Here is a 58784-nt window from a genome sequence, read left to right as displayed (position 1 = left end):
GGAATATTATTTAGACTTAAAATAGAAATGAAATTCTGACACATGGTACAACATGGATGAACCTCAAGGATGTTATGCTAAGTGAAATTAACTACTCACGAAATGACAAATACTATATGAGTGTTAGATGAGGTATTTAGAGTAGTCAAAGTTATAGAACTAGAAAGCAGAATTGGGCGGCCGGGCGCGTTGGCTCACGCCTGTAATCCCAGCACTTTGGGAGGCCAAGGTGGGTGGATCATGAGGTCAGGAGATCAAGACTGTCCTGGCTAACACGGTGAAACCCCCGTGTCTACTAAAGATACAAAAAAATTAGCCGGGTGTGGTAGCGGACGCCTGTAGTCCCAGCTACTCAGGAGGCTGAGGCAGGAGAATGGTGTGAATCCAGGAGGCGGAGCTTGCAGTGAGCCGAGATCGGGCCACTGAACTCCAGCCTGGGCGACAGAGCGAGACTCTGCCTCAAAAAAATAAAAAAGAAAGTAAAGAAAGTAGAATTGGGAGTCCCAGGAGATGAGGGGAGACGAAATGGAAAGTTATTTAATGGGTAGAGCTTCAGTTTTGCAAGATGAAAAAGTTCTAGAAATAGGCTGCATAACAATGTGAATATAATTACTACTACTGACCTGTATACTTAAAATAGTTAAGATGATTAATTTTTTTTTTTTTTTTTTTAAGACAGAGCCTTGCTCTGTCACCCAGGCTGGAGTGTAGTGGCACTACCTTGGCTCACTGCAACCTCTGCCTCCTGGGTTCAAGCAATTCTTGTGCCTCAGCCTCCTGAGTAGCTAGGATTACAGGTGTGCGTCACCATGTCCAGCTAATTTTTTTTATTTTTAGTAGCGGTTTCGTCATATCGGCCAGGCCAGTCTCAAACTGCTGGCCTCAAGTGACTTGCCCACCTTGGCCTCCTAAAGTGCTGGGATTGCAGGCGTGAGCACCTCGCCCTCCTAAAATGATAAATTTTAAGTTATGTCTGTCTTGCCACACTTAAAAATAAAAATTAAAGAATGAAATTCTGACATATGCTACAACATGGATGAACCCTGAAGACATTATGCTAACTGAAGTAAGCTAGTCACAAAAGAACAAACATTATATGACTCCACAATATAAGGTACTTAGAATAGTCATGTTTATAGAGACAAAAAGTAGAACAGTGAATTCCAGGGGATGAGGGCAGGGAGGCATGGGAAGTTATTGTTTAATAGGTACAGAGGTTCAGTGTGTGATGATGAAAAAGCTTTAGAGATGGAAGGTAGTGACAGTTGCACAATATGAATGTGCTTAATGGCACTGAACTATATACTTAAAAATAGTTAAAATAAGCCCTGCACAGTGGCTCATGTCTGTAATCCCAGCACTTTGGGAGGCCGAGGCAGGTGGATCACCTGAGGTCAGGAGTTCAAGATCAGCCAGGCCAACATGGTGAAACCCGTCTCCACTAAAAACACAAAAATTAGCCAGACACGCATGCCTGTAATCCCAGCTACTCAGGAGGCTGAGGCTGGAGAATCACTTGAACCCGGGAGGCAGAGGTTGCAGTGAGCCAAGATCACACCACTGCACTCTGGGCAGCAGAGCAAGGTGTCTCAATAAATAAATAAATAAATAAATAAATAAATAAATAAAAGGCCAGGTGGGGTGGCTCATGCCTGTAATCCCAGCACTTTGGGAGGAAGACAGACAGATCACTTGAGGTCAGGAATTCAAGACCAGCCCAGCCAACATGGTGAAACCCCATCTCTACTAAAAATACAAAAATTAGGCCAGGCATGGTGGCTCACGCCTGTAATCCCAGCACTTTGGGAGGCCAAAGTGAGTGGATCACCTGAGGTCGGGAGTTCAAGACTAGCTTGGCCAATATGGTGGAACTCCATCTCTACTAAAAATACAGAAAATTAGCTGAGCATGGTGGTACACGCCTGTAGTCCCAGCTACTGGAGAGGCTGAGGCAGGGGAATTGCTTGAACCTGGGAGGTGGAGATTACTGTGAGCCAAGATAATATCACTGTGCTCCAGGCTGGTGACAGAGTGAGACTCCATCTCAAAAATAAATAAATAAACAAACAAACAAACAAATAATTAGGCCAGTGTGGTGGCTCACACCTGTAATCCCAGCACTTTGGGAGGCCGAGGCAGGTGGATCACCTGAGGTCAGGAGTTTGAGACTAGCTTGGCCAACATGGTGAAACCCTGTCTCTACTAAAACAATACAAGAATTAGCTGGGATGGTGGTGGGCACCTGTAATCCCAGCTACTCCAGAGGCTGAGGCAGGAGAATCACTTGAACCTGGGAGGTTGCAGTGAGCCAAGATTGCACCACTGCACTCCAGCAACCCGGGCAACACAACAAGACTGTCTCGGGGCCAGGCGCAGTGGCTCACGCCGGTAATCCCAGCACTTTGGGAGGCCGAGGCGGGTGGATCATGAGGTCAGGAGATCGAGACCATCCTGGCTAACACGGTGAAACTCCATTTCTACTAAAAAATATAAAAAATTAGCCAGGTGTGGTGGCGGGCACCTGTAGTCCCAGCTACTTGGGAGGCTGAGGCAGGAGAATGGCATGAACCCGGGAGGCGGAGCTTGCAGTGAGCCAAGATCGTGCCACTGCACTCCAGCCTGGGTAACAGAGCGATACTGCATCTCAAAAACAAAAAAAAAATGAGACTCTGTCTCAAAAAATTATAAACAAACAAATAAATAAAATAAGAGTTATAAATTAGCCAGGCATAGTAGTGTATGCCTGTAGTCCTAGCTACCCAGGGGTCTGAGGTGGGAGAATTACTTGAGCCCAGAAATTTGAGGCTGTCGAGAGGTATGATGATGCCACTGCCTTCCAGCCTGAGTGACAGAGTGAGACCCTGTTTTTTTGTTTTTTGCTTTTTTTTTTTTTTTTTTGAGACGGAGTCTCGCTCTGTTGCCCAAGCTGGAGCACAGTGGTGCGATCTCAGCTCAAGCTCCACCTCCCGGGTTCATGCCATTCTCCTGCCTCAGCCTCCCGAGTAGCTGAGACTACAGGCGCCCACCGCCAGGCCTGGCTAATTTTTTGCATTTTTTAGTAGAGATGGGCTTTCACGGTGTTAGCCAGGACAGTCTCCATCTCCTGACCTCGGTGATCCGCCCATCTCGGCCTCCCAAAGTGCTGGGATTACAGGCGTGAGCCACCGCGCCCAGCCGAGACCCTGTTTTTAATAATAACACTAACAATAATAGACTTCAATACCTTCCTTCAATGAGTGGTAGAACAACTAGGCAACAAGGAAATAAAAAACACAAATAACACTAAACCAACTAAACATAATAGACATCTACATCTATAGAACAATACTCCACCGAACAACAGCAGAATACATGTTCTTCTCAAGCGCATATGGGACGTTTTCCAGGATAGGCCATATGCTAGTCATAAAACCAACCTCTATACATTTTAAAGAACTGAAGTCATGCAAAGTAAGTACTCCAAAACATTGCTTACACTGGAAAGCAATAACAGAGAAAACTTTGGGGAATTCACTAATATGTGGAATTTTAATTACATACTCCTAAATAATAATGGGTCAAAGAAGCAGCCACAAGAGAAATAAGAAAATAATTGGAAAAAAAAAGTAAATGAAAAAACATCATCCCCATATTTATGCAACATAGCCAAAGCAGCACTTAGGAGGAAACTTATAGCTGTAAATGCCTATATTAAATGAGGATCTCAAATTAATAACTTTTCACTTGAAAATCTAGAAACAACCAAATCCAAAGCAAGCAAAAGGAAAGAATAACAAAGATTAGAGCAGAAATACAGGCAACAGAGACTAGAAAAATCAAGGAAACCAGAAGTTGTTTCTTTGAAAAGACCAACACAAATTGATAAACCTTTAGTTAGACTTACTAGGAAACAAAGAAGAGAGGACTCAAATTACTAAAATCAGGAATGAAAGAGGAACATCCTTACCCACCCTAGAGAAACAAAAAAATATATATGTGAAAATATTATGAGCAATTGTATGCCAAAAATTATATAACTCAGATGAAATGAACAAATTACTAGAAAGATACAAACTACCAAAACCCATGACTCATATTCATATTTTCTTTTTCTATTTCAAGGAGAAATAGAAAAAGAAAATATGAATATGCATATAACCACTAAAGAAGATTGAATGAGTAATTTAAAAAACTTTCCCAAAATAAATGTCTAAGACCAGATGGCTTAACTGCTGAATTGTACCAAATATTTTAGAAGAAATAGTAGCAATCCTTCGCAACTCTCCCAAAAAATCGAACAGAAGGGAACACGTCTCAACACATCCTGTGAGGCCAATTTACTCTGACACCAAACCAGAGAAAGATATCATAAGAAAAGGAAATCACATAGTAAGATCTCATTTCTAAAAAATGATTTTTTGGCCAAACTTCATGGCTCATGCCTGTAATCCCAGCACTTTGGGAGGCGGAGACAGGCAGATCACCTGAGCTCAGGAGTTCAAGAGCAGTCTGAGCAATATGGTGAAACCCTGTCTGTACTAAAAAAATACAAACATTAGCTGGGTATGGTGACGGACATCCGTAGTCCCCGCTACTCCGGGGACTGAGGCAGGAGAATCGCTTGAACCTGGGAGACGGAGGTTGCAGTGAGCTGAGATTGTGCCACTGCACTCCAGCCTGGGTGACAGAGGAGACTCTGTCTTTAAAAAAAAAAAAAAAGTCCGGGTGTGGTTGTTCATGCCTTTAATCCCAGCACTTTGGGAGGCCGAGGCAGACAGATCACAAGGTCAGGAGATCGAGACCATCCTGGCTAACACAGTGAAACCCCGTGTCTACTAAAAATACAAAAACAAAATTAGCCGGGCGTGGTAGTGGGCGCCTGTAGTCTCAGCTACTCAGGAGGCTGAGGCAGGAGAATGGCATGAACCTGCACTCCAGCCTGGGCGACAGCGAGACTCCGTCTAAAAAAAAAAAAAAAAATTAATTAGCCAAGTGTGGTGGTGCACACCTGTAGTCCCAGCTACTTGGGAGGCTGAGGTGGGAGACTCACTTGAACCTAGCAATTAGAGGCTGCAGCCAGCTATGATTGCCCCACTGCACTCCAGCCTGGGTGACAGAGCAAGACTCCAGCCTAGGTGACAGAGCAAGACCCTGTCTCAAAAACAAACAAACAAACAAAAAGGTGCAAGCAACCCATTCTTGATAGATGAATGGATAAACACAAAGTGCTATGTACATACAATGGCCTGGAAAAGGAAGGAAACTCTGGCACATGCCACAACATGGGTGGACCTTGAAGATGTTTTGCTAAGTGAAAGAAGCCAGTTACAAAAGGCCACGTATTAAAAGATTCTGTTTATATGAAATGTACAGAATACAGGCAAATCTACAGAGGCAGAAAGTAGATTAGTAGTTGCCAGGTGTTGTGGGAAGGGTGAAATTGAAACTAACTGCTAAGAGCCTGGACAACATGGTGAAACCCCGTCTCTACAGAAATACAAAAATTAGCCAGGTGTGGTGGTGCACACCTGTGGTCCCAGCTACTTGAGAGGCTGAGGTGGTCAAGGCTGCCATGAGCCATGATTGTACTACTGCACTCCAGCCTGGGCAACAGAGTGAGACCCCACCTCAAAGAAAAAAAGAGAAGGGGAACGGGCGCGGTGGCTCACACCTGTAATCCCAGCACTTTGGGAGGCCGAGGCGGGTGGATCACGAGTTCAGGAGATTGAGACCATCCTGGCTAACACAGTGAAACCCCGTCTCTACTAAAAATACAAACAAAAAATTAACCAGGTGTGGCAGCGGGCGGCTGTAGTCCCAGCTACTCGGGAGGCTGAGGCAGGAGAATGGCATGAACCTGGGAGGCGGAGCTTGCAGTGAGCCGAGATCGCGCCACTGCACTCCACCCTGGGCGACTGAGCTAGACTGTCTCAACAGAAAAAAAAAAAAAAAAAAAAAGGAAAAAGAGAAGGGGAGGGAAGGGGAGGGGAGAGGACAGCTAATAGGTATACTGTTTCTTTGGCAGGTGATATAAATGCTCTGGAATTAAATGGTGATGGTTGCACAACACAGCTTTAACATGGGTGAATTGTGTTATGTGAATTATATATTTAAATTTAAATAGTACTGTATTATATGGACGTATATAGTATATTCACACTTTAGCACGGTGAATTTTGTTATGTGAATAATATATTTAAAATGACTATAAAAGTGGAATAAAGGGAAACATCCTTTTATAATATATAAAACTGCAAAGGGAAATAGGCAAATTCACAATTACTGTCAAATATTTTAATATTCCGGCCGGGAGCGGTGGCTCACACCTGTTATTCCGGCAGGCATTTGGGAGGCCGAGGCGGGCAGGTCACTTGAGGTCAGGAGTTTGAGATCAATCTGGCCAACACGGCAAACCCCATCTCTACTAAAAATACAAAAACTAGCTGGGCATGGTGGTGCATACCTATAATCCCAGCTACTCAGGAGGCTGAGGCAGGAGAATCACTTGAGCCTGGGAAGCAGAGGTGGCTGTGAACCGAGATCATGCCACTGCACTGCAGCCTGGGAAACAGGGCAAGACTCTGTTTAAAAAAAAAAAAAATTAATATTCCTATCTTAATAACAGAACAAGTAGACAGAAAACAAGTAAGGATATAGAAGCCTCAAAGAACACTGTCAACCCACTTGACCTAATTGACACTTCTATAACATTCATACAACAGCAGAATAGACATTCTTTTCCCGCGCATATAAAACATTTAAAAAGATAGGCCATAATCTGGGCTGTAAAAAAATCCTCAACACATTTTAAAGGATTAGAAGTACACAAAGTATGTTCTTTGATCACAGTGGAATTAAATTAGGGATCAATAACAGAAAGGTCTCTGAAAAATTCCCAAATATTTGTAAACTAAAACGCACTTCTAAATAACCCACAGATCAAAGAAGAAATTAAAGGAAACATTAGAAGGTGATTTGACTTGAATTAAAATAGAAATACGGAAAAAAAAAATACGGCAGGGTGTGGTGGCTCATGCCTGTAACCCAGCACTTTGGGAGGCCAAGGCGGGTGGATCACTTGAGGTCAGGAATTTGAGACCAACTTGCACAACATGGTGAGACCCCGTCTCTACCAAAAATACAAAAATTAGCTGGGCATGGTGGCACACTCCTGTAATCCCAGCAACTCAGGAGGCTGAGGCATGAGAATCGCTTGAGCCCAGGAGGCAGTGTTTGCAGTGAGCCGAGATGGCGCCACTGCACTCCAGCCTGGGCGACAGAAGTGAGATTCTATTTCAATAAATTAATAAATTAAATATAAATATAATACATCAACATTTGTGGGGTATCATTAAAGTAGTGCAGACATTTCACCAAAGAAGATGTACCCATGGCCAGTACACACATGAAAAGATGCTCAATATCGTTAGTCCAATGAAATGCAAATTAAAACCACAGTGTGATACCACTTCACACCTACTAGGAGGATTAAAATTAAAGAAACTTCCCATAGAAAATGCTGGCAAAGATGTGGAGGAACTGGAACTCTCACACACGGCTGGTGGGATGAGAAATTAATTGTGCAAACACACTTTAGAACACATGTGGATGGTTTCTTAAAAAGTTGAAACAGGCCAGGTGTGGTGGCTCACGCCTGTAATCCTAGCACTTCCGGAGGCCGAGGTGGGCTGATCACGAGGTCAGGAGATTGAGACCATCTTGGCTAATACGGTGAAACCCCGTCTCTACTAAAAATAAAAAAAATTTAGCTGGGCGTAGTGGCGGGTGCCTGTAGTCCCAGCTACTCAGGAGGATGAGGCAGGAGAATGGCATGAACCCAGGAGGTAGAGCTTGCAGTGAGCCGAGATTGCACCACTGCACTCCAGCCTGGGTGACAGAGCAAGATTCCATCTCACAAAAAAAAAAAATAAAATAAAAATTGAAACATATACCTACTGTATAAGCTGGCTATTCTACTCCTGGATGTGTACCCAAGAGGAAAGAAGATATGTTTATATAGAGACTTGTACACAAATGTCCTTAGAAGCTTCCTTTGTAAAGAGCTAAAAAAGGCCGGGCGCAGTGGCTCAAGCTTGTAATCCTAGCACTTTGGGAGGCCGAGACAGGTGGATCATGAGGTCAGGAGATCGAGACCATCCTGGCTAACATGGTGAAACCCCGTCTCTACTAAAAAATACAAAAAACTAGCCGGGCGAGGTGGCGGGTGCCTGTAGTCCCAGTTACTTGGGAGGCTGAGGCAGGAGAATGGCATGAACCCGGGAGGCAGAGCTTGCAGTGAGCTGAGATCCGGCCACTGCACTCCAGCCTGGGCAACAGAGTGAGACTCCGTCTCAAAAAAAAAAAAAAAAAAAAAAGAGCTAAAAAGTAGAACAACCCAAGTGTCCATCAACATGTGATAGTTAAACAAATTGTGATACATCCATATAACACAATACTATTTAACAATAAAAAAGGAACAGGCAGCCAGGTGTGGTGGCTCGCGCTTGTAATCCTAGCACTTCGGGAGGCCAAGGTGGGTGGATCATTTGAGGTCAGGAGTTTGAGACCAGCCTGGCCAACATAGGGAAACCCCGCCATACTAAAAATACAAAAATCAGCCAGGCGTGGTGGCAGATGCCTGTAATCTCAGCTACTTGGGAGGCTGAGGCAGGAGAATTTGCTTGAACTCGGAAGGCGGAGGTTGCCGTGAACCCAGATTGCACCACTGCACTCCAGCCTGGGTGACAGAGCGAGACTGTCTCAAAAAAAAAAAAGGAGTACCAGGCGCCGTGGCTCATGCCTGTAATCCTAGCACTTTGGGAGGCCAAGGCAGGCAAATCACAAGGTCAGGAGTTCAAGACCAGTCTGGCTAACATGGTGAAACTTCTTCTCTACTAAAAATACAAAAAATTAGCTGGGCATAGTGGCAGGTGTCCCTAATCCCAGCTACTTGGGAGGCTGAGGCGGGAGAATCACTTGAACCCGGGAGGCGGAGGTTGCAGTGAGCCAAGATCGTGCCACTACACTCTAGCCTGGGCGACTCCATCTAAAAAAAAAAGGAACAGGCACAGTGGCTCATACTTGTGATTCCAGCATAGCATTCTGGGTTGAGGCAGGAGGATTGCTTGAGCCCAGGAGTTCAAGGCTGCAGTGAACAGTCTTAACTGTGCTTTCTGCCACTTGCAACTGAGAGTCCTGGGTAGTACAGTCCAGATCTCCGAGGGGTTGAGATGGAGGCTAGAATGGAAGTTGTGTGGGGGTGCAAGGAATCAGAGGCTTTACGTATCTTAAAGGTAGAAGTGACTGGGCATAGTAGCTCACGCCTGTAATCCCAGCAATTTGGGAGGCGGAGGCAGGTGGATCACAAGGTCAGGAGTTCAAGAGCAGCCTAACCAATATGGAGAAACTGCGTCTCTACTAAAAATACAAAAATTAGCTGGGCATAGTGGCTCACCCCTATAATCCCAGCTATTCAGTAGGCCAAGGCAGGAGAATCGCTTGAGCTCAGGAGACAGAGGTTGCAGTCAGCCGAGATCGTGCCACCTGTACTCCAGCCTGGGGGACAGAGCGAGACTCTGTCTCAAAAAAAAAAAAAAAAAAAAAAAAAAAAGGTAGAAGTGGCAGGAAAGGATAGCAGATCCTCCAGACAATAGGGAAAAGGGCACTTGCTCGGCCTCCCAGCTGTGGGCAATGTGCTGCTCATATGGATGCACCAGTGTTGTTGGCCTATGAAGGATGTGGATACCTGCTTGGTTGCCACATGCTATCATGAAAAGAGGTTTGGATGGGGACGCTGGCAATGTAGTCCTACCTCTGCCACTGGTTGCTATGTGACCTTGGGTAAGTTGCAGTCTCTCTGGCCTTGAGGGACTCAATAGTCACAGGAAGGGGTTGACAAATGGCTTCACACACATTGTCGCTGGAATGTATCCATCCTCCCAAGAAGCAGATTCTGCATGTGGCTGTGGATGGAAACATGGACCGGCTAAGCTAGTAGAACAATTATGAATATATCTGGGAATGTGGCTATATTGCAGGAAATGATTACAAGATTGTGGGGTGTGTCCTTGTCTATCTCATCCTCTCATCCCACACAGTCAATGGGCCCTATCACGTCAAAATGTATCACATTTTATCAACAGCTACTATGAAATGTTGCTACTGTCCCATGGACTGAAATTGAATAATTTTCCTATCCTCACATTTCCTATACAGTGACTAAAAGCTCAGGACCTGGAGGCCAGGCAGGGTGGCTCACGCCTATAATCCCAGCACTTTGGGAGGCTGAGGTGGGTGTACCACTTGAGGCCAGGAGTTCAAGATCAGTCTTCTTGTGAGCTGAGATCATGCCACAGCACTTCAGCCTGGGTGACAGAGTGAGACTATGTAAAAAAAAAAAAAAAAAAAAAAAAAAAAAACCAACAACTCAGGGCCTGAGGTCAGACAGACATAGGTTTTTTTTTTTTTTTTTTTTTTTTTTTGAGACGAGTCTCGCTCTGTCTGGAGTGCAGTGGCGCAATCTCGGCTCACTGCAAGCTCCGACTCCCGGGTTCACGCCATTCTCTGGCCTCAGCCTCCCGAGTACCTGGGACTACAGGCGCCCGCCACTGCGCCTGGCTAATTTTTTCTATTTTTAGTAGAGACGGGGTTTCACCATGGTCTCCATCTCCTGACCTTGTGATCCGCCCGCCTCGGCCTCCCAAAGTGCTGGGATTACAGGCGTGAGCCACCGCGCCCGGCCCAGACATAGGTTTTAATCCTAGTGCTGCCAGTACCTGCTATATATCTTTGGCCAAATCCCTTAATCTTAATCTTGCTGAGCATCAGTTTCTGAACGATGGGAGGTAAACATTGTGTCAGACGACAGGCTAGGTTATGTGACAATACCAATGCCAAAATCTCAGTGGCTTAACAATAGTTTATTTCCCACTCATTGTGGTAGGGGGCCTCTAAAATGGCTCCCAGAATCACTTGAACCTGGGAGGCAGAGGTTGCAGTGATCCAAGATTGCGCCACTGCACTCCAACCTGGGTGATAGAGCAAGACTCAGTCTCAAAATAAAGAAATAGCTGAGTGCAGTGGCTCATGCCTGTAATCCTAGCACTTTGGGAGGCCAAGGCAGGCAGATTACCTAAGGTCAGGAGTTCGAGACCACCCTGACCAACACGGAGAAACCCTGTCTCTACTAAATATACAAAACCAGCTGGGCGTGGAGGCACATGCCTCTAATCCCAGCTATTCGGGAGGCTGAGGCAGGAGAATCACTTGAACCCTGGAGGCAAAGGTTGTGGTGAGCCGAGATCGCTCCATTGTACTTCAGCCTGGGCAACAAGAGCAAAAACTCTGTCTCTAAATAAATAAATATGGTGGCTCATGCCTGTAATCCCAGGACTTTGGGAGGCTGAGGTGGGCGGATTATGAGGTCAGGAGATCAAGACCATCCTAGCTAATACGGTGAAACCCCGTCTCTACAAAAAAAAAAAAAAAAAAAAAAAAAAAAAAGATTAGCCAGGCATGGTGGCACCTACCTGTAGTCCCAGCTACTCAGGAAACAGAGCCAGGAGAATCATTTGAACCAGGGAGGTGGAGGTTACAGTGAGCCGAGATCATGCCACTGCACTCCAGCCTGGGCAACAGAGTGAGACTCCATATCCAAAATAAATAAATAAACAAACAAAATAAAAAATAAAATAAAATGACTCCCAATAAGCCCTACCTCCTGTCATGCTTTTGGAACATCCTTGCTCTTGATTATCAGCTACACCTAGCAACTCACTTCTAATGGATACACTATGGCAAAAGGGATGGGACATCAATTCCAAGATTAGGTTACAAAAAACCTATGACTTTAGCATTACTTCTCTTCCCTTTCCCATCCCCTTCTCTATCCTCCTCTCCCTGCCCTCTTCCCCGCTCCTCCCCCTTCTGTTTTCTCTCTCTCTGAGAATCCATCTGCCATGTTCTGAGCTCCCTTATGGAGAAGTCCATGTGGCAAGCAACTGGGCAAGGTCCCTGGCCAATAGCCAGCAAGCAACTGAGGTCCTCAGTAAAACAGCCTATGAGTAGCTGAATCATTCCAGCAACCACATAAATGAACTTGGAAACAGACTATTCCCAGTTGAGCTTTCTGATGAGACCACAGCCCTGGATAATATCCAACTGCTGCCTTGTGTGAGACCTTGGGGCACAGGCACCCAGCTAAGCCATGGAAGAATTCCTGAAACACAGAAATTGTGTCATAATAACTGTTTGTGAAATAAAAAATGTTAAGCCTCTATGTTTGGGGGTAATTTGTTATACACACACACACACACACACACACACATATATTCCAGTGTGGGTTCAGAAGGGTGGCCCATCCTATCCTGGTGCCCTGACACTTAAAGCTCTCACCCAAAAGTGAAACATGCCCCTTCTACTTGTGTTTCAGTGGTCAAATAAAGTCACATAGTGATAACAACATTCTAAGGGGGTAAGAGGAAAATAAATGGAATATTTGTGAACAGCCTGGAGGATTCTACAATAGCACCTGCCTGGAAGGATTATTGTGGAGACAAGGCCTACAAACTGCTGTAGAGCCAGCTGTGGTAACTCACACCTGTAATCCCAGCACTTGGGGAGGCCAAGGCAGTCAGATCACTTGGGGCCAGGAGTTTGAGACCAGCCTGGCCAAAATGGCAAAACCCTGTGTCTACTAAAAATCCAAAAATTGGCTGGGCATGGTGACTCACGCCTATAATCCCAGCACTTTGCGAGGCCGAGGTGGGTAGACTGCCTGAGGTCAGGAGTTTGAGACCAGTCTGGCCAACATGGTGAAACCCCGTCTCTACTAAAAATAAAAATAAAAAAAATTAGCCGGGCATGGTGGTGCATGCCTGCAATCCCAGCTACCTGGGTGGCTGAGGCACGAGATTTTCTTGAACCCAGGAGGTAGAGGTTGTAGTGAGTCAAGATCGTGCTACTGCACTCCAGCTGAGGCAACGAAGTGATACCCTGTCTCAAAAGAAAGAAAGGAGAGAGAGAGAGAGAGAGAGAGAGAAAGAGAGAGAGAGAGGAAGGAAGGATGGAAGGAAGGAAGGGAGGGAGGAAGGGAGGGAGGGAGGGAGGGAGGGAAGGAGGGAGGGAGGGAAGGAAGGGAGAAAGAGAGAGAAATGGAGAATGTAGAAGGTGTTTACGACAGTGCCTGACACTGTTCCTGCCCCTCCCCAAGTGCTATCTACTATTCCTTTTTTACAAGTCATCACTTGAAAAAATTTGCAGACATTACTGAATCCGAAAATGCTTTGCATTTAAAAATCTGGACAAATCTGGGATTGCTATAGACAAGCATTTCTCAAGTGAGACACACCAGGATCCTCCTCATTCACTATTTTCTAGCTGCACTGGCATTTTTTTTCTTTTCCTGAAACACACCAAGCTTGTTTGGATTTTAAGACCTTCGCCCACCATGCATATCCGTCTGTCTCCAACTCTGGCCCCACATCTCTCTTAACTGGCTCTTTCTCATCCTTGAGGGCTCAGAGGAGCATTTCCTGACCTTCCTATACGCCCATCACCATGCTTTATTTTCTTCATAACACATATTACTATCCAAATTATGTATTTGCTTGCTTATTATTTTACTCTCCAAACCAGAACTTCATGTGACCCGGGACTTTCTGTCTTGTTCACAGACACATTCCCAGCATCTGGCAAAGCCTTGACACATACTTGATACAAAGTAAATGTGTGTTCAAAGAATAAAAGAACAAAAGAGTAAATGTATCATCTCCACCCACCGCTGAGCCATCATTCCTTGTGAGGCGTTCTCAAGTAATTGCCAGATTTTACAAAAGTCTGGCTTTAAAAAAACTACAGGTTGGAGGGCTGGGCCTGGTGGCTTAGGCCTGTAATACCAGCACTTTGGGAGGCTGAGGCAGGTGGATCACGAGATCAGGATATCGAGACTATCCTGGCTAACATGGTGAAACCCCGTCTCTACTAAAAATACAAAAAAAAAAAAAAAATTAGCCAGGTGTGGTGGCGGACTTCTGTAGTCCCAGCTACTCGGGAGGCTGAGGCAGGAGAATGGCATCAGCCCAGGAGGCGGAGCTTGCAGTAGGCCAAGACTGTGCCACTGCACTCCAACCTGGGCAACAGAGTGAGACTCCGTCAAAAAATAAATAAATAAATACAAGTTAGAGGCCAGGCACAGTGGCTCATCCCTGTAATCCTAGCACTTTGGGAGGCCGAAGTGGGCGGATCACCTGAGCTCAGGAGTTTGAGACCAGCCTGGCCAACATGGTGAAACCCCATCTCTACTAAAAATACAAAAATTAGCCAGGCGTGGTGACACACGCCTGTAATCCCAGCTTACTTGGGAGGTTGAGGCAGGAGAATCACTTGAACCTGGGAGGTAGAGGTTGAGGTGAGCCAAGATCACACCACTGCACTCCAGCCTGGGTGACAGTGAGACTCTGTATAAAAAACAAAAAAACAAAAAAACAAGTTAGAGGCTGGGCACGGTGGCTCACGCCTGTAATCCCAACACTTTGGAAGGCCGAGGCGGGTAGATCACGAGGTCAGGAGATCGAGACCATCCTGATTAACACGGTGAAACTCCATCTCTACTTAAAAAAAAAAAAAGAAATTAGCCGGGTGTGGTGGCAGTCGCCTTGTAGTTCCAGCTACTCGGGAGGCTGAGGCAGGAGAATGGCATGAACCCTGGAGGCAGAGCGTGCAGTGAGCTGAGATCACACCACTGCACTCCAGCCTGGGTGACAGAGCGAGGCTCCATCTCAAAAAAAAACAAAAACAAACAAACAAAAAAAACCAAGTTAGAATATATTCAGGTTTATCCCTATAATCACATCTCTTTCAGTCATTTGTTTTTGAGAGAAAAGAGAAAGGTGGAATTACTTTTAGCTGTTTTGAAATGAGTGTTGTTTGTATGCTGGCTCATCTGGAGCCCACAGTCCAGATGCTCTCAGAATTTAGCATCATCAGAATTACCTGCAGGCTTGTTAAACTCAGATTGCTGGGAATCAGGGAATCACTTTTTTATTTTTATTTTTTTTTGAGACAGTATCTCACTCTCTTGCCCAGACTGGAGTGCAGTGGCACGAGCTCAGCTCACCGCAACTTCCACCTCCCTGGCTCAAGCGAGTCTCCTGCCTCAGATTCCCAAGTACCTGGGATGACAGGTGTGTGCCACCACCGCCCGGCTAATTTTTGTATCTTTAGTAGAGATGGGGTTTCGCCATGTTGGCTAGGCTGGTCTTGAACCCCTGACCTCAAACAATCCACCCGCCTCAGCCTCCCAAAGTGCTGGGTTTATAGGCATGAGCCTCCGTGCCCAGTTTCAGAGCTCTTGATATAGGAAGTCTACAGTGGGGTCCAAGAACGTGCATTTCCAAGGAAATCCCAAATGACACTGATGCTGCTGACTGGTGGAATCACACTTCGAGAGCAGCTGCCACAACCTAAATAGGCAATAATAAATAAATAAATAAATAATCAAAGTATTATTAGTAGCTGTGACTACTTTGAATCATTGTAGTTCTTTTTTTTTGAGACAGAGTCTCGCTCTGTCACCCAGGCTGGAGTGCAGTGGCCGGATCTCAGTTCACTGCAAGCTCCGCCTCCCGGGTTCACGCCATTCTCCTGCCTCAGCCTCCCGAGTAGCTGGGACTACAGGCGCCCGCCACCTCGCCCAGCTAGTTTTTTGTATTTTTTAGTAGAGACGGGGTTTCACCGTGTTAGCCAGGATGGTCTTGATCTCCTGACCTTGTGATCCGCCCGTCTCGGCCTCCCAAAGTGCTGGGATTACAGGCTTGAGCCACCGCGCCCGGCCGAATCATTGTAGTTCTTTATTTATCTTCAACATTTTTGGCTTTCACCAAAATCCACGTATATCCAATGGAAATTTGTCCCGTAAGTCAAAATGTCTGTCTTGTGTGTTGCAAGTGATCAAAGATTAAGGACCAATTGCTTCCATAGAACATTCAGGAACATTTCCATCTTAGAGTACAAGTGCTATAGTTATTCATCTAAACATGTCTCAAGTTCACCAATTTATCCTGGTGAATTTATCTACACTTTCAAGAGAACTATTATTATTATTATTTATTTTAAAGAAACAGGGTCTTGGCCGGGCGCGGTGGCTCAAGCCTGTAATCCCAGCACTTTGGGAGGCCGAGGCGGGCGGATCACAAGGTCAGGAGATCGAGACCACAGTGAAACCCCGTCTCTACTAAAAATACAAAAAATGAGCCGGGCGCGGTGGCGGGCGCCTGTAGTCCCAGGTACTCAGGAGGCTGAGGCAGGAGAATGGCGGGAACCCGGGAGGGGGAGCTTGCAGTGAGCCGAGATCGCGCCACTGCACTCCAGCCTGGGCAACAGCGTGAGACTCCGTCTCAAAAAAAAAAAAAAAAAAAAAAAAAAAAAAAAGAAACAGGGTCTTACTCTGTCACCCAGGCTGGGGTGCAGTGGCAAGATCATAGCTCAGTGCAGCCTCAAATTCCTGGGCTCAACTGGTCCTCCCACTTCAGCCTCCAGAGTAGCTGAGACAACAGTTATGCACCACCACAACCAGCTAGTTTTTTAAAATTTTTTTTTGTAAAGACAAAGTCACGCTCTGTTGTCTAGGCTGGTCTCAAACTCCTGGCAAGAGTATAATTATTAGCATTCAAGGTATAACTATTTAAGGTATAATTATTACTGTTATATTTCATGTTGACTACTGCAATAGCTTCCTGTCTCCCAGGTTATCCACATGAAGCCAGATGAATCTTTTTAAAATGCAGTTTTTGTTGTTGTGGTGGTTGTTTTGTTTTTTGAAGTTGAGTGTCTTTTTGTTGCCCAGTCTGGAGTGCAATGGCCTGATCTCAGCTCACTGCAACCTCCGCCTCCCAGGTTCAAGTGATTCTCCTGCCTCAGCCTCCCGAATAGCTGGGATTACAGGCACACGCCACCATGCCCGGCTATTTTTTGTATTTTTAGTAGAGACAGGGTTACATCTTACTGGCCAAGTTGCTCTCGAATTCCTGACCTCGTGATCCAACCACCTCAGTCTCTCAAAGTGCTGGGATTACAGGCGTGAGCCACCACATCTGGCCTTAAAATGCAAATTTGATCCTGCTACCTGCTTGCATAAAACTCTCCAGTCCTCCCAATCTTCTCAGGAAAAAGTCCAGTACCTTTAACACAGCTTACATAACCCGGCCCCTGTCCACCTTACAAACCACTCCCCTCCAACCACAAAGACATTCTTTCAGTTCTTCATTCTCAACTAGGATGCTCCTTTCACATGCAGGGTCTTAGCACCATACTGTCCTCTCACTCAGAAATATTTCTTCCCCCTTATCTTATTAACTCTTCCTCTTTTGGCCGGGCGCGGTGGCTCACACCTGTAATCCCAGCACTTTGGGAGGCTGAGGCGGGTGGATCACGAGGTCAGGAAATCAAGACCACGGTGAAAACCCATCTCTAATAAAAATACAAAAAATTAGCCAGGTGTGGTGGCGGGCGCCTGTAGTCCCAGCTACTCAGGAGGCTGAGGCAGGAGAATGGCATGAACCCAGGAGGTGGAGCTTGCAGTGAGCCGAGATCACGCCACTGCACTACAGCCTAGGTGACAGAGAGAGACTCCGTCTCAAACAAACAAACAAACAAACAAAAAAACTCTTCCTCTTTCTTCGGAGCTCAGTTTATGCCATTTCCTCAAGAAAGCCTTCCCTGTTTCTCCCAGGCCAGGTCAATATCCTCTGTGACATGATTTTATAGAACCATGTTCCATTCCTTCGGAGCACTAACTCCTTTTCTCTAGGGTCTTCATGTGTTATCTGCAGGAGAGAAGGACCGAAACTGTTTTGTTTTGTTTGGTTTTGTTTTGTTTGAGACAGATTCTTGCTCTGCCGCCCAGGCTGGAGTGCAGAGGCACCATCTCGGCTCACTGCAACCTCCACTTCCCAGGTTCAAGTGATTCTCCCATCTCAGCCTCCCAAGTAGTTGGGAATACAGGCTACCAAGCCCAGCTATTTTTTGTAGTATTTTTAGTAGAGATGGTGTTTCACCATGTTGGCCAGGCTGGTGTTCAACTCCTGACCTCAAGTTATCCACTTGCTTCAGTCTCCCAAAGTGCTGGATTACAAGCACGAGCCACCGTGCCAGGCCCCAAGACTGTTTTTACTACCAGTGTATTTCTAGTGCCTGGTACAACACTTTGTAAGTGTCAGTAAACAAATGTTGGATAAAATTTTTAAATGCATGTTTGTTTCCTCAGTCCCTACTATGCAGCAAATCTTACACTGGGCCCTGAAGGGGAATCAAGGTTAGTAAGAGAGATCCTTGACCTTAAGGAACTCCATGCCAGTTAGAAGCAATGGATCTGTAAACCAAAAGTACCTGAGACCAGTCTCAATCGAGAAAGTTTATATTGCCAAGGTGAAGGATGCGATGATGACACGGCCTCAGGAGCTCCTCAGGACATGTGCCCAAGGTGGTCAGGTACAGTTTGGTTTTATACATTTTAGGTAGACATGAGTCATCAATCAATACATGTAAGATGTACATTGGTTAGGTCCGGAAAGACGGGCCAACTCGGGGCAGTTGGGGGGCTTCCACCTTACAGGTAGACTTACAGATTTTTTCATTGGTAATTGGTTGAAAGAGTTATTATCTAAGGACCTGGAAGTAAATAGAAAGGAATAGCTGGTTACGATTATAAGGGGTTGTGGAGACCAAGGTTTTATCATGCAGATGAGGCTTCCAGGTAGCAGGATTCAGATAGAATAGATTGTAAATATTTCTTATCGGTCTTGAGTCTACCAGTCTTAAGGTGTCTGTGTTGATGTTTGTGAGGCATGTCTGACTACCACTTCCCATCATGGCCTGAACTAGTTTTTCAGGATAAACTGGAATGTCCTTGGCTTAGGATAGGGTCCACCAGTCAGTTGGGGGCTTAGACTTTTATTTTTGGTTTACAGTTATGACATGGACTATAGAGACACATTTCTACAACACAGTAGAAGTGCAACATGAGAAGAACAAAGTGCTTTAGGGGACAAGTGGAGGAGGGAGACATCAATCCCAGATGGGGAAAATCAATTCACTTTCTTTTTGTGTGTGGTGTTACTTTTTTACTTCAACGTACATCTTGAATGAATAACTATAGTTCTCCCTATGTGCTATGCGCTGTCCTGAGTGTTTTATGTAGTTAAGGACATTGAGATTTTACAGATGGGGAAAACAATGCTCACCACGGTCAAGTGACTTGCTTAAAGTCACACAGCTACTAAGTGGTAGAAAAGGCAGTTAAACCTAAGCTGCTTGGCTCCAGAGTCTAATATCACGCGGAAAATCTCATGGGAGACGTAGCAACTAAGTCGTGCTTCATTGAAGTATCTGTCCAGGTGGAAAGCCGCAGGGCCTCTCTAGCAAAATCCAGAACCAGAAAATACTTGCTTAATTATGAGTTTCGTTCCTTCCTTTGCCCACTATCCCCATTTAACGTGCGGAGGTATTTCACAAGTGCACTGAAAGAAGACGCCGGAGACTATGAACTCTAACTTCCGGCTACAGCGAGTAAGGCTGTTTCCATGGAAACAGTAACGGGTTGGCAGCTAGGTAGATTCTCGCGGTGCTTGAACCAGCGGAAGTGACGTCGCCGCTCGCGAGGCCCTCAGGTGGCTTGCCGCGGCCCCTCCTCCCAGAGCGGCAGCCTTTTCCCGCGCGTGGTGGCTTCGGCTCTCGGGCCGCCCGGGGGAAAACATGGCGTCTGCCCTGGAGCAGTTCGTGAACAGTGTCCGGCAGCTCTCGGCTCAAGGTGAGGCCCTAGGTCGCCGGGCTGGGCATTGGCGGGTACCGGGGACGGGCCTGCATCCCCAGGCGACGGGCCTGCATCCCCAGGCGCCAGCACGGATGGCTGGGACGGCCCTTTTAGTCCTGAGCCTATTCTCTGGGGCCGGGGTATGGGTTGCGGCGTTTAGATAAGGGCAGGATCGAGCGCGGCCAAGTGTAGGCAGCCCTCTCGTGCTCCGTTGTCCTCGCCGGCCGGCCTCCCCTCCCTCGGGCCGCCGGGAGCCCCCTCCCCCCGGCCTGGGCCCCTTCAACCGGGTGCTTTGCTTGACAGTTTGGGGGCGTGACTTCCGCCAGGCGACATCTCGGGCGACTATTGGTCCCTTCTGTCTCTCTTGCCTTCGGTGATTGGCGCACCGCCATGTCAGCTTCGCCGCCGCTCCGCCGCCTGCTGACTAGGCCGCCGGGAGCGGGCGGGACGCGAGTCGGTTCTGGGTGCCTTGGCTCTGCGGCTCGCCTCGGCCAGCTCCGCTGCCAGGCGGCGCACGCTCGGGAACCCGTGCGCCTATTTTGGTCCTACAGAATGCTGCGGAAGCTCTCGCTCGTAGCTCTCCATTTCTTTTTCTTTCTTTCTTTCTTTTTGGAGACAGAGTCTCCCTCTGTCGCCGAGGCTGGAGTGCAGTGACGCGATCTCGGCTCACTGCAACCTCAGCCTCCCGGGTTCAAGCGATTCTCCTGTCTCAGTCTCCCAAGTAGTTGAGATTACAGGCGCCCACCAGCTCACACAGCTTTTTTTTTTTTTTTTTTTTTTTTTTTTTTTTTTTTTTGAGACGGAGTCTTACTCTGTCTCCCAGGCTGGAGTGCAGTGGCACGATCTCGGCTCACCTCAACCTCCGCCTCCCGAGTTCGAGCGATTCTCCTGTCTCAGCCTCCCGAGTAGCTGACATTACAGGCGCCTGCCAGCTCACACGGCTTTTTTTTTTTTTTTTTAAGACGGAGTCTCACTGTCTCCCAGTCTCCCAGGCTGGAGCGCAGTGGTGCGATCTCAGCTCACCTCAATCTCCGCCTCCTGGGTTCAAGCGATTGTCCTGCCTCAGCCTCCCGAGTAGCTGGGATTACAGGCGCCTGCCACCACGCCCGGCTAATTTTTGTATTTTTAGTAGAGACAGGGTTTCACCATGTTGGCCTGGCTGGTCTCCAACTCCTGACCTCAGGTGATCCACTGGCCTCGGCCTTCCAAAGTGCTGGGATTACAGGCGTGAGCCACCGCGGCCAGCCCACGCGGCTTTTTTTTTTTTGTATTTTTTTGTAGAGATGGTTAGCCCCAACTCTCCCGCCCCGAGACGGAGTCTTGCTCTGTAGCCCGGGCTGGAGTGCAGTGGCGTGATCTCGGCTCACTGCAAGGTCTGCCTCCCGGGTTCACGCCATTCTCCTGCCTCAGCCTCCCGAGTAACTGGGACTACAGGTGCCCGACACCACGCCCGGCTAATTTTTTTTTTTTTTTTTTAAGTAGAGACGGGGTTTCACTGTGTTAGCCAGGATGGTCTTGATCTCCTGACCTCGTGATCCGCCCGCCTCGGCCTCCCAAAGTGCTGGGATTACAGGCTTGAGCCGCCGCGCACAGCCGAGATGGGGTTTTTACCACGTTGGCCAGACTGGTTTCAAACTCCTTACCTCAAGCGATTCGCCCACTTCGGCCTCCCAAAGTGCTAGGATTACAGGTGTGAGCCACTGCGCCCAGCCAGGACTCCATTTTTAGGGGTAGAATTGTGATGATTTTGCTCTCACTTTCCACGTTGTTTGGTTCATTCATTGCATATGAATGTACCAAATTCTGAACCCGAAATTAGAATAATTAGATGCTGGCTGTGAAGGCCCCTTTAACTATCCGTGCTTCAGTTTCTTCGTCTGCAAAATAGGTCCCTAGTTTATATAGAGTTGTGAAGATTCAATGAGAGAAGCCATGTAAAAGCACTTGGAACAGTGACTGTCATAAGGGGTGCAATAAAAGCAGCTGCAAATTATTGTTACCGTCATTAATTGTAAAGTTCTAGGAGCTGCATGACCTTGGACAAGTCACGTTTAATCTCTGAGTCTTTTGTATCTCCATTGTAAAAATGGAGGGGTGCTTTTACCTCACTGGGGTAAGACAAATGATCTGATATGGAGCTGCACTTAATAAGAGTTCTTTCTCTTTTTCCTTTTTATTAATAGAAATTAGGTTCACAGGGAAGGCACAGGCTTGCTTTTTCCATGAATAAAGGAACCACTGGTTTAATTTATGCTACAAATACCTAGTGTTCTCCTTCCTGGGGTGTAGTGTAGTTAGAAACTTCAGGTTGAAATCCTGTCTCGGTCACTTCTTGTGTGAGCCACTTAATTTCCCTGGGCCAATTTTCTTAATTATAAAACAGAACTAGGGCTGTTGTGGGCATCAGGTTATAGGATGCTATAGGAACAGTTTGCTAGACAGAGATAAAGATGGTAACTTTCATTGCTGTTGGCTGCTGTGCCTCACACTCACTGCATAGGAAATCTTTGAGTTTCAGGCCAGGCGGGTGTGGTGGCTCACTTATGTAATTCCAGCACTTTGGGAGACCAAGCTCACTCATGTATTTCCAGCACTTTGGGAGACCAAGGCGGGCAGATCACCTGAGGTCAGGAGTTGGAGACCAGCCAGGCCAACGTGGTGAAACCCCATCTCTACTAAAAATAAAAAAAATTAGCCGGGCGTGGTGGCCGGAGCCTGTAGTCCCAGCTATTCGGCAGTCTGAGGCAGGAGAATGGTGTGAACCTGGGAGGCTGAGCTTGCAGTGAGCCAAGATTGTGCCACTACACTCCAGCCTGGGAGACAAGAGCGAGACTCTGTCTCAAAATAAATAAATAAATAAAAGAATTTTATTGCCCACATCTCTGGTTGGACTGATTTCAGATGCACTCTGTGACACTTAAGCTTTTTTTTTGACTCTGCCCTTGGCCCTGCACTAATTAATTATCTAATGATTCTATAGTGACCCAGCTTTTATTTCAGTCTCAACTTGGCACTGATTGTTAACTAGTAGAGAACTAATGGATTGCAATGCTTATTTCTGGGTGCTACAAATTATTGTTAATATATTTAGAGTAATAGGTTAAAAGGCAAATTATTCAACTAGAAGAAGTTACTTCATACCTACCAGTGAGATCTGTAATACAATGAAGATGAGTTGGTATTTCCCAGTTAAATCTGTGTGATCTCAAGAGGTGATACCTAATAAGATCACAGCTGTTTTATTTTTGTTTTGTAATGCATGTGTGTAATATGTTTCCTTTGCTTTCAGTAAAACGTATCAAATTGAAAAGTGTTAAATTATCAAAAGTACCTAGCTATAGTCACTTGTATTTTAAACTTTATACTATGTTGTATTCTTTTAGTAAGGAAAAGATTATGCAGTTGCTCTGCAGAAATAGAGAAGTTGGAAACTTGAGGTTAATGCCCATGGTCTTTTTTTTTTTTTTTTTTTTTTTTGAGACGGAGTCTCATGCTGTTGCCCAGGCTGGAGTGCAGTGGCGCGATCTCGGCTCACTGCAAGCTCCGCCTCCCGGGTTCCCGCCATTCTCCTGCCTCAGCCTCCTGAGTAGCTGGGACTACAGGCGCCCGCCACCGCGCCCGGCTAATTTTTTGTATTTTTAGTAGAGACGGGGTTTCACTGTGGTCTCGATCTCCTGACCTTGTGATCCGCCCGCCTCGGCCTCCCAAAGTGCTGGGATTACAGGCTTGAGCCACCGCGCCCGGCCTAATGCCCATGGTCTTAAATGTATCCCTGCTGTTACCAGAAAGACAGCTAGAGTGTGACCATCCTATCTTCATGAGAGTAATTGTCAAAATTGATGGGTCGGCCGGGCGCGGTGGCTCAAGCCTGTAATCCCAGCACTTTGGGAGGCCGAGACGGGCGGATCACGAGGTCAGGAGATCGAGACCATCCTGGCTAACACAGTGAAACCCCGTCTCTACTAAAAAATACAAAAAACTAGCCGGGCGAGGTGGTGGGCGCCTGTAGTCCCAGCTACTCGGGAGGCTGAGGCAGGAGAATGGCGTAAACCCAGGAGGCGGAGCTTGCAGTGAGCTGAGATCCGGCCACTGCACTCCATCCAGCCTGGGCGACAGAGCGAGACTCCGTCTCAAAAAAAAAAAAAAAATTGATGGGTCTACTTCGAGGTACCAATTTAGGCCTAATTTTTTTCCCCCCGAGACAGAGTCTTGCTTTGTTGCCCAGGCTGGAGTGCAGTGGTGCAATCTCAGCTTACTTCAGCCTCCGTCTCCCGGGTTCAAGGATTCTCCCACCTCAGTCTCCCTAGTAGCTGGGATTACAGGTGTGTGCCACCACACCCAGCTAATTTTTGTATTTTTAGTAGAGACGATTTCTCCATGTTGGTCAGCCTGGTCTTGAACTCCTGACCTCGAGATTTGTCCACCTTATCCTCCCAAAGTGCTAGGATTATAGGTGTGAGCCACAGCACCCAGCTGAGGCCTAACTATTAATAGATTCTGTACCTTAGTTGTTAAAGTGTAGCATTGCAGGCTGGGCATGGTGGCTCACGCCTCTAATCCCAGCACTTTGGGAGGCCAAGGTGGGAGGATTACTTGGGCCCAGGAGTTAGAGACCAGCCTGGGCAACATAGCGAGACTCCTGTCTCTACAAAAAAACTTAAAAAATAAGATGGACATGGTGACGTACACCTGTAGTTCCAGCTACTCAGGAGGCTAAGGTGGGAGGATTGCTTGAACTCAGGACGTGGAGGCTGCTTTGAGCTGTGATCACACCACTGCACTGCAGCCTGGGCGACAGAACGAGACCCTGTCTCAAAAAACAAAACAAAACAAACATACTATTGCAGTATAGGGGAAAAATAGATCAATTAGGAGATTAATTCAACAAGTAGCTGCTTGATGAGCTGCTAAGCAAGTGTTGTATTCTAGAGCTGGAGAGAGGGACAGTCCCTCCACCTGAGTTTACTGAATTACCTAACCACCGCAGTCCCATGCGAGGCAGAGAGGGCAGATACCCAGCTTAGCCATGAGGAAGGGAGCTGAGATGAGGGTCCAGAGACGCCGCAAGTTGATTGTTGAATGCTGGATGAGGCTCAGTTCATAGCAGAGGATGTGGGAGAGAAGGACAGAAAACAGCCATGTGTAGAAGCATAAAGAGGAGAGAAGATAGAATGTTGATTTTCTGAGCTTGCTGTAATCAGAGAGTAGGTGTGTGAGGGGAAGTAGCAGGAGATAAGGCTGGAAAGATAGCAGGGACCAGTTACTGAAGGACCTTAGTCCAGGCTGAGACGTTTGCACTTCTTAAAGTCATTGGAGTAACTTGATTGAATGCACAGTTTAGAACTGACAGTACTAATATGGAGTGTGGGTTGGAGGAGAGAAAGATCACGGTAGGCAGACCATTTAGAAGATTTATGATGTAGGCCGGGCGCGGTGGCTCACGCCTGTAATCCCAGCACTTTGGGAGGCCGAGGTAGGTGGATCACAAGGTCAGGAGTTCAAGACCAGCCTGGCCAAGAAGGTGAAACCCCGTCTCTAGTAAAACTACGAAAAATTAGCCAGGTGCGGTGGCAGGCGCCTATAATCCCAGCTACTCTGGAGGCTGAGGCAGGAGAATCGCTTGAATTCGGAGGCGGAGGTTGCAGTGAGCCGAGATTGCGCCACTACACTCCAGCTTGGGCGACAGAGTGAGACTCCGTCTCAAAAAAAGAAAAAAAAAAATTTATGATGTAATCCAGAGAAAAAATGATGAGGATCTGAATTAGGGCAGAGAGGGGAGAGAGAAAGAAATGGAGCTGAGAGACCTAGGAAGAAAAACTAAATCATTTGGATGCAGAGAGCTGTTAATAGTAACATTTGCATTTTGGCTTGGGAGACTGGAAAAGAGAATAGAGAAAAAGGTGAAACATTCAGAGTCAGAGAGAAGTGGGAGGTCCAGGTAATCTCTAACTCGTTTTGAGACCATGGATAGGTTGATTCACCCCTCCAGTCCTTCAGGATCCTCATCTGAAATGAAGGAGATGTAAGAATCCTTTTTGGGCACTTCAGGCTCTGAAGCACAAAGTTGTGGTTAGAGTTCCATTAGTTTAGTTAGTGCTGTAGCTAAAATGCAATAGTGTTGTTTCTGTTTTCCAGGGCAAATGACACAGCTTTGTGAACTGATCAACAAGAGTGGGGAACTCCTTGCGAAGAACTTATCCCATCTGGACACTGTGCTCGGGGCTCTGGATGTACAAGAACACTCCTTGGGCGTCCTTGCTGTTTTGTAAGGGGCATCTTCTTTTATAGTTTTGTGCTTGTTAAAACCGAACATTCTGCACTTTCTGGCTTTATTTTTATTTGTTTATTTATTCAAGACGGAGTCTCAGTCTTAGTGGCGCAATCTTGGCTCACTGCAAGCTCCACCTCCTGGGTTCTCACCATTCTCTTGCCTCAGCCTCCCGAATAGCTCGGATTACAGGCGCCCGCCACCACGCCCGGCTAATTTTTTGTATTTTTAGTAGAGACGGGATTTCACCATGTTAGCCAGGATGGTCTCCATCTCCTGACCTTGTGATCCGCCCGCCTCAGCCTCCCAAAGTGCTGGGATTACAGGTGTGAGCCACCGCGCCTGGCCCTGGCTTTATTTTTATTTATTTATTTATTTTTGGTATAGAAAGTAAACTATTGTAAACAACATTGAGCTCTTTTGCAAAACTGAAATTATAGCAGTTACAGTTTAATCATTCCAACTAATCATTGCTTGTTATATTTTGTTCAATTTTATCTTTTTTTTTTTTTTTTTTTGAGACGGAGCCTTGCTCTGTCACCCAGGCTGGAGTGCATGTGTCCGGGCACAGTGGCTCATGCCTATGATCCCAGCACTTTGGGAGGCCGAGGCGGGTGGATCACCTGAGATCAGGAGTTTGAGACCAGCCTGACCAATAGAGTGAAACCCTGTCTCTACTAAAAATATAAAAATTAGCTGGGCATGGTGGTGGGTGCCTGTAATTCCAGCTACTCAGGAGGCTGAAACAGGAGAATTGCTTGAACCTAGGAGGTGGAGGTTGCAGTGCGCTGAGATCGTGCCACTGCACTCCAGCCTAGGTGACAGAGTGAGACTGTCTCAAAAAAAAAAAAGAAAACCTTTATGTTTATACAAATTCTGAAAATTTGTTTTAAAAAATGGCCATCTGAATTGTGGGGAGTATAGTTTGCATTTATCTGAGTACTTTTATTCATGTAATCCATAGGACTGTCCACATTTTCTAAATTAAAAAGAAATTCGGAAGAGTACTGCCACAGGGCACGGCAGAATACATTGAATGAAAATATCGGCTGGGCACAGTTGCTCATGCCTACAATCCCAACACTTTGGGAGGCCAAGATGGGAGGATCATTTGAGGCCAGGAGTTTGAGACCAGCCTAGGCAACATAACAAGGCCCTATCTCTGCAAAGAATAAAAAAGTTAGCTGGGTGTAGTGGTACATGCCTGTACCACTGGGTGTAGTGTACATGCCTAGCTTCTCAAGATGCTGAGGTGGGAGGATCGCTTGAGCCCAGAAGTTCAAGGCTTCAGTAAGCTACAGTTAAGCCATCGCACTCCAGCCTGCATGACAAAGTGAGACCTTGTCTCAAAAAAAGAAAAAGTATGAAAGGTCCAAAGCAACATTGCTTAGAATTCCCTTCAAACAAATTTAAGCTATTTAAGACCAAATTAAATAGACCTTATTTTAATTGGGGTTCTTTGTAACTGTGTACTTGACAGTAATTCTCTTGATGTTATAGTATTATAAATTGGGATATTGTGGTTGTCATGACATTTGAAATGATATAAATAAACTGAGAAGAAATTGACTTAAAGTGAGAGTCTGGCTTCACTTACACTGGGATTCCTGAGACAAAGGTATGTGTCTGGAGCAGAGTTTAGAGAAGAATCTTTGTCAGAATGGAAGGATCTAGAGTTATGCTCTGCAATATGGTGGTGGCCACTAGCCATATGCAGCTATTTAAATTAAAATTAAAGATTCGAGTGCACTTGCCATGTTTCAAGTACCCAGTAGCCACATGTGGTCACATGTCCTTGTCTTAGCACAGATCTATAACATTTCCACCACTGCAGATAGTTCTATTGGACAGTGCTGGTAAGGATTTCTACTGTCTGTATTTTCTTATTTATATAAAAGAGCAGATGCTGGGCACAGTGGCTCACACCTGTAATCCTAGCACTTTGGGAGTCTCTGTTTGAGACCAGCCTGGGCAACATAGCAAGACCCCATCTCTACGGGAAAAAAAGTGGCCAGGTATGGTGGCTTATGCCTGTAATCCCAGGACTTTGGGAGGCTGAGGTGGGCAGATTGCCTGAGCTCAGGAGTTCGAGACTAGCCTGGGAAACATGGCGAAACCCTGTCTTTACAAAAAGTACAAAAATTAGGCAGGCGTGGTGGTGTACACCCGTGGTCCTGGCTACTCAGGAGGCTGAGGTGGGAGGATCACTTGAGTCCAGGAGATTGAAGCTGCAGTGAGCTGTGCTCGTGCCACTGCACTTCTGCCTGGGTGACAGAGCAAGACCTTGTCTCCCACCCCCGCCCCCCAAAAAAAAGCCGGGTGTGGTGGCGCATGCCTGTGGTCCCAGCTACCCAGGAGGCTGAAGTGGGAGGATTGCTTGAGGCTGGGAGGTCAAGGCTACAGTGAGCTATGCTTGCACTAGTGCATTTCAGCCTGAGTGACATCAAGACCCTATCTCAAAAAAGAACAGACAGCATGCATTTTTTTTTTTTTTTTTTTTTTTGAGACGGAGTCTCGCTGTGTCGCCCAGGCTGGAGTGCAGTGGCCGGATCTCAGCTCACTGCAAGCTCCGCCTCCCGGGTTTACGCCATTCTCCTGCCTCAGCCTCTCAAGTAGCTGGGACTACAGGCGCCTGCCACCTCGCCCGGCTAGTTTTTTTTTTTTTGTATTTTTTAGTAGAGACGGGGTTTCACCGTGTTAGCCAGGATGGTCTCGATCTCCTGACCTCGTGATCCGCCCGTCTCGGCCTCCCAAAGTGCTGGGATTACAGGCTTGAGCCACCACGCCCGGCCAGCATGCGTGTTTTATACACACATAAACTCACATATATGTATGTATCAGGTGAGTAATGGACATGAAAGCATTTTGAAGCTGTAAGGTGCTTTACCATTGTATGTGTTAGGTAAGGGATGGAAAGAACCCTGAGATTCTGGCTGAGGACCCTGGTTTTGAATCTGTATATTCTTCCAATTTTGAGTTGTGGGGCCCAGAGCTTCATATTTTTTATTTTTATTTTTATTTTATTTTATTTTATTTTTTTTGAGATGGAGCTTAGCTCTGTTGCCCAGGCTGGAGTACAGTGGCGCGATCTCGGCTCACTGCAAGCTCCGCCTCCCGGGTTCACGCCATTTTCCTGCCTCAGCCTCTCGAGTAGCTGGGACTACAGGCTGAGTAGCTGGGGCTACAGGTGCCCGCTACTATGCCCGGCTAATTTTTTGTATTTTCAGTAGAGACGGGGTTTCACCGTGTTAGCCAGGATGGTCTTGACCTCCTGACCTCGTGATCTGCCTGCCTAGGCCTCCCAAAATGCTGGGATTACAGGTGTGAGCCACCGCTCCTGGCCCTGAGCTTCACGTTTTTATTTATAAACTGGCAGTTGCAATGCCTCACTGACCTATTGTGAACCCCAAGTGAAATTGTTTCTCATGTGTCTAATAATTACACAGTGTAAATACGGATGTATGGTGACATTGTTAAGTCAAATAATGCAGTACAGTTGGAAGTAGACAAACCAAAAGATGTAGGAGAGGCCGGGCGCGGTGGCTTAAGCCTGTAATCCCAGCACTTTGGGAGGCCGAGACGGGCGGATCACGAGGTCAGGAGATCGAGACCATCCTGGCTAACACGGTGAAACCCCGTCTCTACTAAAAAATACAAAAAACTAGCCGGGCGAGGTGGCGGGCGCCTGTAGTCCCAGCTACTCGGGAGGCTGAGGCAGGAGAATGGTCTAAACCCGGGAGGCGGAGCTTGCAGTGAGCTGAGATCCGGCCACTGCACCCCAGCCTGGGTGACAGAGCAAGACTCTGTCTCAAAAAAAAAAAAAAAAAAAAAAAAAAGATGTAGGAGAAATTACGGTTAGGTAATATCCATTTAGTTTTTCTTTTCTTCTTTTTTTTTTTTTTTTTTTTTTTTTTTTGAGACAGTCTCACTTTGTCATCCCGACTAGAGTGCAGTGGTGTGGTCTCAGCTCACTGCAACTTCCGCCTCCCAGGTTCAAGCGATTCTCCCACCTCAGCCTCCCAAGTAGCTGGGACTACAGGTGCATGCCACCACACCCAGCAAATTTTTGTATTTTTAGTAGGGAGGGGGTTTCACTGTGTTGACGAGGCTGGTCTTGAACTCCTGACCTCATGGTCCGCCCACCTTGGCCTCCCAAAGTGCTGGGATTACAGGCGTGAGCCACTGCACCCAGCTTGCTTTTTTTTTTTTTTCCTTTGAGACACAGTTTCACTCTGTCCCCCAGGCTGCAGTGCAGTGGCGGGACCTCTGCTCACTGCAGCCTCTGCCTCCTCAGTTCAAGTGATTCTCCTGCCTTGGCCTCCCAAGTAGCTGGGACTATAGGCGCATGCCAGTATGCCCAGCTAACTTTCATATTATTAGTAGAGACCGGATTTTGCCACGTTGGCCAGGTTGGTCTTGAATTCTTGACCTCAAGTAATCTGCCTGCCTTGGCCTCCCAAAGTGCTGAGATTAGAAGTGTGAGCCACAGTGTCTGCCCTGGTTTTTCTTGAAATTATGTTTCAACAGTACTTTTTTTTTCTAGAAAAGAACTTGAAATTTCTGGCCGGGCGCTGTGGCTCAAGCCTGTAATCCTAGCACTTTGGGAGGCCAAGACGGGCGGATCATGAGGTCAGGAGATCGAGACCATCCTGGCTAACCTGGTGAAACCCTGTCTCTACTAAAAAATACAAAAAAACTAGCTGGGCGAGGTGGCGGGCGCCCGTAGTCCCACCTCCTCGGGAGGCTGAGACAGGAGAATGGCCTAAACCTGGGAGTCGGAGCTTGCAATGAGCTGAGATCCGGCCACTGCACTCCAGCCTGGGCGACAGAGCGAGACTCCGTCTCAAAAAAAAAAAAAAGAAAAGAACTTGAAATTTACTTACAACCATTGCCTTAATAGTGCTAGTTTACATGATTTCTCTCCTAAAACCTATCACCAGCGCCGCCTTGGAGTGTTTCTTATGGCAGTTGATGGCACCATCTGCCGAGTTACTTGGGAAGGATCACCTGAGTCCTCCTCCTCACCACTCCACTCCTCCTGTCCTGCCCATCAGTTGTTCTGTCAGTGTTATTCCCAAGTAGACCACACAGCTGCTGATGGCAGCATCTTTAACCTAAGCCTCTGCCCACCTCCAGCCCGCCCATAGCTCTCACTCTTGGTCCCCCTTAGTATGTCCTCAAAACAGGAAAAGCAACAACAGTTTTTTGTTTTTTGTTTTGAGACGGAGTCTCCCTCTGTCGTCCAGGCTGGAGTGCAGTGGTGCAATCTCAGCTCACTGCAGCCTCTGCCTTCCAGGCTCAAGCAGTTCTCATGACTCAGCCTCCTGAGTAGCTGGGACTACAAGTGTGCGCCACCACACCTGACTAATTTTTATATTAGTAAAGACAGGGTTTCAGTGGATGGCCAGGCTGGTCTGGAGCTTCTGGCCTCAAGTGATCCACCTGCCTCTGCCTCCCAAAGTGTTGGGATTACAGGCAGGAGCCACTATGCCCACCTGCAACAACTGATTTTTTGTTTGTTTGTTTGTTTGTTGAGACGGAGTCTCGCTCTGTCGCCCAGGCTGGAGTGCACTGGCGCGATCTAGGCTCACCTTAAGCTCTGCCTCCCAGGTTCACGCCATTCTCTTGCCTCAGCCTCCCGAGTAGCTGGGACTAGAGGTGCCTGCCACCATGCCTGGCTAATTTTTTGTATTTTTAGCAGAGACGGGGTTTCACCGTGTTAGCCAGAATGGTCTCAATCTCCTGACCTTGTGATCCAATCACCTCGGCCTCCCAAAGCGTTGGGATTACAGGCGTGAGCCACCACGCCCGGCCTTTTTTTTTTTTTTTTTTTGAGACAGTCTTGCTCTGTCTCACAGGCTGGAGTACAGTGGCACGATCTCGGCTCACTGCAACCTCCGCCTCCTAGGTTCAAGCAATTCTCCTGTCTCAGCCTCCTGAGTAGCTGGGACTACAGGCATGTGCCACCACGGCCGGCTAATTTTTGTGTTTTTGTAGAGATGGGGTTTCACCACATTGGCTAGGCTGATCTCAAGCTCCTGACTTTGTGATCTGCCCACCTCGGCCTCCCAAAGTGCTGGGATTACAGGCTTGAGCCACCATGCCCAGCCTATTTGGCTTCATTTAGTGGAATTTTTCATCTTGAAAGTTGTTCCTTATTAAACATATATATATATATATATATTTTTTTTTTTTTTTTTTTTTTTTTTTGAGATGGAGTTTTGCTCTTTTTGCACAGGCTGGAGTGCAATGGCACCATTTCAGCTAACTGCAACCTCCACCTCCCGCATTCAAGTGATTCTACCTCAGCCTCCCAAGTAGCTGTTATTACAGGCATGCATGCACCACCACGCCTGGCTAATTTTTTGTATTTTTAGTAGAGACGGGGTTTTTCCATGTTTGTCATGCTGGTCTCGAACTCCTGACCTCAGGTGATCCACCCGCCTTGGCCTCCCAAAGTGCTGGGATTACAAGTGTGAGCCACCGTGCTGGGCATAAACATATTTTTCTTTTTTCTGGGGTTTTTTTTTTTTTTTGAGATGGAGTCTCGCTCTGTTGCCCAGGCTGCAGAGTGCAGTGGCACAATCTCGGCTTACTGCAAGCTCAGCCTCCCAGGTTCATGCCATTCTCCTGCCTCAGCCTCCCAAGCAGCTGGGATTACAGGTGCCCACCACCACGCCCGGCTAATTTTTTGTATTTTTAGTAGAGATGGGGTTTCACCGTGTTAGCCAGCTGGTCTCGATCTCCTGACCTCGTGATCCACCCACCTCAGCCTCCCAAAGTGCTGGGATTACAGGCGTGAGCCACCGTGCCCAGCCACATATTTTTCTTAACCCTTATTTGTGTCTGTTCTGTATCTTGATTGTGCAAAATAATCAGGTCAGGAAAATCTCACAGATTCTAGTTCTTATTTATTTGCTTTTTAAAACTGGATCTTGCTCTGTCACTCAGGCTGGAGTGCAGTGGCATGATCATAGCTGACTGCAGCCTCAACCTTCTAGGCACAAGTGATCCTCCAGCCTCAGCCTCCCAAGTATCTGCAACTACAGGTATGCACCTCCACGCCTGGCTAATTCATTTTTTGTAGTAGAGACAGGGTCTTACCATGTTGCCCAGACTGGTCTCAAACTCCTGGCCTTTAGCAGTCCTCCTGCCTCTGACTCTGAAAGTGCTTGGATTACAGTCATGAGCCACTGTCCTGGCCTAGTTCTTAATTCTAAAAAATACTGTTGCTCATTTAATTTTACAGAGTATCAGAGGCAGGATGGATTTCTTGGATACGTTGCTTCTGTATTTTATCCCATGAACTATCAGGGTAATTTGATTATTTTCTCCTTATTCTAGGTTTGTGAAGTTTTCTATGCCCAGTGTTCCTGACTTTGAAACGCTATTCTCACAGGTTCAACTCTTCATCAGTACTTGTAATGGGGAGCACATTCGATATGCAACAGACACTTGTAAGCTAAATAACATTTTATTCTCCATTGAAAATATTTTGCCCTTGTGGTTATATTTATATTTTCAATATTTTGTTATTGTATCTAGTTGCTGGGCTTTGCCATCAGCTAACAAATGCACTTGTGGAAAGAAAACAGGTAAGAAATACTATTCAAGTATTCCTAGTTTTGTTAAAATATGTAACTAGCTTACACAGTGAACTACTTTATTAAGATTCCGGTTAGTACTTAGCATCCACCACCTAGATATCTGTGGTCACTTGAGAGCACTCACAGTCATTGCTGTAAGCACAGGAAGCCCCCATGTCCCCTGAATGAGGTGGGGGCATGGGGAGGTGTGGCGCCCAGGGAGGCTGCTGCTGGAACCAGCAAGTAGTTGGAATTACCAAGCTAGTACCATGTGTTTTTTTGTTGTTGTTTTTTTGTTTTTGAGACAGAGTCTCGCTCTGTCACCCAGGCTGGAGTGCAGTGGCACAATCTCGGCTCACTGTAAGCTCCGCCTCCTGGGTTCACGTCATTCTTCTGTCACAGCCTCCCGAGTAGCTGGGACTACAGGCGCCTGCCACCACACCCGGCTAATTTTTTGCATTTTTAGTAGAGATGGGGTTTCACCGTGGTCTCGATCTCCTGACCTCATGATCTGCCCGCCTCGGCCTCCCAGAGTGCTGGGATTACAGGCGTGAGCCACTGCAACCAGCTGCTAGTTCCCTTTATGTTGTAATATGCTGGGTTTTGTCTGTTACATTTTTTGTTTTAACTTTTAATTAGGACATTATTTTAGCCTTACAAAAAGCTTTAAGAATAACACCACAAATCCTCATACATTTCACCTAGATTCTCCAAATGTTAACATTTTATCACACTTATTCTTTTTTTCTCTTCCTCTCTCTTTTATTCTGAGCCATTGGAAAGTAAATTGCAGATATGCTATTGCTGTTCTTTATCCCTAAATACTTCAGTGGGTAAAGCCTAAAAATTAGGACATTCTCTTACATAGCACAGTGTAATGGTCAGCATCCAGAAATGAACTCTTACTTTTTTTATTTTATTTTTTTTTCGGAGACAGAGGCTCGCACTGATGCCTGGGCTGGAGTGCAATGGCACCATCTCTGCTCACTGCAACCTCTGCCTCCCAGGTTCAAGCAATTCTGCCTCAGCCTCCTGAGTAGCTGGGGACTACAGGTGCATGCTGCCACGCCCAGCTAATTTTTTGTATTTTAGTAGAGACTGGGTTTCACCATGTTGCCAGACTGGTCTTGAACTCCTGAGCTCAGGCAGTCCTCCCGCCTTGGCCTCCCAAAGTGCTAGGATTACAGGCGGGAGCCACCACGCCCGGCCCAGAAATGAACGTTAATATAATTCATCAACGAATTGACGGACCCCATTTAGATTTTTGGCCAGTGAAAAGGACTGTCTTTTGCTATAAAAGGACATTAGCTGTTCAGACAGTGTACCATATAGCAAAAGAAAACCATGGACCATGGATTGCATTACATTGCTTTGTCTCTTTAGTGTCCCTTAATCTGGAACAGTGCTTCAGTCTTTATCTTTTATAATATTAACACAATTTATAATATGGGTTTTTTTTGTTTTTTTGTTTGTTTTGAGACAGAGTCTCGCTCTGTCTCCCAGGCTGGAGTGCAGTTGTGCAATCTCGGCTCACTGTAACCTCTGCCTCCTGGGTTCATGCCATTCTCCTGCCTCAGCCTCCCGAGTAGCTGGGACTACAGGCGCCTGCCACCACCCCCGGCTAATGTTTTGTATTTTTAGTAGAGACCATGTTAGACAGGATGGTCTTGATCTCCTGACGTCGTGATCCAACCGCCTCAGCCTCCCAAAGTGCTGGGATTACAGGTGTGAGCCACCACGCTCATCCTATAATGTGGGTTTTTAAAGTTTTTATTTAGTTATTTATTTTTTTGAATTGGAGTCTCATTCTGTTGCCTAGGCTGGAGTGCAGTGGTGTGATCTCAGCTCACTGCAACCTCCACCTCCCGGCTTCAGGCGATTCTCGTGCCTCAGCCTCCTGAGTAACTGGGACTACAGGCACGTGCCACCTTTCCCAGCTGATTTTTGTTTTGTTTTTTGAGACAGAGTCTTGCTCTGTCACCCAGGCTGGAGTGCAATGGCACAATCTCGGCTCACTGCAACCTCTGCCTCCTGGGTTCAAGCAATTCTCCTGCCTCAGCCTCCCGAGTAGCTAGGATTACAGCTACCATGCCCGGCTAATTTTAGTAGAGACAGGGTTTCACCATGTTTGGCCAGGCTGGTCTCGAATTCCTGACCTCAGGTGATCCGCCTGCCTCGGCCTCCCAATGATTTTTGTATTTTTAATAGAGGTGAGGTTTTGCTGTGTTGGCCAGGCTAGTCTCTAGAACTCGTGACCTCAGATGATCCGCCTGCTTCAGCCTCCCAAAGTGCTGAGATTACAGGTGTGAGCCGCTGCACCAGACAGTTGTTTCTTTTTAACTTGAAAGCGAATTTAAGATTAGTGGTTTGAAAGAGGCTGAAAATAGAACCAGTTGTTATTTTGTAGTACTAAGTAACTGTGTTTGAAAGAGATGGTTAAGAAAAATCATGAGTTTTTGAAAAAGCTGTAAGTTATTGAGCTATTTTTAGTCTCTTCATATATATATATATATTTTTTTTTTTGAGATGGAGTCTTGCTCTGTTGCCGAGGGTGGGGTGCAGTGGAACGATCTCAGCTCACTGCAACCTCTGCCTCCCTGGTTCAAGCGATTTTCCTGCCTCAGCCTCCTTAGTAGCTGTTACTACAGGCGCATGCCACCATGCCCAGCTAATTTTTGTATTTTTAGTAGAGACGGGGTTTTGCCACGTTGGCCAGGATGATCTCAATCTCCTGACCTCGTGATCCACCCACCTTGACCTCCCAAAATGCTGGGATTACAGGTGTGAGCCACCGTGCCCAGCAATTTTGGAAGAGACTATATTTTAGTCTTTCAAAAACAGATTATGCCTCATTTGACACTTGGTCTTGTTATTTATAATCAGGGCAGGAAACAGTCCTTTTAAAATCTATGGTATTAGTTTTGGTAGTAATTTACTACCAGTTAAGGGGTAGACTGCCCTATGGGAAAATGCCAACACCCTTATCCACAAGTAATTTTCCTAAACATAGGCTGTTGTCTCTTGTATAATAAGTGATTTGGAAAGTTTTCGTTTGTTTAGATGTTAATATAATGAACTGTTCAGAAAGTAATACTGTTTTTTATTATTGATCTTCATTGTAAAAATAAAAGCTTTTTATGATTTAAAAAATGGTGCTGAGTTATCTAAAAATTCCAAGAAACAGCTTAAGAAAACATTTTCTGACTTAAATGGTACAGAAATTTCCTGAAAGAGTATGGAAACCTCATATTGCTATTTAAAGGAACCTATCAATTAGTGTTATTTTTTATTTGTAAGTGACAACATAAGATCCAATGTGCTGCCATCTTTGAGAACTTATCTGAAAGAGATGTCATTTCTGACAGCCCCTGCGAGGAATTGGCATCCTTAAGCAAGCCATAGACAAGATGCAGATGAATACAAACCAGCTGACCTCAATACATGCTGATCTCTGCCAGGTAAGCAGCCAAAGTGTGTGATTCACACCAACTCAGAGGTGTAGGTTGTTGATGGGCTTGCTCAACATTGGGTTTGATAAACGAAGGCAAGTTGGCGGATATTGTGATGTGTTATAGAAGTCAGAATATGTAGGTACATCTGTTACATTCAGGCGGGTGCTGGATGCAAACTCTAGGATAGGGCTCAACTAGTAAGCTTGTTGAACAGATAGGATAATTAATTCTTGTAACTTTTTTTTTTAGACAGATTCTTGCTTTGTCATCCAGGCTGGAGTGCAGTGGAACGATCTCAGCTCACTGCAACCTCTGCCTCCCGGGTTCAAGCAATTCTCCTGCCTCAGCCTCTTGAGTAGCTGCGACTACAGGCACCCACCACCACACCTGGCTAATTTTTGTATTTTTAGTAGAACAGGGTTTCACCACGTTGGCCAGGCTGGCCTTGAACTCCTTCCTGACCTTGCGATCCACCCGCCTCAGCCTCCCAGAGTGCTGGGATTACAGGTGTGAGCCACCACGCCCAGCCCTAGTTGTAACTTTTTAAAAAATCCTGAATCATTCTTTTAAAATTGTGAACCTGCTGGGTGTGGTGGCTCACACCTGTGATCCCAACACTGGGAGGCTGAGGCTGGTGGATCACCTGAGGTCTGGAGTTCTAGACCAGCCTGACCAACATGGAGAAACCCCGTCTTTACTAAAAATACAAAATTAACTGGGCGTGGTGGCACATGCCTGTAATCTCAGCTACTTGGGAGGCTGAGGCAGGAGAATTGCGTGAACCCAGGAGGCAGAGGTTGTGGTGAGCCGAGATTGCACCATTGTATTCCAACCAGGGCCGTAAGAATCAAACTCTGTCTCAAGAAAAAAAAAATTGTGGAACCTGAGACTGAACATATCTAACTTCTTACACCATAAAATGTTACTCGTTTATCTTTTTTTTTTTTTTTTTTTTTTTTTGAGACGGAGTCTGGCTCTGTCGCCCAGGCTGGAGTGCAGTGGCGCGATCTCGGCTCACTGTAAGCTCCACCTCCCGGGTTCACGCCATTCTCCTGCCTCAGCCTCCCGAGTAGCTGGGACTACAGGCGCCCACAACCGCGCCTGGCTAATTTTTTGTATTTTTAGTAGAGACGGGGTTTCACCGTGGTCTCGATCTCCTGACCTTGTGATCCGCCCGCCTCGGCCTCCCAAAGTGCTGGGATTACAGGCGTGAGCCACCGCGCCCGGCCTTTTTTTTTTTTTTTTTTGAGATAGAGTCTTGCTCTGTTGCCCAGGCTGGAGCGCAGTGGCACGATCTAGGCTCCCTATAACCTCCGCCTCCCAGGTTCAAGCAATTCTCCTGCCTCAGCCTCCTAAGTAGCTGGGATTATGGACGTGTACCACTACACCTGGCTAATTTTTGTATTTTTGGTAGAGATGGGGTTTTACCATGTTGGCCAGGCTGGTCTTGAACTCCGGACCTCAAGTGATCCGCCTGCCTCAGCCTCCCAAAGTGGTGGGATTACAGGCGTGAACCACCATGCCTGGCCTCATTTATTTATCTTATTTTGTGAGGAGGGCAGGTATATAATGAAGTCTCCTTTCCATTCTGTTTGCTAGCCATCTATTTCTTCTCTAAAAGGAAACTATGTTAGTAATTTTTTGTGTATCCTTCCAAAGACTTTTTATGGACATAAAAGCAAATATGAATATATATTTTCTCATTTTTTACACAAATTTTAATCTATGCAGACTCTTCTGTGGCTTGCTTTTTGTATGTAACGTATCTTGGAGATGATTCCGTAGTGGTACTCTACAGGTACGGAGTAGTCTATAATATGAGTATGCCATGGTTTCACAAGTCTGCATGGGTATTTACATTGTTTCCTTCAAGAATAACATGGTGTGTGGATTATTTCAAACACATGTTCTAGTTTCATATGAAGATGTGTCTTTTTTTAATGTTTTAAAAAAATTGTGATTGAGGTACAACATACAGACAGTAAAATACTAAAGTGTATAGCTCAGTGAGTTCGTATGCATGTCTACACTGCGTCTCCATTAGCTAGATAACTGTTCTAAGGGCTTGGTTTGCTGAGTTGCACAATTCCCTACATTTACCTAAAGGATTAAAACACTGGAAAGGATTAATTAAAGGAAGCACTTCTACTTACACCATGCTGGTCTCTTTCCATTCCACTACTTCAGTAAAGAGAAAGAGGACACACTCTTTTGCCCTCTAATCAGATGGGTAGGGATAGGTTAAGGGATAACTGAGTCTTGTCTGTAGAATTCTCTATTCTCAATCGTCTATAGCATGCTTGGCCTTATAGCTGTTTAGCTTTTTATAAAGAAATGCTCCACCAGGTGAGGTGGCTGACGCCTGTAATCCTAGCACATTCGGAGGCAAAGGTGGATGGATCACTTGAGGTCAGGAGTTCGAGACCAGCCTGGCCAATGTGGTGAAACCCCGTCTCTACTAAAAATACAAAAATTAGCTGGGTGTGGTGGTACACGCATGTAATCCCAGCTACTCAGGAGGCTGAGGCAGGAGAATCACTTGAACCCGGGAGGCAGAGGTTGCAGTGAGCCGAGATGTGCCACTGCACTCCAGCCTGTGTGACAGAGTGAGACTCCGTCTCATTAAAAAAAAAAAAGTAATGCTATTTTATTCTGAATGGCTAAGAAAATGGAGTACAGGTTGATTAGTCCTAATCTGAAAATTTGAAACCCAAAATGCTCCAAAATCTGAAATCTTTAGAGTGCCAACTTGGCACTCAAAGTGCTCATTGGAGCAATTGCATTTCAGGTTTTCAGATTAGGGATGCTTAACTGGTATGTATTCTGCAAATATTCCAAAATTTGAAACACTTCTGGTCCTAAGCATTTCAGATAGCAGATACATGAAATGTGTTGACATTTAGATCATTTTAGTCAATAAAATGTAAAACACAATTACATTATTTGGAAATTTCTGGAATCTATGAATTTTCTTCTTCTGCTAATACCTGCCTAAGTAAAATTAAAGTGATGATTTAATATCAATTTGTTCACAGCTTTGTTTGCTAGCAAAATGCTTTAAGCCTGCCCTTCCATATCTTGATGTGGATATGATGGATATCTGTAAAGAGAATGGAGCCTATGATGCAAAGCACTTTTTATGTTACTATTATTATGGAGGAATGATCTATACTGGGCTGAAGAACTTTGAAAGAGCTCTCTACTTTTATGAACAGGTAATCATTTCTCTAAAAATTAGCTGAGGTTGTTCTGAACTCATGTGATCAAAAAAGTGATCCCATAGGTTTGTGGCTAGAGTGGACTGATCCCGGGGCCTCCGTTTCAGGTGGTGGTCCTTTCAGAGACTGCTTCTCTGTCATCAGGTAAATGGTGGTAACCTGATCCCTAAGTTGAGGAGCAGTGCCAGTGCATAGAAGAGCACTTGTGGGTGGGTTCTAATCTAGGCTTGCACTTATATCTTATCTGATTTGGGATAAGTTATGACATCTCTTGACCTTTATAGCTTCCTTTGCATATAAGGAAGAGATTGAACTGAATGATCTTGGATGTGTCTTATTCTAAAACCATGTGTGGTATTTTGTTAAGTTTTATTTACTCAGTGAAACATTCTCTTGATTCAAAATTTAAAGGGTATAGAGGAGTACACAGTAATAGTCCCTCCCACCCTTTCTGTGTCTGTGTAATGAAACATAGTACACAATTTGGTAGACTATTCTGGAGCTTTACTCAGACTTTGAAAAAGAGATACACAATATTGATTAATAAACCCGTTGTCTTTTTTTTTTTTTTTCTTTTTTTTTTTTTGAGACGGAGTCTCGCTCTGCCGCCCAGGCTGGAGTGCAGTGGCCGGATCTCAGCTCACTGCAAGCTCTGCCTCCCGGGTTCATGCCATTCTCCTGCCTCAGCCTCCCGAGTAGCTGGGACTACAGGCGCTCGCCACCTCGCCCGGCTAGTTTTTTGTATTTTTAAAGTAGAGACGGGGTTTCACCATGTTAGCCAGGATGGTCTCGATCTCCTGACCTTGTGATCCGCCCGTCTCGGCCTCCCAAAGTGCTGGGATTACAGGCTTGAGCCACCGCGCCCGGCCCAAAACCCGTTGTCTTAAGGTAAATTAGCTAGATGTTCATACTTTCCTTTTTAGTTCATAGCATGTGTTAATAAAGGATATTTAAAACCTTCAGGGAGCTCAGTTTAGTTGGAATTCTAATACATAATACACACACGTACACACATCCGTGGCTCTGAACCATACCATAATGAGTGGTTGATGTGCCCTGTTGAGGGGACCTGAGAAGGGCCACCATAAGGTGCCAGTAGGCGGAAATGGTGTCATTAAAGCATGTGTCTAGTCAGGTCAAATCTTCAAGGTGACTTCTCTTTAAGACTACACATTCAGAAAATTATAAAAATGTACTTCATAGCCACTCGATGCATTATCATTGCTGTAGCCAAATATAGTAATTCATGAGCAAACTGGTCTTGAAATATCAAGATGATGTGTGTTTTAAAAAGGTAAGAAGGGGAGGGTGCGGTGGCTCATGCCTGTAATCCCAGCACTTTGGGAGGCCAAGGCGGGCGGATCACCTGAGGTTGGGAGTTGGAGACCAGCCTGATCAACGTGGAGAAACCCCATCTCTACTAAAAATACAAAATTAGCCGGGCATGATGGTGCATGCCTGTAATCCTAGCTACTCAGGAGGCTGAGGCAGGAGAATTACTTGAACCCAGGAGGCGGAGGTTGCAGTGAGCCGAGGTCACACCATTGCACTCCAGCCTGGGCAACAAGAGCAAAACTCCGTCTCAAAAGAAAAAAAAAAACAGAGCAAGAGGCTGGGCATGGTGGCTCACACCTGTAATCCCAGCACATTGGGAGGCCGAGGCAGGCAAATCTCCTGAGGTCAGGAATTCAACATCAACCTGGCCAACGTGGTGAAAATGTCTACTAAAAATGCAAAAATTAGCTGGGCGTGGTAGCAGGCACCTGTAATCCCAGCTACTCGGGATGCTGAGGCAGGATAATCTCTTGGACCAGGAGATGGAGGTTGCAGTGAGCCAAGATCACACCACTGCACTCCAGCTTGGGTGACAGAGCAAGACTCCACCTCAAAAATAAAAAGACAAGAAAGTGGCCAGGCGTGGCGGCTCATGCCAGTAATCCCCCAGCACTTTGGGATGCTGAAGTGGGAGGACTGCTTGAACTCAGGAGTTCAAGACCAGCCTTAGCAGCATAGTGAGACCCCCATCTCTACAAAAAAAATTTTTTTTTTTTTTTGAGACGGGGTCTCGCTTTGTCACCCAGGCTGCAGTACAGTGGCGCGATCTCGGCTCACTGCAAGCTCCACCTCCCGGGTTGATGCCATTCTCCTGCCTCAGCCTCCCGAGTAGCTAGGACTACAGGTGCCCACCACCATGCCTAGCTAATTTTTTATATTTTTAGTAGAGATGGGGTTTCACCATGTTAAACAGGGTCGTCTTGATCTCCTGACCTCGTGATCTGCCTGCCTCGGCGTCCCAAAGTGCTGGGATTACAGGCATGAGCTACCGTGCCCGGCCAAAAATTTTATTTTATTTTATTTTTTATTTTATTTTATTTTATTTTGAGACGGAGTCTCGCTGTGTCACCCAGGCTGGAGTGCAGTGGCCCGATCTCAGCTCACTGCAAGCTCCGCCTCCTGGGTTTACGCCATTCTCCTGCCACAGCCTCCCGAGTAGCTGGGACTACAGGTGCCCGCCACCTCGCCTGGCTAGTTTTTTGTATTTTTTAGTAGAGACAGGGTTTCACCATGTTAGCCAGGATGATCTTGATCTCCTGACCTCGTGATCTGCCCATCTCAGCCTCCCAAAGTGCTGGGATTACAGGCTTGAGCCACCGCGCCCGGCCCAAAAATTTTAAAATTAGTCAAGCATGGTGGCCCATGCCTGTAGTCGCAGGTACTCAGGAAGCTGAAGCAGGAAGATTGCTTGAACCCAAGGAGTTTGAGGGTGCAGTGAGCCATAATTATATCACTGCACTCCAACCTAGATGACAGAGCGAGACCCTGTCTCTAAAAAATAAATAAATAAAAATAAAATAAAATGAATTATATCTCAAGGCTGTTATAAAAATAATGGGACGTTTAAAAAGTATTACTGCTTTATAATTAATGTGATACATGTGGTTGATTGCTGTTTGCTACTGTGGTATGTTCTCTTTACAGTAAGCATTTTTCTTTTGCCTAGGCTATAACTACTCCTGCCATGGCGGTCAGTCATATCATGTTAGAATCATATAAAAAGTATATTTTAGTGTCTTTGATATTACTTGGCAAAGTACAACAGCTACCAAAATACACATCTCAAATTGTGGGTAGATTCATTAAGGTAAGTTTTTTTTTTTTTTTTTAACATAAAACTGATTTCTTATGTGAGCATGTTGAGTATATCAAGAAATTGCAATGATACAGTTCTGTAACTTGGTTTTATAGTGATTTAGTTCTCCTAACAGCTTCAGATTAGCAGACATTCTCATTGCCTGATTGGGATGAAATATTTCTCAGGAACCCGTTTTCAAACTTGTACTCTATGTACTTACAGCTATAGATGTTTAAGCTCCTGTAATAGTTGATTTTTTTTCCCCCAGAGACAGAGTCTTGCTATGTTGGCCAGGTTGGTCTTGAACTCCTGGCCTCAAGCAGTCCTTCTGCCTCTGCCTCCCAGAGTGCTGGGATTTCAGGTGTGTGCCACTGAGCCTGGCCTTTATTTTGTTTTCTTTCTTTTTTTTTTTTTGAGATGGGGTCTCACTCTGTCACCCAGGCTGGAGTGCAGTGGTGTGATCTCGGCTCACTGCAACCTCTGCCTCCCGGATTCAAGTGATTCTCCTGCCTCAGCCCCCTGAGTAGCTGGAACTACAGGCGTGTGCCACCATGCCCAGCTAATTTTTTGTATTTTTAGTGGAGACAGGGTTTCACCGTGTTAGCCAGGATGGCCTTGATCTCCTGACCTCGTGATCCACCCGCCTCAGCCTCCCAAAGTGCTGGGATTACAGGCATGAGCCATGGCACCTGGCCCCGTCTTCTTTCTTGCTAGCAGAAGTAGCAGATTGTCCCATTGCATCTGGTGAGGTGTGAGAAAGAGAGAGGGAGAGTTGGGAATGATGAATGTTTTGACGCCTTCCTTCTCTATATGATTTATCAGTAGAAAAACAGAACCACTGATAAAGATGTGTGCCTTCACTAAATTCAGTGGGTTTTCACCTACTGTGTTACTACTTGATCTGTACTACAAAATTTTGTTGAAAATAAATTACTCCAGGCCGGGCGCGGTGGCTCAAGCCTGTAATCCCAGCACTTTGGGAGGCCGAGGCGGGTGGATCACGAGGTCAGGAGATCGAGACTATCCTGGCTAACATGGTGAAACCCCGTCTCTACTAAAAATACAAAAAACTAGCCGGCGTGGTAGGGCATGGTAGCGGGCGCCTGTAGTCCCAGCTGCTTGGGAGGCTGAGGCGGGAGAATGGCGTGAACCCGGGGGGCGGAGCTTGCAGTGAGCCGAGATCGCGCCACTGCACTCCAGCCTGGGAGACACAGTGAGACTCCGTCTCAAAAAAAAAAAAAAAAAAAGAAAAGAAATTACTTCATTTGGTCTTAAAAACCAGGCATTTGCTTTGGGTAAATTATAATTTGTAGGGTAACAGTGTGTTGTTACCTGACAACATGGGATGTACTTGTTTAAAAAATAATATGTAAGTGTGTTTTTGCTTCCTATACACATTTGAGTCTTCGGAAATTTTTTTCTTTTTCTTTTTTTTTTTTTTTGAGGCGGAGTTTTGCTTTTGTCTCTCAGGCTGGAGTGCAGTGGCATGATCTCGGCTCACCACAACCTCCACCTCCCATATTCAATCGATTCTCCTGCCTCAGCCTCCCAAGTAGCTGGGATTACAGGCATGTGCTACCATGCCTGGCTAATTTTGTACTTTTAATAGAGACGGGGTTTCTTCAGGTTGGTCAGGCTGGTCTTGAACTCCTGAACCTCAGGTGATCCGCCTGCCTCGGCCTCCCAAAGTGTTGAGACTACAGGCGTGAGCCACCACGCCTGGCCTCTTCTGAAGTTCTAATCTGATTTTTTCCCTCCTTTGCATCTTTAGCCTCTTAGCAATGCATACCACGAGTTAGCACAAGTGTATTCAACCAACAACCCCTCAGAACTCCGAAACCTGGTGAATAAGCACAGTGAAACTTTCACTCGTGATAACAACATGGGACTGGTGAAGCAATGCTTGTCATCTCTTTATAAGAAGAATATTCAGAGGCTAACAAAGGTGAGGAAAGCGCCACCTTCACAGGGCAGCTCCTGACACCCTGGGGGCCATGTTTCCCTTTCTCTCCGTTTTCGTTTTTTTTTTTTTTTTTTTTTTGAGACGGAGTCTCGCTTTGTCGCCCAGTCTGGAGTGCAGTGGCCGGATCTCAGCTCACTGCAAGCTCCGCCTCCCGGGTTTACGCCATTCTCCTGCCTCAGCCTCCCGAGTAGCTGGGACTACAGGCGCCCGCCACCTCGCCCAGCTAGTTTTTTGTATTTTTTAGTAGAGACGGGGTTTCACCATATTAGCCAGGATGGTCTCGATCTCCTGACCTCGTGATCCGCCCGTCTCGGCCTCCCAAAGTGCTGGGATTACAGGCTTGAGCCACGGCGCCCGGCCTCTCCGTTTTCAGAGCTAAGGAAGTAGGTACAGGGATAAAGCATGGCAGGATTTCTGTGCTGAGAGAGAACTCTCTTGTAATTGGCTTCTTAGAAAGAATTTGATTTATACCTTTGGTCTTTTCAGGGCTAGAGCAGGGTATTTGGAGCAGGTGAAGAGGAAGAAAGGTAGGAGACACGGCTACATTGGGAGACAGTGAAAGGCAGCCTCAGAGAGGTCAGCAGCTCCAGCAGGGCAGATAAGGGATGCTAGTGATGCAGACCTCAATGCATTGTGACCAGCCTTGCAACCTGTCTGGCTGTGCTGATCTCTATAAGAAATCTTTCCCCCATGACACAGTACCTTGCTCTGTTGCCCAGGCTGGAGTGCAGTGGCGTGATCTTGGCTCATTGCAACCTCTGCCTCCTGAGCTCAAGTGATCTGCCCGCCTCAGCCTCCCAAGCAGCTGGGACCACAGGTGTGAGCCACCACGTCCAGCTAATATTTTGTGGTTTTTGTAGAGACAAGGTTTCACTATGTTGGCCAGGCTTGTCTCGAGCTCCTGTCCTCATGTGATCCACCTACCTCGGCCTCCGAAAGTGCTGGGATTACAGACATGAGCCACTGCGCCTGGCCAATGAGAACATCTTATGTGAACATAGTACTACTTGGACATTACCATTTAGGCCAGGGTTGTACAAACTTTGTGCAATTGACTTCTAGGATGTAAGCCAATTATATAATTTTTATTTTCAAGATGAAAATAACGTGCTGGGTTTTGACTATAGAAAATGTGCTTAATATCAAATGTTCAAACAGTACAGAAAAATAATGAAAAATGAAATATTTTGTGTTTTAGGAAGGTATAGGCTGCAAGTGACAGGAATCCTATAGCTCAACAAATAGAGGATTGCTTTTTTCTCTTGGGAAGTCTGACCAGAGATGCACAGTTCACAGCTGCTGAGAACACGGCACATCTGTTCCTGTGCACATCCTTTGCCTTGTGTCAGCCATGGTGATGGATGGTTGGGGAAAAGCCAGGGAACCAGAATAGGGGCTGTTTGTTGCTAGGCTACCCAGCAATGGAAAAGGCTGATGGATTTGGCTATGTGAGGACTTAGGGGAGAGGTGACTTCCCCTAGCCCAGTGGCTGTTGAGGTGGGCAGACCTTATACAAGGATAAAGGATCCTAAGGAGAAGAGGAAGGAAGGTGAGGAGAGGGTCAATGGCCAAGAAATAGAATCCTTCCAAATGCTCTAGAAAGACTAGCCATAGCTTCCTAACAGAAGGAAATCAGTAGTGAATTTGTAAAAAGTTAATTTATGAGAGAAAAATGAAGAACATGAAAGAGAAATCAACTCAAAGATCAAAACCAGTGTAATCTGTGAGCCAGAAAAACCAACTTGACCTACAGGTTTAAAAGACCAGGATCTAAGAGACTTAAATAACAAGCAGCCTAATTCTCTCTGTGAAATTTTCTTTTTGGCCCAAGTGCCAACAGAACCATTCTAAGTACATTTCTGTCTTTCCTTACCAAGAGGTAGCCATTAAAAAACAGCTGCACTCTGTTTGTGACTAGTAATTGAGGTTTAGATAAAAGAACCCAAATGCTAACAAACATAAAAGATAGTACATGTTACAAAAGATGTTAAATTGCAAAATAGCAAATGAAAATTAAATAACAGTTTCAAAAGTGTGGTGGCACGTACCTGTAATCCCAGCTGCTCGGAAGACTGAGGCAGGAGTATCATTTGAATTTAGGAGATAGGGGTTGCAGTGAGCCAAGATTGCACCACTGCACTCCAGTCCGGGCGATAGAGTGAGACTCCATCTCAAAAAAAAAAAAAAAAAATTTTTTTTTTTGATCAAACAGGAAGAGTCTCAACTTGAAATGGTCTTTCCAGGGCTGGGGCAGTGACTTACAAAGTCATCAAGGTCCTGGGTCCTTTGTGTGTTGACACGAAGTGGTGTATTGTGGTACACTGAGCTCACAAGCACTGCCTGCTGAAGGGACCTGGGAAGGGCTACCATAAGGTATGGTGGGCAGGAACCGTGTCTTTAAAGTACATAGCTAGTCAGAAGGTTATATCTGTGATAGTGGCTGCTCCATTTTTGGCATGATGTCCCAGTGCTAGAATGAAAAGAAGGGGGAAACATCAAAGGATTTTTCTAGCCAAGTTTTCTTACTAGAAAATCCAAAGAAGCCTCAACAGGTAGACTGTATCAGTAGGTGATGGCATGGCTGGGATGGAAGGCAACTAGGGGTGGGTTAAATCTGCCACTTCTGACATTGAAATATTACTTTGTGTTAACATTTTAGTAGATGTTTTTCTAGGTTCCTCTTCTCTGTTTCTTTTCTATGTGTATGCATAGAGTCTCCCAATTATATGTAACTGGGGTCATACTCTATGTTCTATTCTTGAACCTGCTTTTTTTTTTTTTTTTCTGAGACTGAGTCTCGCTGTATTGCCCAGGCTGGAGTGCAGTGGTGCGTTCTTGGCTCACCACAGCCTCCACCTCCTGGGTTCGAGCGATTCTCCTGCCTCAACCTCCCGAGTAGCTGGGACTACAGGTGCACACCACCACACCTGGCTAATTTTTGTATTTTTAGTAGAGACGGGGTTTCACCATGTTGGCCAGCATGGTCTGGAACTCCTGACTTTAAGTGATCTGCCCACTTCGGCCTCCCAAAGTGCTAAGATTACAGGCATGATGAGCCACTGTGTCTGGCCTACTTTTAGATTTTTTGTAGAGATGGGATCCCACTGTGTTGGCCAGGCTAAAATGTTGACTTTTGAGTCTTCATTTGCGTTAAACTACTTGTATACTTATTAAAGTTAGCAATAATTACAGTTTCTTGGGTACTGTTCTCTGAACTAAAGTATATGTAGGTTTTAAAATTATTGGCTCATCAAGAATTTATGGCCAGGCACAGTGGCTTACCCCTGTACTTCCAGCACTTTGGGGAGCTGAGGCAGGAGGATAGCTTGAAACCAGGAGCTCGAAACCAGTCTGAGCAACTAAGTAAGATCCCGTCTCTACAAAAAATAAAAAAATAAAATAAGCTGGGCACAGTGGTGCACGCCTGTAGTCTCAGCTACTCAGGAGGCTGAAATGGGAGGTTCCCGTGAGCTGCTGTGAACTACGATTGCACCTCTGCACTCTAGCCTGGGCAACAGAGCAAGACTCCATCTCTTTAAAAAAAAAAAAAAAGGAATTTTCAAGATGAGGGTTTTAATATGCCCATCTCTGAAAATGCCATTGTTGTAAATATTGCCAGCTGCCATTAAGAATAGAGCTCTTTTAATGTGTTTCTGAAAGGGGTCCTTTTCATGAGATCCTGAGAGAGCAGTGGTAAACACTGTTTTCCCTCACGTACCACAAGTGTGTAGCCTCTTTTATTTAATTCCCCCATTTGTTTAAAAATGTTTACTTTGAATTTTGAATGAGTGTTATTTTTTCAATTACATTTAATAGATGATACGTTTAATACAAAATTCAAAAGATGAAAATCTTCATAATGATGTACATACCTAGGATTCCTTTCCAGTTTACGTATACATATAAAATTAATCCTTTTTCATTACTTCTCTAGGAAATTGATGACAAACCACTGGATTTATCAGTTTTTATTCTTATTTATTTTTTTTTGAGATGGAGTCTCACTCTGTCGCCCAGGCTGGAATGCAGTGGTGTGATCTCAGCTCACTGCAACCTCCACCTCCCAAGTTTAAGCGATTCTCCTGCCTCAGCCTCCTGAGTAGCTAGGATTACAGGTGCCTGCCACCACGCCCAGCTAATTTTGCATTTTTAGTAGAGGTGGAGTCTCACTATGTTGGCCAGGCTGGTCTTGAACTCTTGATGTCAAGTGATCCACCCGCCTTGGCCTCCCAAAGTGCTGGGATTACAGGCGTGAGCCACCATGCCCGGCCCATCGGTTTTAAGTCATCTCCACAAATTTATTCTGTACATCAGTGGGAAGAGCTCTGTACACTTTTTTTTTTTTTTTTTTTTTTTTGAGATAGAGTCTTGCACTGTCATCCAGGCTAGAGAGCAGTGGTGCAGTCTCGGCTCACTGCAACCTCCGTCTCCTGGGTTCAAGCAATTCTCTGATTCTCTTGCCTCAGCCTCCCGAGTAGCTGGGACTAGAGGCATGTGCCACCATACCGGCTAATTTTTTGTATCTTTAGTAGAGACGGGGTTTCACCTTGTTAGCCACGATGGTCATGATCTGCCCAGCTTGGCCTCCCAAAGTGCTTGGATTACAGACGTGAGCCACCACGCCTGGCCCCTCTTTTTTGTATTTTTAGTAGAGACGGGGTTTCACTGTGTTAGCCAGCATTGTCTCGATCTTCTGACCTCGTGATCTACCTGCCTTCGCCTCCCAAAATGCTGGGATTACAGGCGTGAGCCACCGTGCCTGGCCGCTCTGTACACATTTTAATAAAATGTCTTTCCTTCGTTGTTCCTACCTGTGACTAATTCTGCTTCTGACTTTCAGACCTTTTTAACTCTGTCATTACAAGATATGGCAAGTCGCGTGCAGTTATCTGGACCTCAGGAGGCAGAAAAATATGTTCTGCACATGGTAAGTGTATTTTCTTTTTCCTTTCTTTTTTTTTTTTTGAGATGGAGTCTCGCTCTGTCGCCAGGCTGGAGTGTAGTTGCACAGTTTCGGCTCACTGCAACCTCCACGTCCCAAATTCAAGTGATTCTCTTGCCTCAGCCTCCCGAGAGCTGGGACTACAGGCATGCACCACCACGCCCAGCTAATTTTTTGTATTTTTAGTAGAGACGGGGTTTCACCATGTTGGTCAGGCTGGTCTCAAACTCCTGACCTCATGATCTGCCTGCCTCGGCCTCCCAAAGTGCTGGGATTACAGGCATGAGCCACTGTGCCTGGCCTGGATTTTCATTTCTTTAAAAATTAATTACTGGATTTTTGTTCCTGTAACAGATGTTCATTGTGGAAACTATTTTAAAAGGAGAAAAGCTGGGCAACCTCCAAAGTCAACCACTATTGACAATTTGGTCTATTTCCTTATAGTCTATATGGTTTCTAGTTTTGGTGTGCTCATATGATATACATACCAGGCTTGTGTCCTATTTGTGCTCCTTTTTTTTTTTTTTTTTTTTTTTTGAGATGGCTTCATTTTGTTTCCCAGGCTTGAGTGCAGTGGCACAATCTTGGCTCACTGCAGCCTCAATTCCCTGGGTTTAAGTAATCCGCCCATCTCAGCCTCCCAAGTAGCTGGGACTACAGGCATGTGCCACCATGCCTGACTAATTTTTGTATTTTTTTTTTTTTTTTAAGAAATGGGGTTTCTCCATGTTGCCCAGGCTGGGCCTGAACTCCTAGGCTCAGTCTGCCCTCCTGGGCCTCCCAAATTGTTGGATTACATGAGTCACTGCACTCAGCCCTGTACTCCTTATTATTTTCTATTTTATTTTATTTTGAGACAGACTCTCACTCTGTTGCCCAGGCTGGAGTGCAGTGGTGTGATCTCAGCTCACTGCAACCCCTGCCTCCAGGGTTCAAGCAATTCCCCCGTCTCAGCCTCCCGAGTAGCTGGTATTATAGGTGCCTATATTTACATATTTTCATTATCAGAATTTTTGTAAACCTTATAACACTCATGAAATATTTTGGGTATACAAAGAGGTATGACGTAGGGCTACTTTCTCTGCTTATCTGTGATGAGATCACAAGCTTTTGCCAGTACGTACATCAGCCAACTGCTGCAGCAAGAAATCTTGCTGAACAGTGTTTGCTGAACTACAGTGTGCTTAGTGACATCATTGACTAACATTCTGACTCAGCCTCTTCCCTCACTAAGGGTTTTGGTCCATGATGATTATTACACTGAACAGCACTGACATAAAGGAGGCCAGAGCACACACCCATGGACTTACCACCCAGCTTAGGAAATGAAATAGCACCAGCGCCCTGACATTCCCTCTTTATCACCTCCCAGTTGCATTTCCCCACTCTTAGCCCCACCCCAACCAGGCATCCACTCCTGATTTGGATAAGCATCATTTAAATGACTGTATGATAACCCGCCACAGTGATGTATTGTAATCTACCTACCTATTCAGTTACATAAGTATATAGTTCTGATCTGGTTTTAGTTCACTGAAAACCTGTGTCCTCAGCTCAGGACAGGCAAAGCTTCATATGACCCCCTGTATGATTTCAGAATTAGGAGTAATAAAACTAGTTTCCCTTGTGATAACAGAATACCGTATTTTGATTGATTGATTTATTGAGACAAGGTCTTGCTGTGTTGCCCAGGCTGGAGTGCAGTGGCGTAATCATGGCTCACTGCAGCCTTGACTGCCTAGGCTTAAATGATCTTCTCACTTCAGCCTCCCAAGTAGCTGGGGCTACAGATGTGTGCCACCACACCCAGCTGATTTTTAAACTGTTTATAGAGACAGGGTCTTATTATGTTGGCCAGGCATAACTTGAGACTTCTGGCCTCAAGTGACCTTCCCACCTTGGCCCCCCAAAGTGCTGGGATTACAGCTGGATCCAGCCACTGCACCCAGCTGAGTATTTCATTTTGATAGTTCAATTTACAAGTGTTCTAAAGGGTTTTTTGCTTCAACCTACCACTCAAAACATGTACACACCAAACAAAATCATACCTCTATGACTTGTGTCTGCTAAGAGCATCTTAGTAATCCCACAGGGCTTGCACAGAATAAGTAAGCTATAGACTCTTTCCCCAAGAAATTCCCTCTTCAGTGTGAGTGAGAAGAAACACATGAGTGGTTATGACACCAGACAGGACATGCAAGCTAGCAATGCATTGAGGGGTCAAAGTGGTTGTGAGTTTTGAACCCTGCTTAACCAGCCCAGACACCCTGACAGGCTCTGGAGCAGTGGTTTTCCTCTGAGGGTGATTTTGTCTGCCAGGAGACATTAGGCAACATCTGGAAGCAGTTTTGGTTTTCATAGATGGGGGTGCTACTGGCATCAAATGGATACAGGCCAGGGATGCTGCTAAACATCCTACAGTACCCAGGACAGCCCACACACCAAAGCATTATATGCTCCCAAATGTCAGAACTGCCAGGCTTTAGAAACCCTTCTCCTGGAATGAAAGGTCTGTGAGGGCAGGGTTTTTTTTTCTTTTTTTAAAGTAAACATTGGAAAAGTACACTTAACTGTACGACTAAACACATTTTCACAAAGATTCCAACACCTAGAAGGAACAGAATATGACCAGCACCTGGAAAATGATCCCTCATGCCTGCTTCCAGCTCTGTGCCTCTCTAGAAAGGTCGTTCCCATCCTGACTTCTAACATCCTATTTTAGTTGTGTTTGTTTCTGAGCTTAATGTAGAAGGAAACATACAGCACATACTTTCTGGGGATCTGGTTTTTTTGGCTCAGCATTGTGAGAGTCATGTGTGATGCTGTATGTAGCCGTAGTTCATTCATTTTCAAGGCTGCAATGTTCCAGTGTTTGATACGCCTTTCCATTTTAATTAGTTGGACAGGGTGGGCGTGGTGCCTGTAATCCCAGCACTTTGGGAGGCTGAGGCAGGCGGATCACCTGAGGTCAGGAGTTCAAGATCAGCCTGGCCAACATGGTGAAACCCTGTCTCTACTGAAAATACAAAAAAAAATTAGCTGGGCATGGTGGTGGGTGCCTGTAACCCCAGCTACTTGGGAGGCTGAGGCTGGAGAATTGCTCGAACCCAGGAGGCGGAGGTTGCAGTGACTGGAGATCATGCCATTGCACTCCAGCCTGGGTGACAAGAGCAAAACTCCTGTCTCAAAAAAAAAAAATAGGCCGGGTGAGATGGTTCACACCTATAATTCCAGCACTTTGGGACGCTGAGGCGGGCAGATCACGAGGTCAGGAGATCAAGACCATCCTGGCTAACACAGTGAAACCTCATCTCTACTAAAAGTACAATTAGCTGGGCATGGTGGCAGGTGCCTATAGTCCCAGCTACTGGGAGGCTGAGGCAGGAGAATGGTGTGAACCTGGGAGGCGGAGCTTGCATTGAGCCAAGATCGTGCCACTGCACTCCAGCCTGGGCGACAGAGCAAGACTCGTTCTCAAAAAATAAATAAATAAATAGTTGGACATTGGGGTTGTTTCCAATTCTGATTTCTTTATTATGAATAGTGCTGCTGTGGTGAAGGTAACTCCAAATTTTGCTTAGGTACATTCCATCTGCTTAAAGCAGCAGCTCTCTGTGATCATATAGAGAACTATGCATTTTATATAATATGTATTGGGCTGGTTGCTGTTTCACTAACTGGCATCTATCCCTTCCAAAGCTAGAGAGGAGTAGGCCAGCAGTTTCACTGCTAACAAATGGACAAGTGATTATCACTGTGTGGAACATCTTGTTAGAAATTAAATACCTGTTTGGCACTTTTATTGGTATCTCACTTTTTGACTTCATGGGCAAGATTTGGCTTTGAGGATCAGTCAAATAAATCCCCAGTAACTGATGCAAATAAATGATATATAGACCTTGAATCTATCTTGGAATCCCCAGTGGTAGTGAAGTTATCTTGAAGAATCAGAGGATAGTTTCCACTGGGATAAAATGAAAACCTGTCAGGCTTTACTTTTTAAAGTACAGTGGCCCAGCCTGGCCAACATGGCAAAACTTCATCTCTACTAAAAGTACAAAAAATTAGCTGGGCATGGTGGCATGCACCTGTAGTCCCAGCTACTTAGGAGGCTGAGGCAGGAGAATCCCCTGAACCCAGCAGGTGGAGGTTGCAGTGAGCAGAGATCGAGCCACTGTACTCCAGCCTGGGCGACACAGCGAGACCCCATCTCAAAAACAAAAGGCAATGTAAATTATATCTCAATGCAGTTGATGTTGAAAAATGCAAGGGCACCTCAAACACATCATGCTAAGGGAAGCCAGACCACAAAAGATTACATAGTGTATGATTCCATTCATATATCCAGAAAAGGCAAATCCATAAGAGACAAGAACAGATTGGTGGTTTCCAGGGACTGGGAGGAAGAGGAGGGAATGGGGAGGGACTGCTGATGGGCCTAGGACCTCTTTCTGGGGTGATGAAAACGCTCCAGAACTAGAGATGGTGGTTGCACAACATTGTAGAATGCATTCAGTGCCAATTAATTGCTCACTTTAAAATGGTAGGCCAGGCGTGGTAGCCCATGCCTGTAATCCCAGCATTTTGGGAGGCCAGGGCGGGTGGATCACTTGAGGTTAAGAGTTCAAAACCAGCCTGGCCAGCATGGTGAAATCCCGTGTCTATTAAAAATAGAGACCAAGGCAGGTGGATCACTTGAGGTTAAGAGTTCAAAACCAGCCTGGCCAACATGGTGAATCCCATGTCTATTAAAAATACAAAGAAATGGCCAGGCGCGGTGGCTCATGCCTGTAATCCCAGCACTTTGGGAGGCCGAGGTGGGTGGATCACCTGAGGTCGGGAGTTCAAGACCAGCCTGATCAACATGGAGAAACCCCATCTCTACTAAAAATACAAAATTAGCCAGGCGTGGTGGCGCATGCCTGTAACCCCAGCTACTCGGGAGGCTGAGGTAGGAGAATCTCTTGAACCCAGGAGGCGGAGGTTGCAGTGAGTGAAGATTAGGCCATTGCACTCCAACCTGGGCAACAAGAGCGAAACTCCATCTCAAAAAAAACCAGAAGACAAAAAAATTAGCCTGGCATGGTGACAGGCACCTATAATTCCAGTTACTTGGGAGGCTGAGGCAGGAGAATTGCTTGAACCCGGGAGGCAGAGGTTGCAGTGAGCTGAGAACGCACCACTGCACTCCAGCCTGGGGGACAGAGCGAGCCTCCATCTCAAATAAATAAATTAAATTAAATGGTTAATTATGTTGTGTGAACCTCACCTCAATAACAAAAATGCAGGGGCAGGGATTTTGTGTGTGTGTATCAGTTTTATACCTCTTAGCATCGATAATGCTGCCTAGCAAATAGTAGGTATTTAATAAATACTTGGATAAACATGGCACTTAAAAATATACAAGTTTATTTATATCCATGTTGCCTTCTATGCTTCTCTCTGATTATACTGGATGACTATTCATATAGCATTCAGATCTAAACTGCTTTCCTGTTTTGTTTTGTTTTTTTTTTTGTAGATAGAAGATGGTGAGATTTTTGCAAGTATTAACCAGAAGGATGGTATGGTCAGTTTCCATGATAACCCTGAAAAATATAATAACCCAGCCATGCTTCATAATATTGATCAGGAGGTAAACATGAATGCCAGGTTTTTATTTTTTTAATTGATGGTCGAGATGTATTTGAAATACTGCTTCTATGTTCCAGGATAATTTTAGTTTTAAGTACAGGTAGTTCCCAGTCTATGAACATCTTAGTTACTAGAAAGTTAATTTCAAAATGGGCTGCTTAAGGACAATCGCTTGAACCCTGGAGATGGGGGTTACAGTGAGCCAAGATTGTGCCACCACACTCCAGCTTGGGTGACAGAGCAAGACTCTTGTCTCAAGAAAAGCAACAACAACAAAATAAACCCAGAATGGGCTGCTTAAAACTCTTCCAGGCTGGGTGTGGTGGCTCATGCCTATAATACCAACACTTTGGGAGGCTCAGGTGGGTGGATCACCTAGGTCAGGAGTTCAAGACCAGCCTGGCCAACATGGCAAAACCCTGTCTCTACTAAAAAAGAATAAAACATAAAAAATGAGCTGGGTGTTGTGGTTTGTGCCTGTAATCCCAGCTACTCTGGAGGCTGAGGCAGGAAAATCTCTTGGAACCTGGGAGGCAGATGTTGCAGTAAGCTGAGATCGTGCCACTGCACTCCAGCCTGGGCAACAGAGGGAGACTGTCTCAAAAATCAAAACTCTCCCAGATTGTATGGCTATAAATAAATGGTGGGTTAGATATCCCAGCTAGCTCATCAAAACCTCCCTTAACTCTGAAAACACTTAAAGGCCCTAGTATAACTTTATCTATTCACAGCTGCCACTTACAACATAGAGCCTTGTGTTTTTGCTGAAATGTCTGGAGTTCCAGGTTGGGAGATCAGGAAACATCTCTGGAGCTATGTGAGAAGCAGAGCTGGGGTGGCTGGAGGAGAAGAGCAAAGCCCTCCCTGACAGTCCCCTTCAGGCAACACTGGGCTGCAGCCTGTCTCCTGAGGGCATGCTGTCCTGATTCTGGGGGCTGAAGGGGGCGTTTTGTGGGTGGTCTCTGTTTTTTACCTCTGAGCAGTGAAGTGAACTGAATATTAAATCTCAGAAAACTTTTTTTAAAACAATTTGATCGCAAAATGTCACCTGAAATGGTGTCTAGTCTTCATTGATCTCAGTGTGAATATACTCCAGTTTCCCTGCAAAAGATACTACGTGTTTGATTATGAGGTTTGCCTAGATCCTGCTGGGTGGGATGTTGGGTATTATATGGTACATGTATTAGCTTTCTGAGTCCAAAATACGCTGGCTCCAAAACCCATGTGGCCCCAGGGGTTTCATGTCAAGAGATTGTGAACCTACAGCGCCCTTGTGAACAGTCGAAGTTAGAAAGGATGCAGCTGACCTAAACCTGCTGCTGACCACCTTCTAATGTGCCTGTCATGCAGATGCTGAAGTGCATAGAGCTGGATGAGCGGCTGAAAGCCATGGACCAGGAGATCACAGTGAACCCTCAGTTTGTACAAAAGGTGATGAGGGTTCCCCTTGTTATAAGAAGTAGGCTGGGTGGAGAAGGAGGGGCGTTGTCACATCAGGCACAGGAATTAAGTTTCAGGTTACTAAATATTTCTTGAAACCCTTACCAGTACGGTCATGGAGAAATACTAGTTGAGAGCATTTTCAAACAATGGCCTGGAAGTACACTTAGGGATGCTTAGGGTGGTTCCTGGAATTGCCTGCCCTTGTTCACAGGGTGGCTTTGTTCTGGGAGGGACAGGGTAACTGGTGTGCTTATTGGGCTGCTGGGGAACCCTCGATAAAAGCAAACATAAATACATAACTTCACTTTCCCTTTACAGAGTATGGGCTCACAAGAAGATGATTCAGGAAACAAACCATCCAGTTATTCTTGAAACTAACATCCATCCTGAGCTAAACAAGAGAAACTACCATCTTGGCCAGTGGCAAGTGTTCGGAGGGCAGCAGAGAGGACCAAGCCTGTGTCACCTGGAGACTAAGAAATTAAGTTTTGTTTTGACATCTTCAGTCCTATGTGCTTTCAGAAAACCATTCTCTCTGCAAAGAAAGGAAACAGATTTGCAAACTTTAAAGTCTGTCGTGGATTTATTTATCCTCAGATTATTGTTATTGCATTAAATCTACCTTTTTGTTTTAAGTTGCTTGAACATTAATGTTTCTTCTGCATCACTTTTTTGTCCTCTGAAAAGTTTTTAATAAGTACATTCATTGTGAACAGAAATAGTTGGATTTTAGGAATTTTTGGAAGATTTGAATCTGAAAGTTGTTTTATTCATTGACAAATTTGTATCTTAAAAAAATATAAAAGTTGTCATCAGTGTCTTCAGAAAATAAAAAGAAAAAAAGTCCAGACAGACAGACATAGTGGCTCCCACCTGTAATATCCTAGCACTTTGGGAAGCTGAGGCAGGATTGCTTGAGGCCAGGAATTCAGACCACCTTGGTGAACATAGTGAGACCCTGTCTCTATTTACGAAAAAAAAAAAGAAAACAAAGGATAGCGTCCCTGAGGCATAAGTTAATTTTTAAAATTAAAATTAACATGCATATTAGTAAGAATATGAGTTGTGGATTATGAGATGCCATTGGTGCTTCACTTTTTTTTTTTTTTTTTTTTGGAGACAGGGTCTCTGTCACTGAGGCTGCAGTGCAATGGTGCCATCATGGCTTACCTCAACTTCCCAGGCTCAGGTGATTCTGCCACTTCAGCTTCCAAAGTAGCTGGACTACAGGCAAGCACCACCACAGCCAGCTAATTTTTTTTTTTGGTAGAGATGGGGTTTTGCCGTGTTGCCCAGGTGGTGTCAAAGGTGGTTTCCAACCTTTAGTGTGCACTACAATTTTGTAGTCTTGAAAATGGC

The 58784-nt window shown here is 45.7% G+C and overlaps 1 protein-coding gene across 5 annotated transcripts; it reads left to right on the top strand.

The window, feature by feature from the left end:
• The first annotated feature begins 19641 nt into the window (after positions 1–19641).
• On the top strand, positions 19642–58060 carry COPS3 (COP9 signalosome subunit 3). Of its 5 annotated transcripts, none has more exons than XM_074018699.1 (13): positions 19642–19783; positions 25922–26051; positions 33006–33103; positions 33399–33511; positions 33600–33649; positions 37006–37098; positions 40128–40307; positions 43312–43452; positions 45215–45388; positions 50247–50333; positions 55870–55983; positions 57333–57413; positions 57744–58060. In XM_074018699.1, exons 4-13 carry the CDS (start codon positions 33415–33417, stop codon positions 57795–57797), a joined length of 1071 nt encoding a protein of 356 aa, XP_073874800.1. In that variant the 5' UTR covers positions 19642–19783; positions 25922–26051; positions 33006–33103; positions 33399–33414; the 3' UTR covers positions 57798–58060. The 5 variants fall into 5 exon arrangements, with proteins under 5 accessions (XP_073874800.1, XP_073874801.1, XP_045231220.1 ...); XM_074018700.1 differs by having other exon boundaries at positions 36938–37098; XM_045375285.2 differs by lacking the exon at positions 33006–33103.
• The last annotated feature ends 724 nt before the right edge of the window (positions 58061–58784 follow it).

Source organism: Macaca fascicularis, chromosome 16, assembly GCF_037993035.2.
Source record: "Macaca fascicularis isolate 582-1 chromosome 16, T2T-MFA8v1.1".
In the NCBI taxonomy this organism is placed as follows: domain Eukaryota; kingdom Metazoa; phylum Chordata; class Mammalia; order Primates; family Cercopithecidae; genus Macaca; species Macaca fascicularis.
The sequence above is the reverse complement of the archived record's forward strand: the minus strand, read 5'-3'. Positions and strand labels throughout refer to the sequence as shown.

Coding starts and splice junctions, on each gene's coding strand:
- COPS3 (XM_045375285.2), top strand. CDS start 19,729: ATGGCGTCTGCCCTGGAGCAGTTCGTGAACAGTGTCCGGCAGCTCTCG. Junction 26,052..33,398: donor TTGGGCGTCCTTGCTGTTTT/GTAAGGGGCATC, acceptor TCCTTATTCTAG/GTTTGTGAAGTTTTCTATGC. Junction 55,984..57,332: donor TTCATAATATTGATCAGGAG/GTAAACATGAAT, acceptor CCTGTCATGCAG/ATGCTGAAGTGCATAGAGCT.